Source organism: Oncorhynchus mykiss, chromosome 4 (genome assembly GCF_057628025.1).
Source record: "Oncorhynchus mykiss isolate SJ-2025 chromosome 4, ASM5762802v1, whole genome shotgun sequence".
Lineage (NCBI taxonomy): Eukaryota > Metazoa > Chordata > Actinopteri > Salmoniformes > Salmonidae > Oncorhynchus > Oncorhynchus mykiss.
This window is the reverse complement of record NC_143025.1, coordinates 1685379-1757467: the sequence shown is the minus strand read 5'-3', so window position 1 is coordinate 1757467 and position 72089 is coordinate 1685379. Positions and strand designations below refer to the sequence as shown.

Below are 72089 nucleotides of genomic sequence, written 5' to 3'. Positions count from 1 at the left end.
TCTAATGCACATTGAATATAACAGTGGTCTAGTCTAATGCACATTGAATGTAACAGTGGTGTAGTCTAGTCTAATGCACATTGAATGTAACAGTGGTCTAGTCTAATGCACATTGAATGTAACAGCGGTGTAGTCTAATGCACATTGAATGTAACAGCGGTGTAGTCTAGTCTAATGCACATTGAATATAACAGTGGTGTAGTCTAGTGTAATGCACATTGAATGTAACAGCGGTGTAGTCTAGTCTAATGCACATTGAATGTAACAGCGGTGTAGTCTAGTCTAATGCACATTGAATGTAACAGTGGTCTAGTCTAGTCTAATGTACATTGAATGTAACAGCGGTGTAGTCTAATGCACATTGAATGTAACAGCGGTGTAGTCTAGTCTAATGCACATTGAATGTAACAGCGGTTTAGTCTAGTCTAATGCACATTGAATGTAACAGTGGTCTAGTCTAGTCTAATGCACATTGAATGTAACAGCGGTGTAGTCTAATGCACATTGAATGTAACAGCGGTGTAGTCTAGTCTAATGCACATTGAATGTAACAGCGGTGTAGTCTAGTCTAATGCACATTGAATGTAACAGTGGTCTAGTCTAATGCACATCGAATGTAACAGCGGTGTAGTCTAGTCTAATGCACATTGAATGTAACAGCGGTGTAGTCTAGTCTAATGCACATTGAATGTAACAGCGGTGTAGTCTAGTCTAATGCACATTGAATGTAACAGTGGTGTAGTCTAGTCTCATGCACATTGAATGTAACAGTGGTGTAGTCTAATGCACATCGAATGTAACAGCAGTGTAGTCTAGTCTAATGCACATTGAATGTAACAGCGGTGTAGTCTAGTCTAATGCACATTGAATGTAACAGTGGTGTAGTCTAATGCACATTGAATGTAACAGCGGTGTAGTCTAATGCACATTGAATGTAACAGTGGTGTAGTCTAGTCTAATGCACATTGAATGTAACAGTGGTGTAGTCTAGTCTAATGCACATTGAATGTAACAGCGGTGTAGTCTAGTCTAATGCACATTGAATGTAACAGCGGTGTAGTCTAATGCACATTGAATGTAACAGTGGTGTAGTCTAATGCACATTGAATGTAACAGCGGTGTAGTCTAATGCACATTGAATGTAACAGTGGTCTAGTCTAGTCTAATGCACATTGAATGTAACAGCGGTCTAGTCTAATGCACATTGAATGTAACAGCGGTGTAGTCTAGTCTAATGCACATTGAATGTAACAGCGGTGTAGTCTAGTCTAATGCACATTGAATGTAACAGTGGTGTAGTCTAGTCTCATGCACATTGAATGTAACAGCGGTGTAGTCTAATGCACATTGAATGTAACAGTGGTGTAGTCTAATGCACATTGAATGTAACAGCGGTGTAGTCTAGTCTAATGCACATTGAATGTAACAGTGGTGTAGTCTAGTCTAATGCACATCGAATGTAACAGTGGTGTAGTCTAATGCACATCGAATGTAACAGCGGCGTAGTCTAATGCACATTGAATGTAACAGCAGTGTAGTCTAGTCTAATGCACATTGAATGTAACAGTGGTGTAGTCTAATGCACATTGAATGTAACAGCGGTGTAGTCTAATGCACATTGAATGTAACAGTGGTGTAGTCTAGTCTAATGCACATTGAATGTAACAGTGGTGTAGTCTAGTCTAATGCACATTGAATGTAACAGCGGTGTAGTCTAGTCTAATGCACATTGAATGTAACAGCGGTGTAGTCTAATGCACATTGAATGAAACAGCGGTGTAGTCTAATGCACATTGAATGAAACAGTGGTGTAGTCTAATGCACATTGAATGTAACAGTGGTGTAGTCTAATGCACATTGAATGTAACAGTGGTGTAGTCTAATGCACATTGAATGTAACAGTGGTGTAGTCTAATGCACATTGAATGTAACAGTGGTGTAGTCTAATGCACATTGAATGTAACAGTGGTGTAGTCTAATGCACATTGAATGTAACAGCAGTGTAGTCTAGTCTAATGCACATTGAATGTAACAGCGGTGTAGTCTAATGCACATTGAATGTAACAGTGGTGTAGTCTAGTCCAATGCACATTGAATGTAACAGCGGTGTAGTCTAATGCACATTGAATGTAACAGTGGTGTAGTCTAGTCTAATGCACATTGAATGTAACAGCGGTGTAGTCTAGTCTAATGCACATTGAATGTAACAGTGGTCTAGTCTAGTCTAATGCACATTGAATGTAACAGCGGTGTAGTCTAATGCACATTGAATGTAACAGTGGTGTAGTCTAATGCACATTGAATGTAACAGCGGTGTAGTCTAATGCACATTGACTGTAACAGCGGTGTAGTCTAATGCACATTGAATGTAACAGTGGTGTAGTCTAGTCTAATGCACATTGAATGTAACAGCGGTGTAGTCTAGTCTAATGCACATTGAATGTAACAGCAGTGTAGTCTAGTCTAATGCACATTGAATGTAACAGCGGTGTAGTCTAGTCTAATGCACATTGAATATAACAGTGGTCTAGTCTAATGCACATTGAATGTAACAGTGGTGTAGTCTAGTCTAATGCACATTGAATGTAACAGTGGTCTAGTCTAATGCACATTGAATGTAACAGCGGTGTAGTCTAATGCACATTGAATGTAACAGCGGTGTAGTCTAGTCTAATGCACATTGAATATAACAGTGGTGTAGTCTAGTGTAATGCACATTGAATGTAACAGCGGTGTAGTCTAGTCTAATGCACATTGAATGTAACAGCGGTGTAGTCTAGTCTAATGCACATTGAATGTAACAGTGGTCTAGTCTAGTCTAATGCACATTGAATGTAACAGCGGTGTAGTCTAATGCACATTGAATGTAACAGCGGTGTAGTCTAGTCTAATGCACATTGAATGTAACAGCGGTTTAGTCTAGTCTAATGCACATTGAATGTAACAGTGGTCTAGTCTAGTCTAATGCACATTGAATGTAACAGCGGTGTAGTCTAATGCACATTGAATGTAACAGCGGTGTAGTCTAGTCTAATGCACATTGAATGTAACAGCGGTGTAGTCTAGTCTAATGCACATTGAATGTAACAGTGGTCTAGTCTAATGCACATCGAATGTAACAGCGGTGTAGTCTAGTCTAATGCACATTGAATGTAACAGCGGTGTAGTCTAGTCTAATGCACATGGAATGTAACAGTGGTCTAGTCTAATGCACATTGAATGTAACAGTGGTCTAGTCTAATGCACATTGAATGTAACAGTGGTGTAGTCTAGTCTAATGCACATTGAATGTAACAGTGGTGTTGTCTAGTCTAATGCACATTGAATGTAACAGTGGTCTAGTCTAATGCACATTGAATGTAACAGCGGTGTAGTCTAATGCATATTGAATGTAACAGTGGTGTAGTCTAGTCTAATGCACATTGAATGTAACAGCGGTGTAGTCTAAAGTACATTGAATGTAACAGCGGTGTAGTCTAGTCTAATGCAGATTGAATGTAACAGCGGTGTAGTCTAATGCACATTGAATGAAACAGTGGTCTAGTCTAATGCACATTGAATGTAACAGCGGTGTAGTCTAATGCACATTGAATGAAACAGTGGTCTAGTCTAATGCACATTGAATGTAACAGCGGTGTAGTCTAGTCTAATGCACATTGAATGTAACAGCGGTGTAGTCTAGTCTAATGCACATTGAATGTAACAGTGGTCTAGTCTAATGCACATCGAATGTAACAGCGGTGTAGTCTAGTCTAATGCACATTGAATGTAACAGCGGTGTAGTCTAGTCTAATGCACATTGAATGTAACAGCGGTGTAGTCTAGTCTAATGCACATTGAATGTAACAGCGGTGTAGTCTAATGCACATTGAATGTAACAGTGGTGTAGTCTAGTCTAATGCACATTGAATGTAACAGCGGTGTAGTCTAATGCACATTGAATGTAACAGCGGTGTAGTCTAGTCTAATGCACATTGAATGTAACAGTGGTGTAGTCTAATGCACATTGAATGTAACAGCGGTGTAGTCTAATGCACATTGAATGTAACAGCGGTCTAGTCTAGTCTAATGCACATTGAATGTAACAGCGGTGTAGTCTAGTCTAATGCACATTGAATGTAACAGTGGTGTAGTCTAATGCACATTGAATGTAACAGTGGTGTAGTCTAATGCACATTGAATGTAACAGCGGTGTAGTCTAATGCACATTGAATGTAACAGCGGTGTAGTCTAATGCACATTGAATGTAACAGCAGTGTAGTCTAATGCACATTGAATGTAACAGCGGTCTAGTCTAGTCTAATGCACATTGAATGTAACAGCGGTGTAGTCTAGTCTAATGCACATTGACTGTAACAGCGGTGTAGTCTAGTCTAATGCACATTGACTGTAACAGCAGTGTAGTCTAGTCTAATGCACATTGAATGTAACAGCGGTGTAGTCTAGTCTAATGCACATTGAATGTAACAGTGGTGTAGTCTAGTCTAATGCACATTGAATGTAACAGCGGTGTAGTCTAATGCACATTGAATGTAACAGCGGTGTAGTCTAATGCACATTGAATGTAACAGCGGTGTAGTCTAATGCACATTGAATGTAACAGCGGTGTAGTCTAATGCACATTGAATGTAACAGCGGTGTAGTCTAATGCACATTGAATGTAACAGCGGTGTAGTCTAATGCACATTGAATGTAACAGCGGTGTAGTCTAGTCTAATGCACATTGAATGTAACAGCGGTGTAGTCTAATGCACATTGAATGTAACAGCGGTGTAGTCTAATGCACATTGAATGTAACAGCGGTGTAGTCTAATGCACATTGAATGTAACAGCGGTGTAGTCTAGTCTAATGCACATTGAATGTAACAGCGGTGTAGTCTAATGCACATTGAATGTAACAGCGGTGTAGTCTAATGCACATTGAATGTAACAGCGGTGTAGTCTAGTCTAATGCACATTGAATGTAACAGCGGTGTAGTCTAATGCACATTGAATGTAACAGCGGTGTAGTCTAATGCACATTGAATGTAACAGCGGTGTAGTCTAGTCTAATGCACATTGAATGTAACAGCAGTGTAGTCTAGTCTAATGCACATTGAATGTAACAGCGGTGTAGTCTAATGCACATTGAATGTAACAGCGGTGTAGTCTAGTCTAACGCACATTGAATGTAACAGCGGTGTAGTCTAGTCTAATGCACATTGAATGTAACAGTGGTCTAGTCTAATGCACATTGAATGTAACAGTGGTGTAGTCTAGTCTAATGCACATTGAATATAACAGTGGTGTAGTCTAGTCTCATGCACATTGAATGTAACAGCGGTGTAGTCTAACGCACATTGAATTTTCATATTGTTCCACTATGAACTCATAAATAACAGAAGATAAAACAAGCTTACCTCTACAAAACTATTGGTAATTAAATGTTGGTACTTCAGCTTCACTTTAGAGTCTGTTATGAGGCGCCTGGAGGGGGAATAACAAACTGTTATTACGATCCATGATGTCTTGACAAAATCAGCTAGCTTTCCCTGGATAAGGGCCTTCGGAAAGTATTCAGACCCCTTCACCTTTTCCCCACATTTTGTTACGTTACAGCCTTGTTCTAGAATGGATTAAATTAAAAAAATCTACACACAACACCCCATAATGACAAAGCGAAAACAGGTTTTTAGAAATTGTTGCTATTTCATTAAAAAAAATAAACCGAAAAACCTTATTTGCATAAGTATTCAGACCCTTTGCTATGAGACCCGAAATGTATCTCAGGTGCATCCTGTTTCCATTGATCGTCCTTGAGATGTTTCCACAACTTGATTGGAGTCCACCTGTGGTAAATTCAATTGATTGGACATGATTTGGAAAGGCACACACCTGTCTATATAAGGTCCCACAGTTGACAGTGCATGTCAGAGCAAAAACCAAGCCATGAGGTCGAAGGAATTGTCTGTAGAACTCCGAGACAGGACTGTGTCGATGCACAGATCTGGGGAGGGGTACCAACACATTTTTGCAGCATTGAAGGTCCCCAAGAACACAGCGGCCTCCATCATTCTTAAATGGAAGAAGTTTGGAACCACCAAGACTCTTCCTAGAGCTGGCCACCAAGCCAAACTGAGCAATTGTGGGAGAAGGGCCTTGGTCAGGGAGGTGACCAAGAGCCCGATGGTCACTCTGACAGAGCTCCAGAGTTCCTCTGTGGCGATTGAAGAACCTTCCAGAAGAACAACCACATTTGCAGCACCCCACCAATCAGGTCTTTATGGTTGAGTGGCCAGACGGAAGCCACTCCTCAGTAAAAGACACGACAACCCGCTTGGAGTTTGCCAAAAGGAACCTAAAAGGACTCTGACCTTGAGAAACAACATTCTACTTATGTAAATGTGATAGTTTTATTTATAAATTAGCCAAGATTTAGAAAAAACTGTTTTTGCTTCATCATTATGGGGTATTGTGCGTAGATTGTCCCCCCCCCCCCCATCAATTTAACCAATTTTAGAATAAGGCTGTAACGTTACAAAATGTGGAAAAAATTCAAGGGGTCTGAATACTTTCAGAAGGCACTGTAGCTACTACCAATATGGTGCGTTTGCTATAATTCTGCAGAAATGGGTTGAGTCTGCCTCACTAACGGAGGAGAAACCACATCTAGGTTGTTAAGTAAATGGCTACATGAATGTTGTATGGTGTTGAGGCCTGCTGTAACCTGACTGTCAACATTTAGTCAACAGCGTACTGCAGTGAGACTATACGGCCGTAGTGAGATCAGGGTGAGTCTATACGGCCGTAGTGAGATCAGGGTGAGACTATACGGCCGTAGTGAGATCAGGGTGAGACTATACGGCCGTAGTGAGATCAGGGTGAGTCTATACGGCCGTAGTGAGATCAGGGTGAGTCTATACGGCCGTAGTGAGATCAGGGTGAGTCTATACGGCCGTAGTGAGATCAGGGTGAGTCTATACGGCCGTAGTGAGATCAGGGTGAGTCTATACGGCCGTAGTGAGATCAGGGTGAGTCTATACGGCCGTAGTGAGATCAGGGTGAGTCTATACGGCCGTAGTGAGATCAGGGTGAGTCTATACGGCCGTAGTGAGATCAGGGTGAGTCTATACGGCCGTAGTGAGATCAGGGTGAGTCTATACGGCCGTAGTGAGATCAGGGTGAGTCTATACGGCCGTAGTGAGATCAGGGTGAGTCTATACGGCCGTAGTGAGATCAGGGTGAGACTATACGGCCGTAGTGAGATCAGGGTGAGACTATACGGCCGTAGTGAGATCAGGGTGAGTCTATACGGCCGTAGTGAGATCAGGGTGAGTCTATACGGCCGTAGTGAGATCAGGGTGAGACTATACGGCCGTAGTGAGATCAGGGTGAGACTATACGGCCGTAGTGAGATCAGGGTGAGACTATACGGCCTAGTGAGATCAGGGTGAGACTATACGGCCGTAGTGAGATCAGGGTGAGACTATACGGCCGTAGTGAGATCAGGGTGAGACTATACGGCCGTAGTGAGATCAGGGTGAGACTATACGGCCGTAGTGAGATCAGGGTGAGACTATACGGCCGTAGTGAGATCAGGGTGAGACTATACGGCCGTAGTGAGATCAGGGTGAGACTCCAGCCGTAGTGAGATCAGTGTGAGACTATACGGCCGTAGTGAGATCAGTGTGAGACTATACGGCCGTAGTGAGATCAGGGTGAGACTCCAGCCGTAGTGAGATCAGTGTGAGACTATACGGCCGTAGTGAGATCAGTGTGAGACTATACGGCCGTAGTGAGATCAGGGTGAGACTATACGGCCGTAGTGAGATCAGGGTGAGACTATACGGCCGTAGTGAGATCAGTGCGAGACTCGGGCTATAAATTAGCTGTAGAGCTGCCTACTGGGTCAAGACAGGAAGCTACAGATTAACAATCATGTCCTCAATACAGTCTACAGGCATTAGGGTCCCTTATTGGATGTCACCTGTTAAACCCACTTCAAATCAGAGTAGATGAAGGGGAGGAAACAGGTTCAAGAAGGATTTTAAAGCCTTGAGACAATTGAGACATGGATTGTGAAGGTCTGCTATTCAGAGGGTGAACGGGCAAGACAAAATATTTAAGTGCCTTTGAACGGGGTATGGTAGTAGGTGCCAGGCGCACCGGTTTGTGTCAAGAACTGCTGGGTTTTTCACGCTCAACAGTTCCTTGTGTATCAAGAATGGTCCACCACCGAAAGGACATCCAGCCAACTTGACAACTGTGGGTCAACATGTCCCCAGCATCCCTGTGAGACGTTTTGTAGAGTCTATGCCCCAATGAATTGGGAGGGGGAGGGGAGGGGGGGGGGTTGTTCCTAATGTTCGGTGCACTCAGACCATAACAATACTCACATGACTGTGTTGTCATCCACTAAGATGTCACAACTATGGGCAGGGCAGGAGATGGTCTGAAAACAAAAAGACGATGAGTTCAATAGACGGTGACTGAACAGTCGGTGTAACCAGTGCCTTTACATACGATCATTTGGGACGCAGACACTACCTGTCCCATCCCCTCCTCGATGATTTTGGTTGTCAGGTAATCTCCCCAGCACTGCAGACAGAACTTGTGTCCACACTCTAAGCCAGTGAAATACTGTGGGGGGGAAACAAGAAAACAATATTTTAGGATTTCAGACACAGGGTCTCAGGTCTCCGACCGGAGGGTAGCTCCTTCCAGAGCACAATGTTTATCACAGCTTCATCTGCATCCAATAGGACTCGGGGTCATAGTGCGCAGTATAGGGTTCCACCCCCCCCACTCCAGTGAGTCCCGTAGCCATGGATACCACTGGACAGACGCGACAGAGTGTTACGTTAGTTTCACAATGTGTATCGTCTGGCTGCCTAAAGAGCCGTTTCCTGGATAGACCGCTGTCATTTATCCTATCAGGGTGAGATCTGCATTGCCTAGCAACAAAACACAGTGGAATTTCATTAAATAGCCAGTCTCTTGCTTAAGTATTATTTTTTTTTAAATCTTTATTTAACTCGGCAAGTCAGTTAAGAACAAATTCTTATTTATAATGACGGCCTAGGAACAGTGGGTTATTAACTGCCTTGTTCAGGGGGCAGAACAACACATTTCTACCTGGTCAGCTCGGGGATCCGATCTTGCAACCTTTCGGTTGCTGGCCCAACGCTCTAAACACTAGCCCAGATAGTGAACCCTGAAGGAACTGAACCTAACTGTGTTAGATGGATGCATAATGTTTTTGATAAAATAGGTATGGAACCGTTGCACAGCGAGCCCAATACAGGTTTACCTTTACCAGTTATAGTCAGTACATTCATCTTCAGATAGCTAGGTGGACCAGTCATAGTCAGTACATTCATCTTCAGATAGCTAGGTGGACAAGTCATAGTCAGTACATTCATCTTCAGATAGCTAGGTGGACCAGTCATAGTCAGTACATTCATCTCCAGATAGCTAGGTGGACCAGTCATAGTCAGTACATTCATCTCCAGATAGCTAGGTGGACCAGTCATAGTCAGTACATTCATCAACAGATAGCTAGGTGGACCAGTCATAGTCAGTACATTAATCTCCAGATAGCTAGGTGGACCAGTCATAGTCAGTACATTCATCTCCAGATAGCTAGGTGGACCAGTCATAGTCAGTACATTCATCTCCAGATAGCTAGGTGGCCCAGTCATAGTCAGTACATTCATCTCCAGATAGCTAGGTGGACCAGTCATAGTCAGTACATTCATCTCCAGATAGCTAGGTGGACCAGTCATAGTCAGTACATTCATCTTCAGATAGCTAGGTGGACCAGTCATAGTCAGGACATTCATCTTCAGATAGCTAGGTTGACCAGTCATAGTCAGGACATTAATCTCCAGATAGCTAGGTGGACCAGTCATAGTCAGTACATTCATCTCCAGATAGCTAGGTGGACCAGTCATAGTCAGTACAATCATGTCCAGATAGCTAGGTGGGACAACCTCATATCACAGTCATAGTCAGTACATTCATCTCCAGATAGCTAGGTGGGACAACCTCATATCACAGTCATAGTCAGTACATTTTTCCTCAATAAAATATCTATCAGCAAAGTCAGAGCTTGAAATGGGGTGAAAACAAATATTGAGAAGGTAAATAACCTTATGACAGTTAGTTTAGATAGCAGATAATGACACAGCAGGTAATATAATTATAATATATGAAGGGACTGACTGAGTTTGGGTAGTTTAGATAGCAGATCTGACACGGCAGGTCCTGAACAGCGGATCTTGTGCTCATCAGTCTGGTCCTCGACTTCTTACAGGGGTTGATGACGTGGCACTCTGAGAACAGCTTATCCACATTACCGTCAAAATACCTGCAGAGAGAAGAAGAGGAGGAGCAGGAGAGGGAGAGAGAATTGGCGAGGGCACTAGAACAGTCTGCAGCACTCGGCCTCACCCTCTGTTACCCAGCCAAGGAGGGCCTACAGCAGCACCTAGATATTCTGCACAGATTCTGTCAGACCTGGGCCCTGACAGACCTGGGCCCTGACAGACCTGGGCCCTGACAGACCTGGGCCCTGACAGACCTGGGCCCTGAGAGTAAATCTCAGTAAGACAAAACAAATGGTTTTCCAAAAACCAGGATCACAAATACAAATCCATTTAGACGTCATTGCCCTAGAGCACACAAAAAAAACTATACATACCTCGGCCTAAACATCGGCACCACAGGTAAGTTCCACAAAGCTGTGAACGATCTGAGAGACAAGGCAAGAAGGGCCTTCTATGCCATCAAAAGAAATAGAAAATTCAACCTACCAATTAGGACCTGGCTAAAAATACTTGAATCAGTTATAAAACCCATTGCCCTTTATGGTTGTGAGGTCTGGTGTCCGCTCACCAACCAAGACTTCACAAAATGGGACAAACACCAAATTGAGACTCTGCATGCAGAATTCTGCAAATATATCCTCTGTGTAAAACGTAAAACACAAAATAATTCATACAGAGCAGAACTAGGCCGATACCCGCTAATTATACCCGCTAATAATCTAGAAAAGAGCCGTTAAATTCTATAACCACCTAAAAGGACGGATTCCCAAACCTTCCATAACAAAGCCATCACCTACAGAGAGATGAACCTGGAGAAGAGTCCCCTAAGCAAGCTGGTCCTGGGGCTCTGTTCACAAACACACCCCACAGAACCCCAGGACAGCAGCACAATTACACCCAATCAAATCATGAGGAAACAAAAATAATATTACTTGACACATTGGAAAGAATTAACAAAAAAACAGAGCAAACTAGATTGTTATTTGGCCCTACACAGAGAGTACACAGTGGCAGAATACCTGACCACTGTGACTGACCCAGATTTAAGGAAATCTTTGACTATGTACAGACTCAGTGAGCATATTGCTATTGAGAAAGGCCACCGTAGGCAGACCTGGCTCTCAAGAGAAGACAGGCTATGTGCTCACTGCCCACAAAATGAGGTGGAAACTGGGCTGCACTTCCTTACCTCCTGCCAAATGTATGACCATATTAGAGACACATATTTCCCTCAGATTACACAGATCCACAAAGAATTTGAAAACAAACCCCATTTTGATAAACTCCCATATCTACTGGGTGAAATACCACAGTGTGCCATCACAGCAGCAAGGTTTATGACCTGTTGCCACAAGAAAAGGGCAACCAGTGAAGAACAAACACCATTGTAACCTTTCCCACATTGTTATGTTACAGCTTCATCTTAAAATGGATGAAAAGTGTTTTATACATTTGCAAACATTCATTAAAAAAAACTGTTTTTTTTGCTTTGTCATTATGGGGTATTGTGATGTCATTATGGGGTATTGTGATGTCATTATGGGGTATTGTGATGTCATTATGGGGTATTGTGATGTCATTATGGGGTATTGTGTGTAGATTGATGAGGTGAAAAAAAACAATGTAATCCATTTTAGAATAAGGCTGTAACGTAACAATGTGGAAAAAGTCAAGGGGTCTGAATACTTTCCCGAATGCACTGTAAATACAACCCATATTTATGTTCATTAATTTTCCTTTAACTATCTGTACATTGTTACAACACTGTAAATATATAATGGCTAACTTTAGAACCTTAGTGAGTAATGTTTACTGTTCATTTATTTTTGTTTATATATCACTTTTGTATATTATCTACTTCACTTGCTTTGGCAATGTTAACACTCTAACCACTAGGCTACCCTGCCGCCCTGTTTCCCATGCCAATAAAGCCCTTTCAACTGAACACACACAATTTCTATTGTAACTTTGTGTTTGGCAATATGGATCAACACGTCTTGCCAATGAAGATAACTGAAATTGAATTTAAGGAGAGACAGAAACAAGCTTTGACAAACACATCATCGGCGTCGTTTGAAACCAGCAGAATGAAACGAGGTCATAAAACTGGAGAAAATAAAAAAACCCTAGCCGGGTCGGTATACCTTTCCATGAGCTTCTCTCTGTCCCAGTTGAAGTGACTCAGAAGGATCCTGGTGATTGTTGCAGGATTCTAACAGGAAACAGAAGAGAAATGGCTGTGTTATACACGCAACAAGTTAGCACCGTATACAGTCCAACATTAGACATGGAAAACGGTCGCTAAGCTGTAGCCCAGGACAGGTTTATAATGTTGTTGTCACCAGTAACAAAAACACTAGTGATTATCATAACATAGACGATATGTGTGAGTGCCAGTCAAACCTCATCACTGATCAGAACTACGACATTGTGTTTTACGCAGTTATGTGATATAGCAAGAGATTATCCTGTATTTTAAGAGTTTTAAGAGCACCCCCTGTATATAGCCTCCACATTGACTCTGTACCGATACCCCCTGTATATAGCCTCTACATCGACTCTGTACCGTAACACCCTGTATATAGCCTCCACATTGACTCGGTACCGGCACCCCCTGTATATAGCCTCCACATTGACTCTGTACCATAACACCCTGTATATAGCCTCCACATTGACTCAGTACTGGTACCCCCTGTATATAGCCTCCACATTGACTCTGTACTGGTACACCCTGTATATAGCCTCCACATTGACTCTGTACTGGTACCCCCTGTATATAGCCTCCACATTGACTCTGTACTGGTACACCCTGTATATAGCCTCCACATTGACTCTGTACTGGTACCCCCTGTATATAGCCTCCACATTGACTCTGTACTGGTACCCCCTGTATATAGCCTCTACATTGACTCTGTACTGGTACCCCCTGTATATGGCCTCCACATTGACTCTGGCGCATGTGACAAATGAAATTTGAGTTGACCATTGGGCGTAAAAATAAAAAAAAGGTCAAGTTTGACAAAAAAGCTTTAAATAAAAAAAAAGGTTCAAATTCAGGTCATGTGACAATTGTGCAAAACCAAGTAATTAATTACTACAATCCTCTGTTTGGTTCAAAAGCACAGCTTCAATAATGTAGCCATAGGGCTACTGCTCCTGGTGACTCTGTATATTATGATGGGAGCCGGCTACGGGACCCGACGGCGGGCGGCTACGGGAGCCCGACGGCGGGCGGCTACGGGAGCCCGACGGCGGGCGGCTACGGGAGCCCGACGGCGGGCGGCTACGGGACCCGACGGCGGGCGGCTACGGGAGCCCGACGGCGGGCGGCTACGGGACCCGACGGCGGGCGGCTACGGGACCCGACGGCGGGCGGCTACGGGAGCCCGACGGCAGGCGGCTACGGGACCCGACGGCGGGCGGCTACGGGACCCGACGGCGGGCGGCTACGGGACCCGACGGCGGGCGGCTATATTGTAATTTTCTGACCTGGTCTGGTGATGAGCTGCCTGCTATATTTAGGGGAATGTCTGTGTCCCAATTTCCAAAATGGCACCCTATTCCCTATATAGTGCACTACTTTTGACCAGAGCCACTATAAAAGGGAATTAAGTCCCATTTGGGACACAACCACTGTCACGCTGGTGTCTCAACACCGTGCCAACCAAAAACCACATTCATAAAAAAATACAAATCGGATTTTTGAATGTAATCAGTAGCCAGCAACTGATATGGTGGTTTTGCATTTCAGAAGAAGTCAAGAGAATACAAGAGGTTTGATTGTAGTGTATTACCCTGATAAGGAAGTTAGCTTCTATCATGTCATGGTGTTTAAAACAGAACAATGGGGGCAGGTGGTCAACTGGTTGGCTAACTCTGGATCATTGCTTGCTGTACAGGCTATGTGTATGGAAACACCTCATAGGAAGAGATCATGTACAGGAAGATATGTAGGCAGGCAGCAGTTGGAGCATGGGGAATACCAACTCTGCTTGTGCTTGTGAAATCAAATTTGATTTATCATAGTCTACAACCTGCTGTTTACCAAGCATAACAGTGAAATGCTTACTTACAAATCTTACTTCCCAACAACACAGAGAGAAAAATAGATAATTTTTCAAAACAAAAAAAAAACTGTTTTCGCTTCATCTTTATGGGGTATTGTGTTTATACAGTGCATTCAGGAAGCATTCAGACCCCTTCACTTTTTCCACATTTTGCTACATTACAGCCTTGTTCTAAAAAAAGTATTACATTATTTATTTTCCACACCAATAATTTAATATTTTTTTAGAATAAGACTGTAACGTAACAAAATGTGGAAAAAGTGAAGGGGTCTGAATACTTCCTGAATGCACTGTATAAACACAATACGCCATAAAGACTAAGCGAAAACAGGTTTTTAGAATTTTTTTGCAAATGTATTAGAAAATAAAAACAGAATTACCTTATTTACACAAGTATTCAGACCCTTTGCTTTGAAACTCACCATTTCACAAATTAACAAGGCACACCTGTTAATTGAAATGCATCCCAGGTGACTACCTCGTGACAGCCGGTTGAGAGAATGCTAAGAGTGTGCAAAGCTGTCATCAAGGCAAAGGGTGGCTACTTTGAAGAATCGCAAATATATTTTGATTTGTTTAACACTTTGGTTACTCCAAAATGTCCTCACTATTATTCTACAATGTAGAAAATAGTAAAAATAAAGAAAAACCCTTGAATGAGTAGGTGTCCAAACGTTTGACTGGTACTGTATATCTATCTATCTCGTTCCCCTGCACATGGACTCAGTACTGGTACCCTGTGTATAAAGCCAAGTTATCGTTACTCATTGCGTGTTTATTAAGTGTTTTATCTGTCTATTTCCTTTCTCTCTGCATTGTTGGGAAGGCCCGTCACTAAGCATTTCACTGTTAGTCAACACCCGTTGTTCACCAGGCATGTGACAAAATAACATTTGATTTGAGACTAGACCCTAAGATTATGTATTTATTTTATTTCACCTTTATTTAACCAGGTAGGCTAGTTGAGAACAAGTTCTCATTTACAACTGCGACCTGGCCAAAAGGATTCATGCCCAGGCTTAGCTTAGAATTTAACACCAATGTTGACAATTTAAAGATATTACATTGTCAAAATGAAGAGGTAAATTCTTAGCTACACCAGGCGGTGCCGATACATATAAAGCACTAGTTAGGGTGTCTCTTTAGACCAGAGGCACTGGACCATGGTTTAAAATGTGTTGTTGTTATTGCTGAGGTTATTAAAGACATTGACGAGGGGCCGTGGGGCACGGTCAGCTGAGCACATCCCAATGGGCAGTTTTACAAAATGATAGTAATGCTGGTGGGGGGAAATAGGCTACCTGGCAGATACTTTGATCACAGAAGGGCTGTGGGAGGCACATAACTAGCTAGCTGACGTATACAGCTATGTTTCATGGTTAATTGATAAACTAGCTAACTTTAGTTAGCTAGTAAGGATATTTGAAAGAGACATCTAGCTAATCACCTTGCCAAGTTGACGTTAATTAGCTTCCGGTTGCGAGTTAGCTTAGCTACCCGACCTAGCTACCCGCCGTTAGCTACCCAACCTTAGCTACCAGCCGTTAGCTACCCAACCTTAGCTACCCGCCGTTAGCTACCCAACCTTAGCTACCAGCCGTTAGCTACCCGCCGTTAGCTACCCGGCCTTAGCTACCCGCCGTTAGCTACCCGGCCTTAGCTACCCGCCGTTAGCTACCCAACCTTAGCTACCAGCCGTTAGCTACCCAACCTTAGCTACCCGCCCTTAGCTACAAGCCAGATGGCGAAACAACTTTAATCGATAACATGCAAGATACTAACAAAACACATTTTGTCTTCAGTTAACTAGTCAGCTAATCTAAAACGAGCCGTTTAATGTGTACGGTTAGTCTAGCTAACAGCAGGGTAGGTGGCCTGTCAACTTCCCACCGTCCCCGGTCTTTCCTGCACCGACACGCCTCGTAATACCTCACCTGGATGACCTCGTTGACCTCCCTGATACACTCCACCATATGCTGGAGTATCTGCTCGGCAGTGAGCACTTCGAAGCGGTAGTCCTCTTCCTCTTGCCCGGTCCCATGACCACTTCCCCCGGTCTCCAAACCTTCGTCCCGTTCCCCTCCGGCCTCGGCGGGATCGACCAGTTCTACCTCGTCCTCGCCTAACTCCAGGGTGTCTTCCCCCGGTTCCTCTGCGCCGCTGTCTTCGCTACATTCGTCCTCGTCGAAGTCATAGTTATAACCTTCGTCTGAGTCCATTACTCGGTTAATAATCGAGAATATGTGACAAACCGATGTAGATGCTTGGAATGGGTCAGTTTGCTTGTTATGGAATGGATCCAAACAACAACAACAGCAACAAAAAAACAACAAAACACACACGGTCGGGTCGGTCTTGTATTTTTTTCAGTTGTAGTGAAAATAACAACAAATGTCGCCGCTAGATGAAACCGCGCACAAAGAGACGCGGCGTCGTGACGCACGACAGTTGGATGACTAGGGGCGAATAAAAACAGGGTCGTGGCTAGAAGGGATCCAACTTTTTGTCAAATTAACGTAAAAAAGTGCAAATTCTTTGCATTTTTTTATTTATTTTTTTAGCTAACCCTAACTCTTTTCCTAACCTTAACTGAATTATCAAAACCTGCTACGAAACGTAAAATATACTAATGGTGATCCATAATTAATACAAATCCATGAATTAATATAAATACAAATCTGACGTTAATTTGACAAAAGCTGGATCCCTTCTAGCTATGACCTAAAAATATGCTTACAATGTTTTGTATTTTATTATCCGTGTTTTAAATAAAGTAAATGCAAATAATATTTTGGGGTATATTGAGTGCAGCGCAATGTTTATTTATTTATTTGTAAGTCACTACGGAAGTTCTAGAGCGCAGTTACATTTTGCTTAAAAGCATTTTAAAACTCCATGGGTTGAAGTAGTAAGACATAGATGTAATTGTTGTAAAAAAAAAACTGAGTGTGCTTCATTTACTATCATCCTAAATTAAAATATTGAATTATTTTGTCACATTTATTTTATATTATGCCAATTTCCTCAATGTGGACAGTTTGTGGTACTGCATTTTCACCGCAGAATTAACACATCCTTTTTGCTTCAGATTGGTGACGTTCATCACGAATACAGTAAATTGATTGCGTTAAACAGGCGCCTGTCCGTCTCCCAGAGTAGCCTGGTTAGAGCGATGGACTAGTAACCGGAAGGTTGCAAGTTAAAATCCCTGAGCTGACAAGGTACAAATCTGTCGTTCTGCCCATGAACAGGCAGTTAACCCACTAGGCCGTCATTGAAAATAAGAATTTGTTCTTAACTGACTTGCCTAGTTAAATAAAGGTAAAATTAAATAAACGTCTCTGCATTAAAAGTCGATAGCAAATGGATTTGACAGTCATGCTATCACTAAAATGAAAGCCAACAACCTCTTTGTCACTTTGTAGAACTACCTGTGATGATTCATTTAAGTGAAATTTTAAAAAAAAAAGCACCCATCCATCTGACATTCTAGAATTTAGATAACTGTCTTCAACAAATTGTCTTCTAACCAAATAGTGTTTGCTTAAACAGTGCATACACACCAAACTTTTGGCCCCTGTGCTATTGATTTCAAGATGTTATAGCTGGAAGTGATTAACACATATTTTTTTGTTGTTGTTACATTTAGCGACAGATGCAATTTTCTGGGGGGTGGTTTGGGGAGAGCAGTGTGTTTGTTTCCTGGTTTAAATTCACTCTTTTTCAGGTTTTAACTATACAATTTCTTCCATGTCCTCATCTGCTTGCATGCTCCTCCCCTATCAAGGTGTTTTGGTACTTCCCTTATGCACTATGTACTTTCTGCATGCTCCTCCCCTATCAAGGTGTTTTGGTATTCCCCTTATGCACTGTTTTTCAGTGTGCCAACTTTTACTATACCACAGGTCAGTACCAGTGTAACGGACTCTCCACCTTTCATAGTGACAAGAGTGGATCGGTTGTCCAGATCTGCAGTAGGCTAACTAGCAATCATACCACACAGAAAAATGTTAAAAGCTGCATACATTTTCTATATGAATCGACAAGAACAAATAGGAGTAGCTGATATGCAGTGGAGTGGCATCGTGAAAGAACAGTGAAGACAGGAGACACAGCTGAACCTGTACACTGCTGCTACTCGCTGTTTATTATCTACGCATAGTCACTTCGCCCCTACCTACATGTACAGATGACCTCTGACCTGTACCCCCACAAACCGACTCGGTACCGGCACCCCCTGTAGTATAAAGCCTCGTTATCTTATCTTTACTTTTTATAATTTTTTACTTTAGTTTATTTGGTCAATATTTTGTTAACCAACAGTGCAGTTCAAGAAGAGTTAAGGGCTTGTTAAGTAAAACATTTCACGGTAACGTCTACACTTGTTGTGTTCGGCGCATGTGACAAATAAAGTTTGATTTGATTTAATTTGAAACATCTCCCCTATTGATCTTGTTTAGGGACAACACAAGTATTCCACTGAATGCGCTGTCTGTTGCAGATCATCATTCTCCCAAGTCGTCCTGTAATAACGTGGCCACATTGTGCTCCCAGCAGGCCCAGTTATTCAGGAAAGCTTAACACGTGTTCGGCCTCCTCTCCAATCAGAGCGACTATTCCTCGAGCACCTAGAACCTATAACGCTAAAATTAAATATTGCCTAAATATGTATTATTTTACTTTTTAAATGTATTCCCTTTTATGTGTGGCATAAACACAACCAGTCGCAATGTTTTAATCTGATTAGGCTAGTTTAAAAGTCTCCTGTAGGTATGCACATGTTCATCCAAAATACACTATATACATGCATACATAAGTATGTGGACACCCCTTCAAATTAGTGGATTCGGCTATTTCAGCCACATCCGTTGCTGCCGGGTGTATAAAAATCAAGCACACCGCCATGCCATCTCCATAGACAAACATTGGTAGTAGAATGGCCTTACTGAAGAGCTCAGTGACTTTCAACGTGACACCGTCATAGGATGCAACCTTTCCAACAAGTCAGTTCGTCAAATTTCTGTCTTGCTAGAGCTGCGCCGGTCAACTGTCAGTGCTGTTATTGTGAAGTGGAAACTTCTAGGTGCAACAATGACTCAGCCAAGAAGTGGTAGGCCACACCATCTCACAAAACAGGACCGTGTAAAATTAATCTGTCCTCGGTTGCAACACTCACTACCGAGTTCCAAACTTCCTTTGGAAGCAACGTCAGCACAAGAACTGTTCGTCTGGAGTTTCATGAAATGGGTTTCCACGGCCGAGCAGCCGCACACAAGCCTAAGGTCACCATGCGTAATGCCAAGCATCAGCTGGAGTGGTGTAAAGCTCCTCGCCATTGGAAACGCGTTCTCTGGAGTGATTAATCATGTTTCACCATCTGGTTTCTGGGTTTGGCAGATGCCATGAGAGCGCTATCTGCCCCAATGCATAGTGTAAACTGTAAAGTTTGGTGGAGGAGGAATAATGGTCTAGGCCCCTTAGTTCCAATGAAGGGTGAAATCTTAACGCTGCAGCAAACAATGACATTCTAGTCGATTCTGTGCTTTCAACTTTGTGGGAACAGGTTCGAAAAGGCCCTTTCCTGTTTCAGCATTACAATGCCCTCTCCCTTTCCTGTTTCGGCATTACAATGCCCCCTCCCTTTCCTGTTTCAGCATTACAATGCCCTCTCCCTTTCCTGTTTCAGCATTACAATTCCCTCTCCCTTTCCTGTTTCAGCATTACAATGCCCTTTCCCACAAAGCCTGGTCCCGTCCCTCAAGTCAGTGAGGCAACACAGGAAGGAGCAATGGATGGATTTTTTTTATTTTTAAATTGAACCTTTATTTAACTAGTTAATTTATTTCCAACGCTGCAATGACGGGACACACGCAGCATGGATGAATGATCATTAGTCGACGGGATATAAATAGCACTCCCACAGCAATTCTCCATCAATCTGCCGTATAATATGCCAACAAACAAAACAACTATCGAAATGTCTAACAAGATCATTGTGATCATATTGTGGATTTAACCATTTCTAATAATTCCTAATTTACTATAATAAAATAAATTGTTTCCATGTGTAATCTCACATTCACAACATCATAATAAACCATCATCCATTTTAGTATTCAAGATGTATAAAGTGAACCTGAAAAATGACTCAATGTCCCCATCTTGTGGCGAAGAAGTATAATACACCTGGAATATTCAACATATATACAACATGACTCTAATATTAATGCACATGATTTTGGAATATAGTGTATAATTCCAGCATCCTGTAAATGGCTTGACATCAACCAGGTTTCCATCCAACCTTTTTATGTAAGACATTTTTTATGCAAAAAAAGTACTTTTCTGATTTTAAAAAATGCCATCACATCGTAGGAAAGCATGCAGTTTATTAGGCTACAAATTCAATAAATGATGATTCACTTCACTGGGTGGTGAAAGTGCACAGAGATGAGGTTGATGCTCCTTTCAATAAATATCAAGGGTCTTATTCTGGTGACATGATTGTCGATGCTTAGCCGCCATTCGACAAGTAAAATGAATTTTGCACTTTTGTCCATAATAATCTCATCATGCACCTGGCTATACCAGTACATGGCCGGATTTATGGACGGGGCCTATGAGTCCTTGTCCGCCCTATCGTACCTCCTTGCCCATCCAGATAATGTATTTATTTCTAATGTATTTGACCGAGAAAGACTCCATCTCAGATAAAGCATCCGAGAGAGCGAAACAGCTCTGTCTCCGTGTAGACCATATATCTGATACCGTCTGGACATAAGGGGCATGTCATACTGTTTCTGACCAGACAGCATCAGATACATGTTCTACATATAGTGAGACTGAGGGACGCTGGTTCGCTCGCTAGTTTCCGCAGAGAGGAAGAGGTGAAGCGTGTACCGACACGGTGAAACACCGCTTCACATTCATTTTCAATGGAAGGAAAGCGGTGACAAATGGCGAGGGACCGTTGGGCAGCGCGAACATGGCGTGGGAGGCGGTGAAAACGTTCAGCCACAGATAGAACGATGAGACAGATATTTCACCGGATGTATAAATGTGAAGCATCCGCTTGGCGTTTCCACTCACCATCATCATTATTATGGCAGTGAGAGGAAGCCCAGTGTCCGGCAGTGGGACAAGATGGAAGGAGATCGATTTTGGCTGAAATTCTGCACATATTCTCATCGATTAAACATTTGTATCACAATACAGTTTTCTGTTCCCAAAACTAGAATCTGATATGAACAGAGTGGACTACATTAGACTTTAATCTTTGCTCAAGTTGTTTAAAAGGAGTGTAAAGGTTAATTGAATTATTGCACACAGAGTAGGCGTTCCCTAACGGAAATATGCAGATATCTTCTTGAACGGGCCAATAGGATAGAAACAATAGAAAAATAAGTACAGGACAAACGAAAGGAGGGTGCGGGGCCGTGAGTATCAGTGAAGGCTTTATTGATTTTGTCCTAAAATGAAGTTACTAAAAGTAAACTTAAGTTATGGAAGTGCAGTGCCATGTTTGGTGGAGCACAGAGAACAAGGAGTGTAACGTTAGACCGGAACACAGACCAGCCGTCCGCTAGATGGCAGTGTATTCCTAACTCTCTCCTCAAGCTGCACTTTGCCCTCCAGCCGAGCAACAGGTAAACACGGAAGTAAACGCACTTGCTTGCCAGCAAAATACATACAAAAAAAATCGATAATTTGACCGTTAAAACATATATTTAATGCCATGATTTTGTCCATAAATACACACATATTTAACTTATTTAGTGAGGTCGTTATTGAGCGTTAAAGGTTACAGGACAATGTATAATAAAGCGTCTGGATATCAGTCTCTACCGCAACGAGATTTGATCACAGCCAAACCGGGGTTGTTCGTGGCGACAGAAAGCTTCGTCCAATCTCCATTCCACCATCATAAAGGACATTCGTTTGACTACATCCCCAATGTTAGAGACAACGACTACAGTGGTACGTATTGGCTAAATGCATGCACGACTCGTTAGTTAGATAACGTTACATACAACGTCGGTACTAACTACCTAACACATCGTTGCTCAGTTTTTTCTAGCAATTTCTTCTTGCAACAACAGCTGTCATATGTTAGCTTGGTATGCAAGTACTGTATTGTAGTAGTGATCCACGCTATACTCGAGACCAAGGTTCGTTTCCCATTCCCCCCTGTTTGCTACATTGGTGTCAGAAGTAGGATGGCGGGAGGCCAACGCAACGCGTATGCGGACATGTGAAGTGGCTTGAAAGAAAGTTGTAGCATGCGGGCACGAGCCTTCCCGTTAGCGGTGGGCAGTGTAGCGATATTGGTGACAATGCGTTCACGCAGAACACCCGCTCCATCCGTTCTCTACACTATTTATAATTATGATTAGGTAGACTGTGATGGACTGGTTCGTATTTTCTCAAATGTATTTGATTAGCTCCAAGATCAAACCTAACATCTCTTTTCTATTCTCCAGACTCCACTCAGGGATGGCTGTCCTGGATCTGCAATGTTATTGTCTGCTTCATGGTCTATATCTGCACCTTCATAACCTTCCCCATATCAGGCTGGTTCGTACTGAAGGTAACACACTAACCTTCCCCATATCAGGCTGGTTCGTACTGAAGGGAACACACTATCTCTGTTGATTTATTAACAGGAATATCTGTCCTACAGGTTGTCCCTAACTACCAGCGCATCGTAGTGTTTCGTCTGGGTAGAGTACGTCCTCCTAAAGGGCCAGGAGTGGTGTTGCTTCTGCCTCTTATTGACCAATGGCAGAGAGTTGACCTACGAACCCGGGCCTTCAACATCCCTCCATGCCAGGTACACGCACACACACACGCAATCTAGCTCAAACATTAATGATGTGCAGGGTACAAATCAAACTGCTGTTTTTAGTTCTGACTGTCTGCTAAAGGACTCAAATGTAAATTATAGTGCCCTAAATAACCACTACTCCACACCAACACATCTACAGGTCACCACTACAGGTCACCACTACTCCACACCAACACATCTACAGGTCACCACTACAGGTCACCACTACTCCACACCAACACATCTACAGGTCACCACTACAGGTCACCACTACTCCACACCAACACATCTACAGGTCACCACTACAGGTCACCACTACTCCACACCAACACATCTACAGGTCACCACTACAGGTCACCACTACTCCACACCAACACATCTACAGGTCACCACTACTCCACACCAACACATCTACAGGTCACCACTACTCCACACCAACACATCTACAGGTCACCACTACAGGTCACCACTACTCCACACCAACACATCTACAGGTCACCACTACAGGTCACCACTACTCCACACCAACACATCTACAGGTCACCACTACAGGTCACCACTACTCCACACCAACACATCTACAGGTCACCACTACTCCACACCAACACATCTACAGGTCACCACTACTCCACACCAACACATCTACAGGTCACCACTACTCCACACCAACACATCTACAGGTCACCACTACAGGTCACCACTACTCCACACCAACACATCTACAGGTCACCACTACTCCACACCAACACATCTACAGGTCACCACTACTCCACACCAACACATCTACAGGTCACCACTACTCCACACCAACACATCTACAGGTCACCACTACAGGTCACCACTACTCCACACCAACACATCTACAGGTCACCACTACAGGTCACCACTACTCCACACCAACACATCTACAGGTCACCACTACAGGTCACCACTACTCCACACCAACACATCTACAGGTCACCACTACAGGTCACCACTACTCCACACCAACACATCTACAGGTCACCACTACAGGTCACCACTACTCCACACCAACACATCTACAGGTCACCACTACAGGTCACCACTACTCCACACCAACACATCTACAGGTCACCACTACAGGTCACCACTACTCCACACCAACACATCTACAGGTCACCACTACAGGTCACCACTACTCCACACCAACACATCTACAGGTCACCACTACTCCACACCAACACATCTACAGGTCACCACTACAGGTCACCACTACTCCACACCAACACATCTACAGGTCACCACTACTCCACACCAACACATCTACAGGTCACCACTACTCCACACCAACACATCTACAGGTCACCACTACTCCACACCAACACATCTACAGGTCACCACTACAGGTCACCACTACTCCACACCAACACATCTACAGGTCACCACTACAGGTCACCACTACTCCACACCAACACATCTACAGGTCACCACTACAGGTCACCACTACTCCACACCAACACATCTACAGGTCACCACTACAGGTCACCACTACTCCACACCAACACATCTACAGGTCACCACTACTCCACACCAACACATCTACAGGTCACCACTACTCCACACCAACACATCTACAGGTCACCACTACTCCACACCAACACATCTACAGGTCACCACTACAGGTCACCACTACTCCACACCAACACATCTACAGGTCACCACTACAGGTCACCACTACTCCACACCAACACATCTACAGGTCACCACTACAGGTCACCACTACTCCACAACAACACATCTACAGGTCACCACTACAGGTCACCACTACTCCACACCAACACATCTACAGGTCACCACTACTCCACACCAACACATCTACAGGTCACCACTACAGAGCACTGACACATCTACAGGTCACCACTACTCCACACCAACACATCTACAGGTCACCACTACTCCACACCAACACATCTACAGGTCACCACTACTCCACACCAACACATCTACAGGTCACCACTACTCCACACCAACACATCTACAGGTCACCACTACTCCACACCAACACATCTACAGGTCACCACTACTCCACACCAACACATCTACAGGTCACCACTACTCCACACCAACACATCTACAGGTCACCACTACTCCACACCAACACATCTACAGGTCACCACTACAGGTCACCACTACTCCACACCAACACATCTACAGGTCACCACTACTCCACACCAACACATCTACAGGTCACCACTACTCCACACCAACACATCTACAGGTCACCACTACTCCACACCAACACATCTACAGGTCACCACTACTCCACACCAACACATCTACAGGTCACCACTACTCCACACCAACACATCTACAGGTCACCACTACTCCACACCAACACATCTACAGGTCACCACTACTCCACACCAACACATCTACAGGTCACCACTACTCCACACCAACACATCTACAGGTCACCACTACTCCACACCAACACATCTACAGGTCACCACTACAGGTCACCACTACTCCACACCAACACATCTACAGGTCACCACTACAGGTCACCACTACTCCACACCAACACATCTACAGGTCACCACTACTCCACACCAACACATCTACAGGTCACCACTACTCCACACCAACACATCTACAGGTCACCACTACTCCACACCAACACATCTACAGGTCACCACTACTCCACACCAACACATCTACAGGTCACCACTACTCCACACCAACACATCTACAGGTCACCACTACTCCACACCAACACATCTACAGGTCACCACTACTCCACACCAACACATCTACAGGTCACCACTACTCCACACCAACACATCTACAGGTCACCACTACTCCACACCAACACATCTACAGGTCACCACTACTCCACACCAACACATCTACAGGTCACCACTACTCCACACCAACACATCTACAGGTCACCACTACTCCACACCAACACATCTACAGGTCACCACTACTCCACACCAACACATCTACAGGTCACCACTACTCCACACCAACACATCTACAGGTCACCACTACTCCACACCAACACATCTACAGGTCACCACTACTCCACACCAACACATCTACAGGTCACCACTACTCCACACCAACACATCTACAGGTCACCACTACTCCACACCAACACATCTACAGGTCACCACTACTCCACACCAACACATCTACAGGTCACCACTACAGGTCACCACTACTCCACACCAACACATCTACAGGTCACCACTACTCCACACCAACACATCTACAGGTCACCACTACTCCACACCAACACATCTACAGGTCACCACTACTCCACACCAACACATCTACAGGTCACCACTACTCCACACCAACACATCTACAGGTCACCACTACTCCACACCAACACATCTACAGGTCACCACTACAGGTCACCACTACTCCACACCAACACATCTACAGGTCACCACTACAGGTCACCACTACTCCACACCAACACATCTACAGGTCACCACTACAGGTCACCACTACTCCACACCAACACATCTACAGGTCACCACTACTCCACACCAACACATCTACAGGTCACCACTACTCCACACCAACACATCTACAGGTCACCACTACAGGTCACCACTACTCCACACCAACACATCTACAGGTCACCACTACAGGTCACCACTACTCCACACCAACACATCTACAGGTCACCACTACAGGTCACCACTACTCCACACCAACACATCTACAGGTCACCACTACAGGTCACCACTACTCCACACCAACACATCTACAGGTCACCACTACAGGTCACCACTACTCCACACCAACACATCTACAGGTCACCACTACTCCACACCAACACATCTACAGGTCACCACTACAGGTCACCACTACTCCACACCAACACATCTACAGGTCACCACTACAGGTCACCACTACTCCACACCAACACATCTACAGGTCACCACTACAGGTCACCACTACTCCACACCAACACATCTACAGGTCACCACTACTCCACACCAACACATCTACAGGTCACCACTACAGGTCACCACTACTCCACACCAACACATCTACAGGTCACCACTACAGGTCACCACTACTCCACACCAACACATCTACAGGTCACCACTACAGGTCACCACTACTCCACACCAACACATCTACAGGTCACCACTACTCCACACCAACACATCTACAGGTCACCACTACTCCACACCAACACATCTACAGGTCACCACTACAGGTCACCACTACTCCACACCAACACATCTACAGGTCACCACTACAGGTCACCACTACTCCACACCAACACATCTACAGGTCACCACTACTCCACACCAACACATCTACAGGTCACCACTACAGGTCACCACTACTCCACACCAACACATCTACAGGTCACCACTACAGGTCACCACTACTCCACACCAACACATCTACAGGTCACCACTACTCCACACCAACACATCTACAGGTCACCACTACAGGTCACCACTACTCCACACCAACACATCTACAGGTCACCACTACTCCACACCAACACATCTACAGGTCACCACTACTCCACACCAACACATCTACAGGTCACCACTACTCCACACCAACACATCTACAGGTCACCACTACAGGTCACCACTACTCCACACCAACACATCTACAGGTCACCACTACTCCACACCAACACATCTACAGGTCACCACTACAGGTCACCACTACTCCACACCAACACATCTACAGGTCACCACTACAGGTCACCACTACTCCACACCAACACATCTACAGGTCACCACTACTCCACACCAACACATCTACAGGTCACCACTACAGGTCACCACTACTCCACACCAACACATCTACAGGTCACCACTACAGGTCACCACTACTCCACACCAACACATCTACAGGTCACCACTACAGGTCACCACTACTCCACACCAACACATCTACAGGTCACCACTACTCCACACCAACACATCTACAGGTCACCACTACTCCACACCAACACATCTACAGGTCACCACTACTCCACACCAACACATCTACAGGTCACCACTACTCCACACCAACACATCTACAGGTCACCACTACAGGTCACCACTACTCCACACCAACACATCTACAGGTCACCACTACTCCACACCAACACATCTACAGGTCACCACTACAGGTCACCACTACTCCACACCAACACATCTACAGGTCACCACTACAGGTCACCACTACTCCACACCAACACATCTACAGGTCACCACTACTCCACACCAACACATCTACAGGTCACCACTACAGGTCACCACTACTCCACACCAACACATCTACAGGTCACCACTACTCCACACCAACACATCTACAGGTCACCACTACTCCACACCAACACATCTACAGGTCACCACTACTCCACACCAACACATCTACAGGTCACCACTACTCCACACCAACACATCTACAGGTCACCACTACTCCACACCAACACATCTACAGGTCACCACTACTCCACACCAACACATCTACAGGTCACCACTACTCCACACCAACACATCTACAGGTCACCACTACAGGTCACCACTACTCCACACCAACACATCTACAGGTCACCACTACTCCACACCAACACATCTACAGGTCACCACTACTCCACACCAACACATCTACAGGTCACCACTACAGGTCACCACTACTCCACACCAACACATCTACAGGTCACCACTACTCCACACCAACACATCTACAGGTCACCACTACTCCACACCAACACATCTACAGGTCACCACTACTCCACACCAACACATCTACAGGTCACCACTACTCCACACCAACACATCTACAGGTCACCACTACTCCACACCAACACATCTACAGGTCACCACTACTCCACACCAACACATCTACAGGTCACCACTACTCCACACCAACACATCTACAGGTCACCACTACAGGTCACCACTACTCCACACCAACACATCTACAGGTCACCACTACAGGTCACCACTACTCCACACCAACACATCTACAGGTCACCACTACAGGTCACCACTACTCCACACCAACACATCTACAGGTCACCACTACTCCACACCAACACATCTACAGGTCACCACTACTCCACACCAACACATCTACAGGTCACCACTACAGGTCACCACTACTCCACACCAACACATCTACAGGTCACCACTACTCCACACCAACACATCTACAGGTCACCACTACAGGTCACCACTACTCCACACCAACACATCTACAGGTCACCACTACAGGTCACCACTACTCCACACCAACACATCTACAGGTCACCACTACAGGTCACCACTACTCCACACCAACACATCTACAGGTCACCACTACAGGTCACCACTACTCCACACCAACACATCTACAGGTCACCACTACTCCACACCAACACATCTACAGGTCACCACTACAGGTCACCACTACTCCACACCAACACATCTACAGGTCACCACTACAGGTCACCACTACTCCACACCAACACATCTACAGGTCACCACTACAGGTCACCACTACTCCACACCAACACATCTACAGGTCACCACTACTCCACACCAACACATCTACAGGTCACCACTACAGGTCACCACTACTCCACACCAACACATCTACAGGTCACCACTACAGGTCACCACTACTCCACACCAACACATCTACAGGTCACCACTACTCCACACCAACACATCTACAGGTCACCACTACTCCACACCAACACATCTACAGGTCACCACTACAGGTCACCACTACTCCACACCAACACATCTACAGGTCACCACTACAGGTCACCACTACTCCACACCAACACATCTACAGGTCACCACTACTCCACACCAACACATCTACAGGTCACCACTACAGGTCACCACTACTCCACACCAACACATCTACAGGTCACCACTACAGGTCACCACTACTCCACACCAACACATCTACAGGTCACCACTACTCCACACCAACACATCTACAGGTCACCACTACAGGTCACCACTACTCCACACCAACACATCTACAGGTCACCACTACTCCACACCAACACATCTACAGGTCACCACTACTCCACACCAACACATCTACAGGTCACCACTACTCCACACCAACACATCTACAGGTCACCACTACAGGTCACCACTACTCCACACCAACACATCTACAGGTCACCACTACTCCACACCAACACATCTACAGGTCACCACTACAGGTCACCACTACTCCACACCAACACATCTACAGGTCACCACTACTCCACACCAACACATCTACAGGTCACCACTACAGGTCACCACTACTCCACACCAACACATCTACAGGTCACCACTACTCCACACCAACACATCTACAGGTCACCACTACAGGTCACCACTACTCCACACCAACACATCTACAGGTCACCACTACAGGTCACCACTACTCCACACCAACACATCTACAGGTCACCACTACAGGTCACCACTACTCAACACCAACACATCTACAGGTCACCACTACTCCACACCAACACATCTACAGGTCACCACTACAGGTCACCACTACTCCACACCAACACATCTACAGGTCACCACTACAGGTCACCACTACTCCACACCAACACATCTACAGGTCACCACTACTCCACACCAACACATCTACAGGTCACCACTACAGGTCACCACTACTCCACACCAACACATCTACAGGTCACCACTACTCCACACCAACACATCTACAGGTCACCACTACTCCACACCAACACATCTACAGGTCACCACTACTCCACACCAACACATCTACAGGTCACCACTACAGGTCACCACTACTCCACACCAACACATCTACAGGTCACCACTACAGGTCACCACTACTCCACACCAACACATCTACAGGTCACCACTACAGGTCACCACTACTCCACACCAACACATCTACAGGTCACCACTACTCCACACCAACACATCTACAGGTCACCACTACTCCACACCAACACATCTACAGGTCACCACTACAGGTCACCACTACTCCACACCAACACATCTACAGGTCACCACTACAGGTCACCACTACTCCACACCAACACATCTACAGGTCACCACTACTCCACACCAACACATCTACAGGTCACCACTACTCCACACCAACACATCTACAGGTCACCACTACTCCACACCAACACATCTACAGGTCACCACTACTCCACACCAACACATCTACAGGTCACCACTACAGGTCACCACTACTCCACACCAACACATCTACAGGTCACCACTACAGGTCACCACTACTCCACACCAACACATCTACAGGTCACCACTACTCCACACCAACACATCTACAGGTCACCACTACAGGTCACCACTACTCCACACCAACACATCTACAGGTCACCACTACAGGTCACCACTACTCCACACCAACACATCTACAGGTCACCACTACTCCACACCAACACATCTACAGGTCACCACTACAGGTCACCACTACTCCACACCAACACATCTACAGGTCACCACTACAGGTCACCACTACTCCACACCAACACATCTACAGGTCACCACTACTCCACACCAACACATCTACAGGTCACCACTACTCCACACCAACACATCTACAGGTCACCACTACTCCACACCAACACATCTACAGGTCACCACTACAGGTCACCACTACTCCACACCAACACATCTACAGGTCACCACTACAGGTCACCACTACTCCACACCAACACATCTACAGGTCACCACTACAGGTCACCACTACTCCACACCAACACATCTACAGGTCACCACTACAGGTCACCACTACAGAGCACCACTACTCCACACCAACACATCTACAGGTCACCACTACAGGTCACCACTACTCCACACCAACACATCTACAGGTCACCACTACAGGTCACCACTACTCCACACCAACACATCTACAGGTCACCACTACTCCACACCAACACATCTACAGGTCACCACTACTCCACACCAACACATCTACAGGTCACCACTACTCCACACCAACACATCTACAGGTCACCACTACTCCACACCAACACATCTACAGGTCACCACTACAGAGCACTGACACAGGTCCCTGCCAGGGACGGCGGTGTGGTGTCTGTAGGAGCAGATATCTAGTTATATAACTCTCTCTATAACAGTTATAACCATCTCTATAACAGTTATAACCCTCTCTATAACAGTTATAACCCTCTATATTACAGTTATAATCTCTATAACAGTTATAACCCTCTCTATTACAGTTATAATCTCTATAACAGTTATAACCCTCTCTATAACAGTTATAACCCTCTCTATTACAGTTATAATCTCTATAACAGTTATAACCCTCTCTATAACAGTTATAACCCTCTCTATTACAGTTATAATCTCTATAACAGTTATAACCCTCTCTATAACAGTTATAACCCTCTCTATAACAGTTATAACCCTCTCTATAACAGTTATAACCCTCTCTATAACAGTTATAACCCTCTCTATAACAGTTATAACCCTCTCTCTGCTGCGGTATAAACAGGTTACTACCAGGGACGGAGGTATGGTGTCTGTAGGGGCAGATATCCAGTTATATAACCCTCTCTATAACAGTTATAACCCTCTCTATAACGGTTATAACCCTCTCTATAACAGTTATAACCCTCTCTATAACAGTTATAACCCTCTCTCTGCTGCGGTATAAACAGGTTACTACCAGGGACGGAGGTGTGGTGTCTGTAGGGGCAGATATCCAGTTCCGTATCTGGAGCCCGGTGATGTCAGTGGTGTCGGTTCAGGATCTTAACGCCTCCACACGCCTCACTGCCCACAACGCCATGACAACCAGCCTGGGCAGGAAGAGCGTCAGGGAGATTCAGACTGAGATAATCAAACTGGGAGAATACCTTGGGGTGAGGCAGCAGTACACATCATTCACTGAACAAAAATAGCAACTCAACATGCAACAATTTTCAGAGATTTTTACTGAGTTACAGTTCACATGAGGAAATCAGTCAATTTATATAAATGTATTAGGCCCTAATCTATGGATTTCACATGACTGAGAATACAGATATGCATCTGTTGGTCACAGATACCTTTAATAAAAAGGTAGGGGTGTGGATCAGAAAACCAGTCAGTATTTGGTGTGATCAGAAAACCAGTCAGTATCTGGTGTGGATCAGAGAACCAGTCAGTATCTAGTGTGACCATTTGCCTCATGCAGCGCGACACATCTCCTTCACATAGAGTTGATCAGGCTGTTGATCGTGGCCTGTGTTGTCCCACTCCTCTTCAATGGCTGCTGAGTTACTGGATATTGGTGGGAATTGGAACACGCTGTTGTACACGTCGATCCAGAGCATCCCAAACATGCTCAATGGGTGACATGTCTGGTGAGTATGCAGGCCATGGAAGAACTGGGACATTTTCAGCTTCCAGGAATTGTGTACAGATCCTTGCAACATGGGGCCGTGCATTATCATGCTGAAGCATGAGGTGATGGGAGGATGAATGGCACGACAATGGGTCTCAGGATCTCGTCACGGTATGGGGCACTCTGTTCATAACGTTGACATCAGCAAATCGCTCGCCCACATGATGCCATACACGTGGTCTGTGGTTGTGTGGCAGGTTGAATGTACTGCCAAATGCACGCTCCCTCAAATTGAGACATCTGTGGCATTGTTTTGTGTGACAAAACGGCACATTTTAGAGTGGCCTTTTATTGTCCCCAGCACAAGGTGCACCTATGAAATGATTATGATTTTTAATCAGCTTCTTGATACGCCACACCTTTCAGGTGGATGGATTATCTGGGCAAAGGAGAAATGCTCACGAACAGGGATGTAAACAAATTTGGGGCCAAAATGTTAGAGAAAGAAGCTTTTTGTGCTTACAGAATATTTCAGGGATATTTTATTTCAGCTCATGAAATATGAGACCAACTCTTAACATGTTGCATTTATATTTTTGTTCCGTGTATTTAAATATAACACTTAATATGCATTAGTGCTGGGCGATATGGCAAAAATATAATTTCACATTATTTTTCACATTTATGACAGTTTTATGTTACCCTGGGGTGACAACACATAACATTCTAAGTGATTTCAATGGGTCTTTCTCCATTCTGATTGGTTTATAGCAGGGATGGGCAACTTTGAAGGGGTGTGAGACCACAAAAAACTGCAGTGGCTCGTGGGTCTGCGTATCTACATCCATCCATACTACAGGTTTAAATAGCTGGATAGTTAGACTAACTTACCATTTACCCATCTTGTTCAATTAAACTTCAACCCCAAAAAGATTTCAGCATTTTCATTCATTTCTGTATTTCCTGCACTCATCTGAGATCATTTCCACACTGCCACACAGGGCTGCAAGATATGGGCAAATAAATCTAGGTTTTATTTTTTAACCTAATATTGCAAATGCGATTTAGATCAAAACTCTTGGATGAACTGTTGGAAATATAATGATTAATTCTAATTCTATAGTTAGAATATTATAGAGGGCACTTTGAATACAGTGTTTGACATGACAACAAATGAAAATGCCAGGGAGGAGTTATTGTAACAGGGGTAGGAACCAAAGTGTTGGTCAGCGTTTTCTAAGGGACCCTATAATCTTTGGCTACATTAAATGTTTTCTCTTAGCTACTTCACGTAGCCAGAGAAATGGTATGAGGTTAGTATCATAGCGTCTCTCTCCATTGAAAACAGACGGTTGACCTCAACAACCCTCATCAAATATAAAAAACTAAAATAATAATAATTATAATATTGAGATGTATCCACCAATCCAAAGAAAGGATAGGCGGGAGCTAGACAGCACTCCGTGCCGCTTTGTGGACAATGATTCCCATTGTCAGGGTTGAGAGACATGTATCTTGTCAGTATATCCATAATCTTTGACGTAGCAATATCACATTTAACAAACCAAACATTGAAATACCGTTATAGAAGGTCAAGTGAAAAGCCAAACTGATAAATAGTAAAATACAGTCTTATCGCCCAGCCCTAATATGCATCAGGTCACAGTTATCATCTAATCTGTTAGGGTCACTGTATCTTGGTAAGTTAGTACTCATAACATCTCTTGTACCGTTGAAGTGGATGTTCCCTCTCTCCATCTTCCCTCACTTCCTCTCTCCTCGCCTCCTTCTGAAAACCCATTGCAGTTCCTCCGTTTAGGTCCTCTCCTACAAAGTGTTTTATAGAAGGAGAGAGGATGTGAAATCACCGTGGTTTCTTAACCTTTTTTCCCCAGATGGACATCAATGAGATGACCAAGCCCTGGGGTCTGGAGGTAGACAGGGTGGAGCTGACTGTAGGTGCTGTCCTGAAGCCCCCAGAGGACCATTCATCTGGGCCTGGCTCGGTCATCCTACCCCCCTCTATTCCTGGTCTCGAGGGCCTGGCCGGACCCATACAACAACTGGCTATGCACTTCCTGGGCAATATGGCTGGCGGTAACAATGGAGCTCCCCTGGTTAGGACAGGTACAGTCACAATGGACTTCCCCTGGTTAGGACAGGTACAGTCACAATGGACCTCCCCTGGTTAGGACAGGTACAGTCACATAGTAACAATGGACCTCCCCTGATTAGGACAGGTACAGTCACATAGTAACAATGGACCTCCCCTGGTTAGGACAGGTACAGTAACATAGTAACAATGGAGCCCCCCTGGTTAGGACAGGTACAGTCACATAGTAACAATGGACCTCCCCTGGTTAGGACAGGTACAGTAACATAGTAACAATGGAGCCCCCCTGGTTAGGACAGGTACAGTCACATAGTAACAATGGACCTCCCCTGGTTAGGACAGGTACAGTCACATAGTAACAATGGACCTCCCCTGGTTAGGACAGGTACAGTAACATAGTAACAATGGAGCCCCCCTGGTTAGGACAGGTACAGTCACATACGAACAATGGACCTCCCCTGGTTAGGACAGGTACAGTTACATAGTAACAATGGAGCCCCCCTGGTTAGGACAGGTACAGTCACAATGGACCTCCCCTGATTAGGACAGGTACAGTCACATAGTAACAATGGACCTCCCCTGGTTAGGACAGGTACAGTAACATAGTAACAATGGAGCCCCCCTGGTTAGGACAGGTACAGTCACATAGTAACAATGGACCTCCCCTGGTTAGGACAGGTACAGTAACATAGTAACAATGGAGCCCCCCTGGTTAGGACAGGTACAGTCACATAGTAACAATGGACCTCCCCTGGTTAGGACAGGTACAGTCACTTAGTAACAATGGACCTCCCCTGGTTAGGACAGGTACAGTAACATAGTAACAATGGAGCCCCCCTGGTTAGGACAGGTACAGTCACATACGAACAATGGACCTCCCCTGGTTAGGACAGGTACAGTTACATAGTAACAATGGAGCCCCCCTGGTTAGGACAGGTACAGTCACAATGGACCTCCCTTGGTTAGGACAGGTACAGTCACATAGTAACAATGGAGCTCCCCTGGTTAGGACAGGTAGAGTAACAATATAGCTACCCTGGTTAGGACAGGTACAGTCACATAGTAACAATGGAGCTCCCCTGGTTAGGACAGGTGCAGTAACAATAGAGCTACCCTGGTTAGGACAGGTACAGTTACAATAGAGCTCCCCTGGTTAGGACAGGTACAGTAACACAGTCACAATGGAGCTCCCCTAGTTAGGACAGGTACAGTAACACAGTCACAATGGAGCTCCCATGGTTAGGACAGGTACAGTCACAATGGACCTATCTTCAGATAGCTAGGTGGACCAGTCATAGTCAGTACATTCATCTGCAGATAGCTAGGTGGACCAGTCATAGTCAGTACATTCATCTCCAGATAGCTAGGTGGACCAGTCATAGTCAGTACATTCATCTTCAGATAGCTAGGTGGACCAGTCATAGTCAGTACATTCATCTGCAGATAGCTAGGTGGACCAGTCATAGTCAGTACATTCATCTCCAGATAGCTAGGTGGACCAGTCATAGTCAGTACATTCATCTCCAGATAGCTAGGTGGACCAGTCATAGTCAGTACATTCACCTTCAGATAGCTAGGTGGACCAGTCATAGTCAGTACATTCACCTCCAGATAGCTAGGTGGACCAGTCATAGTCAGTACATTCATCTCCAGATAGCTAGGTGGACCAGTCATAGTCAGTAACTAGACAAGTCAGTTAAGAACATATTATTATTTACAATGACGGCCTACCCTGACACCTCTAACACTGAGATGCAGTGCCTTTGACCGCTGCGCCACTCAGGAGGTGTGTCCAAACTTATATATATATATATATATATACACAGTGGGGAGAACAAGTATTTGATACACTGCCGATTTTGCAGGTTTTCCTACTTACAAAGCATGTAGAGGTCTGTAATTTTGATCATGGGTACACTTCAACTGTGAGAGACGGAATCAAAAACAACAATGATTTTTAAGTAATTAATTAGCATTTTATTGCATGACATAAGTATTTGATACATCAGAAAAGCAGAACTTAATAGTTGGTACAGAAACCTTTTTTTGCAATTACAGAGATCATACCTGAGATCATTTCCTGTAGTTGTTGACCAGGTTTGCACACACTGCAGCAGGGATTTTGGCCCACTCCTCCATACAGACCTTCTCCAGATCCTTCAGGTTTCGGGGCTGTCGCTGGGCAATATGGACTTTCAGCTCCCTTCAAAGATTTGCTATTGGGTTCAGATCTGGAGACTAGCTAGGCCACTCCAGGACCTTGAGATGCTTCTTACGGAGCCACTCCTTAGTTGCCCTGGCTGTGTGTTTCGGGTCATTGTAATGCTGGAAGACCCAGCCACGACCCATCTTCAATGCTCTTACTGAGGGAAGGAGGTTGTTGGCCAAGATCTCGTGATACATGGCCCCAACCATCCTTCCCTCAATACGGTGCAGTTGTCCTGTCCCCTTTGCAGAAAAGCATCCCCAAAGAATGATGTTTCCACCTCCATGCTTCACGGTTGGGATGGTGTTCTTGGGGTTGTACTCATCCGTCTTCTTCCTCCAAACACAGTGAGTGGAGTTTAGACCAAAAAGCTCTATTTTTGTCTCATCAGACCACATGACCTTCTCCCATTCCTCCTCTGGATCATCCAGATGGTCATTGGCAAACTTCAGACGGGCCTGGACATGCGCTAGCTTGAGCAGAGGGACCTTGCGTGTGCTGCAGGATTTTAATCCATGACGGCGTAGTGTGTTACTAATGGTTTTCTTTGAGACTGTGGTCCCAGTTCTCTTCAGGTCATTGACCAGCTCCTGTCGTGTAGTTTTGGGCTGATCCCTCACCTTCCTCATGATCATTGATGCCCCACGAGGTGAGATCTTGCATGGAGCCCCAGACCGAGGGTGATTGACCGTCATCTTGAACTTCTTCCATTTTCTAATAATTGCGCCAACAGTTGTTGCCTTCTCACCAAGCTGCTTGCCTATTGTCCTGTAGCCCATCCTAGCCTTGTGCAGGTCTACAATTTGATATCTGATGCCCTTATACAGCCCTCTGGTCTTGGCCATTGTGGAGAGGTTGGAGTCTGTTTGATTGAGTGTGTGGACAGGTGTCTTTTATACAGGTAACGAGTTCAAACAGGTGCAGTTAATACAGGTAATGAGTGGAGAACAGGAGGGCTTCTTAAAGAAAAACTAACAGGTCTGTGAGAGCCGGAATTCTTACTGATTGGTAGGTGATCAAATACTTATGTCATGCAATAAAATGCAAATTAATTACTTAAAAATCATACAATGTGATTTTCTGTAGTTTTGTTTTAGGTTACTGTCTCTCACAGTTGAAGTGTAACTATGATAAAAATTACAGACCTCTACATGCTTTGTAAGTAGGAAACCCTGCCGATTTTGCAGGTTATCAAATACTTGTTCTCCCCACTGTATATATATATATATATATATATATACAGTACCAGTCAAAAGTTTGTGCACACCTACTCATTCAAGTTTGACATTTTATTTTTACTATACAGCATCAGCTTATCTGTATCTCTGTGTCCTCAGAGGACAGCATCAGCTTATCTGTATCTCTGTGTCCTCAGAGGACAGCATCAGCTTATCTGTATCTCTGTGTCCTCAGAGGACAGCATCAGCTTATCTGTATCTCTGTGTCCTCAGAGGACAGCATCAGCTTATCTGTATCTCTGTGTCCTCAGAGGACAGCATCAGCTTCTCAGACGAGGTGAGCAGTGCTCCCCTGGCTATAAGTCGTACCGGAGCTGTAACCAGGCCCATGTCAGTGCTGGAACTGTACGAGGGCCTTCTCCTCTCAGAGTCTCTGGTCAGTCAGGTGGGAGCCTGCTTCCTGTTCCTCCTCCAATCGCCTGACGGACAACAGACAAGCTATTACGTAGACCTCAGCCAAGGTGAGACAACGACAAACTGTCATTCTATAGAGTCTTATAGGGCCGGGTTTCCTGGACAAAAAGCATTCTCCGATGATGATTTCTTCTAGGTCTGGGAAACTGGCGTAACATTGTTTTGCAAACATATTCTTTGGCCCTCCTTTGTCATATAAAGCAAATGACTTGACCTCTGTAGTTATGGTAACAGTCTCTATCCCTCCGGCCTGTGTGTTTTATAAGATAAACCTTTTTAGGGCCAGTTTCCCCAGACACATTCGTCCCTCATGAAAGATAACTTTCAATAGGATTTAACATGCTTTCTAGTTTAGGGCTTAGTCTGTATTTAGTAAGTCGTTATCCCATCATCTCTGTCAGATATGTTGCTTTTGTGTCCAAACTGCATTTCAGAGTAACAGACTAACAGAGTAACAGAGTAACAAACTAACAGTGAGTTCCCCTCCTCCTCTGTGTGTAGGTAGTGGCTCAGCCGGACCAGGGTCCCCTCCAGAGGGCCAGGTACCAGACGTCACCCTCAGTATGACGGACCAGGACCTGCTGGCTATGTTCGAGGGAACCCTACGACCCTTCGCAGCCTACTCCACTGGGCGACTCAAGGTCCAGGGAGACCTGAAGACTGCCATGAAGCTGGAGGAAGTCATCAAGCTACACCGGCCTTAACCACTGGCTTCAGACCTGTCCTTATACAAATACCAGGTCCTAGAAATACATGGTTCTGACCTTAACCACTGGCTTCAGACCTGTCCTTATATACATACCAGGTCCTAGAAATACATGGTTCTGACCTTAACCACTGGCTTCAGACCTGTCCTTATACAAATACCAGGTCCTAGAAATACATGGTTCAGGCCTTAACCACTGTCTTCAGACCTGTCCTTATACAAATACCAGGTCCTAGAAATACATGGTTCTGACCTTAACCACTGGCTTCAGGCCTGCCTTTATACAAATACCAAGTCCTAGAAACACATGGTTCAGGCCTTAACCACTGGCTTCAGACCTGCCTTTATATAAATACCAGGTCCTAGAAATACATGGTTCTGACCTTAACCACTGGCTTCAGACCTGCCTTTATATAAATACCAGGTCCTAGAAATACATGGTTCTGACCTTAACCACTGGCTTCAGACCTGTCCTTATACAAATACCAGGTCCTAGAAATACATGGTTCAGGCCTTAACCACTGTCTTCAGACCTGTCCTTATACAAATACCAGGTCCTAGAAATACATGGTTCTGACCTTAACCACTGGCTTCAGACCTGCCTTTATATAAATACCAGGTCCTAGAAATACATGGTTCTGACCTTAACCACTGGCTTCAGACCTGCCTTTATATAAATACCAGGTCCTAGAAATACATGGTCACTAATAACAGTTCATATAGACCCATCTCTTTGATGTTGTGGTTTAAAAAGTAACATTGATGACAAGCATGTCAATCTCTCATGGCTCAAAGTGGAAGAGAGATTTGACTTCCTCATTACGTGTTTTTGTATGAAGTGTTGACAAGCTGAAGGTAGCGAGCTGTCTGTTTGAACTGCTGGCACACAGCTCGGATAAAAATGCATACCCCACAAGACATGCCACCAGAGGTCTCTTCACAGTCCCCAAGTACAGAACAGACTATGGTGAGGTGCACAGTACTACATAGGGCCATGACTACATGGAACTCTATTCCACAGTACTACATAGAGCCATGACTACATGGAACTCTATTCCACAGTACTACATAGAGCCATGACTACATGGAACTCTATTCCACATCAGGTAACTGATGCAACAGTAGAATCAGATTTAAAAAACAGATCAAAATACACCTTATGGAACAGCTGGTACTGTGAAGAGACACACACAGGTACAGACACATGCACACACACACACGATAACATACGCACTATACACACACATACATTTAGTACTGTAGATATGTGGTAGTGGTGGAGTAGGGGCCTGAGGGCACACAGTGTGTTGTGTATTCTGTAATAAATATATTGGGGGCCTGAAGGCACACAGAGTGTTGTGAAATCTGTGAGTGTGTTTTTAAAATTATGTAAGCTGCCTTGATTTTGCTGGACCCCAGGAAGAGTAGCTGCTGCCTTGGCAGGAACTAATGGGGATCCTTAATAAACCCCAGGAAGAGTAGCTGCTGCCTTGGCAGGAACTAATGGGGATCCATAATAAACACTAATGGGGATCCATAATAAACCCCAGGAAGAGTAGCTGCTGCCTTGGCAGGAACTAATGGGGATCCATAATAAACCACAGGAAGAGTAGCTGCTGCCTTGGCAGGAACTAATGGGGAACCATAATAAACCCCAGGAAGAGGAGCTGCTGCCTTGGCAGGAACTAATGGGGATCCATAATAAACACCGGGAAGAGTAGCTGCTGCCTTGGCAGGAACTAATGGGGATCCATAATAAACACTAATGGGGATCCATAACAAACCCCAGGAAGAGTAGCTGCTGCCTTGGCAGGAACTAATGGGGAACCATAATAAACCCCAGGAAGAGGAGCAGCTGCCTTGGCAGGAACTAATGGGGATCCATAATAAACACCAGGAAGAATAGCTGTTGCCTTGGCAGGAACTAATGGGGATCCATAATAAACACCAGGAAGAATAGCTGTTGCCTTGGCAGGAACTAATGGGGATCCATAATAAACCCAGGAAGAGTAGCTGCTTCCTTGGCAGGAACTAATGGGGATCCTTAATAAACCCCAGGAAGAGGAGCTGCTGCCTTGGCAGGAACTAATGGGATTCCATAATAAACCCCAGGAAGAGTAGCTGCTGGCTTGGCAGGAACTAATGGGAATCCAAAATAAAACCCAGGAAGAGTAGCTGCTGCCTTGGCAGGAACTAAAGGGGATCCATAATAAACACCAGGAAGAGTAGCTTCTGCCTCGGCAGGAACTAATGGGGATCCATAATAAACCCCAGGAAGAGTAGCTGCTGCCTCGGCAGAAAATAATGGGGATCCATAATAAACCCCAGGATGAGTAGCTGCTGCCTTGGCAGGAACTAATGGGGATCCATAATAAACCCCAGGAAGAGTAGCTGCTGCCTTGGCAGGAACTAATGGGGAACCATAATAAACCCCAGGAAGAGGAGCAGCTGCCTTGGCAGGAACTAATGAGGATCCATAATAAACACCAGGAAGAATAGCTGTTGCCTTGGCAGGAACTAATGGGGATCCATAATAAACACCAGGAAGAATAGCTGTTGCCTTGGCAGGAACTAATGGGGATCCATAATAAACCCAGGAAGAGTAGCTGCTTCCTTGGCAGGAACTAATGGGGATCCTTAATAAACCCCAGGAAGAGGAGCTGCTGCCTTGGCAGGAACTAATGGGGATCCATAATAAACCCCAGGAAGAGTAGCTGCTGCCTTGGCAGGAACTAAAGGGAATCCAAAATAAAACCCAGGAAGAGTAGCTGCTGCCTCGGCAGGAACTAATGGGGATCCATAATAAACCCAGGAAGAGTAGCTGCTTCCTTGGCAGGAACTAATGGGGATCCTTAATAAACCCCAGGAAGAGGAGCTGCTGCCTTGGCAGGAACTAATGGGCATCCATAATAAACACCAGGAAGAGTAGCTGCTGCCTCGGCAGGAACTAATGGGGATCCATAATAAACCCCAGGAAGAGTAGCTGCTGCCTCGGCAGAAAATAATGGGGATCCATAATAAACCCCAGGAAGAGTAGCTGCTGCCTTGGCAGGAACTAATGGGGATCCATAATAAACCCCAGGAAGAGTAGCTGCTGCCTTGGCAGGAACTAATGGGGAACCATAATAAACCACAGGAAGAGGAGCTGCTGCCTTGGCAGGAACTAATGGGAATCCAAAATAAACCCCAGGAAGCGTAGCAGCTGCCTTGGCAGGAACTAATGGGAATCCATAATAAACACCAGGAAGAATAGCTGTTGCCTTGGCAGGAACTAATGGGGATCCATAATAAACCCAGGAAGAGTAGCTGCTTCCTTGGCAGGAAATAATGGGGATCCTTAATAAACCCCAGGAAGAGGAGCTGCTGCCTTGGCAGGAGCTAATGGGGATCCATAATAAACACCAGGAAGAGTAGCTGCTGCCTTGGCAGGGACTAATGGGGATCCATAATAAACACTAATGGGGATCCATAACAAACCCCAGGAAGAGTAGCTGCTGCCTTGGCAGGAACTAATGGGAATCCAAAATAAAACCCAGGAAGAGTAGCTGATGCCTTGGCAGGAACTAATGGGGATCCATAATAAACACCAGGAAGAGTAGCTGCTGCCTCGGCAGGAACTAATGGGGATCCATAATAAACCCCAGGAAGAATAGCTGCTGCCTTGGCAGGAACTAATGGGGATCCATAACAAACCCCAGGAAGAGTAGCTGCTGCCTCGGCAGGAACTAATGGGGATCCTTAATAAACCCCGGGAAGAGGAGCTGCTGCCTTGGCAGGAACTAATGGGCATCCATAATAAACACCAGGAAGAGTAGCTGTTGCCTCGGCAGGAACTAATGGGGATCCATAATAAACCCCAGGAAGAGTAGCTGCTGCCTCGGCAGGAACTAATGGGGATCCATAATAAACCCCAGGAAGAGTAGCTGCTGCCTCGGCAGAAAATAATGGGGATCCATAATAAACCCCAGGAAGAGTAGCTGCTGCCTCGGCAGGAACTAATGGGGATCCATAACAAACCCAGGAAGAGTAGCTGCTTCCTTGGCAGGAACTAATGGGGATCCATAATAAACCCCAGGAAGAGTAGCTGCTGCCTTGGCAGGAACTAAAGGGAATCCAAAATAAAACCCAGGAAGAGTAGCTGCTGCCTCGGCAGGAACTAATGGGGATCCATAATAAACCCAGGAAGAGTAGCTGCTTCCTTGTCAGGAACTAATGGGGATCCTTAATAAACCCCAGGAAGAGGAGCTGCTGCCTTGGCAGGAACTAATGGGCATCCATAATAAACCCCAGGAAGAGTAGCTGCTGCCTCGGCAGAAAATAATGGGGATCCATAATAAACCCCAGGAAGAGTAGCTGCTGCCTTGGCAGGAACTAATGGGGATCCATAATAAACCCCAGGAAGAGTAGCTGCTGCCTTGGCAGGAACTAATGGGGAACCATAATAAACCACAGGAAGAGGAGCTGCTGCCTTGGCAGGAACTAATGGGAATCCAAAATAAACCCCAGGAAGCGTAGCAGCTGCCTTGGCAGGAACTAATGGGAATCCATAATAAACACCAGGAAGAATAGCTGTTGCCTTGGCAGGAACTAATGGGGATCCATAATAAACCCAGGAAGAGTAGCTGCTTCCTTGGCAGGAAATAATGGGGATCCTTAATAAACCCCAGGAAGAGGAGCTGCTGCCTTGGCAGGAGCTAATGGGGATCCATAATAAACACCAGGAAGAGTAGCTGCTGCCTTGGCAGGGACTAATGGGGATCCATAATAAACACTAATGGGGATCCATAACAAACCCCAGGAAGAGTAGCTGCTGCCTTGGCAGGAACTAATGGGAATCCAAAATAAAACCCAGGAAGAGTAGCTGATGCCTTGGCAGGAACTAATGGGGATCCATAATAAACACCAGGAAGAGTAGCTGCTGCCTCGGCAGGAACTAATGGGGATCCATAATAAACCCCAGGAAGAATAGCTGCTGCCTTGGCAGGAACTAATGGGGATCCATAACAAACCCCAGGAAGAGTAGCTGCTGCCTCGGCAGGAACTAATGGGGATCCTTAATAAACCCCAGGAAGAGGAGCTGCTGCCTTGGCAGGAACTAATGGGCATCCATAATAAACACCAGGAAGAGTAGCTGTTGCCTCGGCAGGAACTAATGGGGATCCATAATAAACCCCAGGAAGAGTAGCTGCTGCCTCGGCAGGAACTAATGGGGATCCATAATAAACCCCAGGAAGAGTAGCTGCTGCCTCGGCAGAAAATAATGGGGATCCATAATAAACCCCAGGAAGAGTAGCTGCTGCCTCGGCAGGAACTAATGGGGATCCATAACAAACCCCAGGAAGAGTAGCTGCTGCCTCGGCAGGAACTAATGGGGATCCATAATAAACCCCAGGAAGAGTAGCTGCTGCCTCGGCAGGAACTAATGGGGATCCATAATAAACCCCAGGAAGAGTAGCTGCTGCCTTGGCAGGAACTAATGGGGATCCATAATAAACACCAGGAAGAGTAGCTGTTGCCTTGGCAGGAACTAATGGGGATCCGTAATAAACCCCAGGAAGAGTAGCTGTTGCATTGGCAGGAACTAATGGAGATCCAAAATAAAAACAAATGAACACCTTCAGTTCACACAGACTCATTTCTGTGATGTTGTGGTTATTACATACAGTTCACTACTCCTCCTCATCCAGATGGGTTGGCATTGTCCTCCACCTCCTCAACATCCAGATGGGTTGGCATTCTCCACCTCCTCAACATCCAGATGGGTTGGCATTCTCCTCCACCTACTCAACATCCAGATGGGTTTGCATTCTCCTCCACCGACTCCTCCTCATCCAGATGGGTTGGCATTCTCCTCCACCTCCTCAACATCCAGATGGGTTGGCATTCTCCTCCACCTCCTCCTCATCCAGATGGGTTGGCATTCTCCTCCACCGACTCCTCCTCATCCAGATGGGTTGGCTTTCTCCTCCACCGACTCCTCCTCATCCAGATGGGTTGGCATTCTCCTCCACCTCCTCAACATCCAGATGGGTTGGCATTCTCCTCCACCTACTCCTCAACATCCAGATGGGTTGGCATTCTCCTCCACCGACTCCTCCTCATCCAGATGGGTTGGCATTCTCCTCCACCTCCTCAACATCCAGATGGGTTGGCATTCTCCTCCACCTACTCCTCAACATCCAGATGGGTTGGCATTCTCCTCCACCGACTCCTCCTCATCCAGATGGGTTGGCATTCTCCTCCACCTCCTCAACATCCAGATGGGTTGGCATTCTCCTCCACCTACTCCTCAACATCCAGATGGGTTGGCATTCTCAACAGAACGCAGCACAACAACAGAACGCAGCACAATACTGGCTGTATCCAAGGCTCAGCTCATCGTTCCCATAACAACAGAACGCAGCACAATACTGGCTGTATCAAAGGCTCAGCCATTTGTTCACATAACAACAGAACGCAGCACAATGCTGGCTGTATCCAAGGCTCAGCTCATCGTTCCCATAACAACAGAACGCAGCACAATACTGGCTGTATCCAAGGCTCAGCCATTTGTTCACATAACAACAGAACGCAGCACAATGCTGGCTGTATCCAAGGCTCAGCTCATCGTTCCCATAACAACAGAACGCAGCACAATACTGGCTGTATCCAAGGCTCAGCCAATCATTCACATAACAACAGAACTCAAGCACAATACTGCCTATATCCAAGGCTCAGCCAATCGTTCACATAACAACAGAACTCAAGCACAATACTGGCTGTATACAAGGCTCAGCCAATCGTTCACATAACAACAGAACTCAAGCACAATACTGGCTGTATCCAAGGCTCAGCCAATCGTTCACATAACAACAGAACTCAAGCACAATACTGCCTATATCCAAGGCTCAGCCAATCGTTCACATAACAACAGAACTCAAGCACAATACTGCCTATATCCAAGGCTCAGCCAATCGTTCACATAACAACAGAACTCAAGCACAATACTGGCTGTATCCAAGGCTCAGCCAATCGTTCACATAACAACAGAACTCAAGCACAATACTGGCTTTATCCAAGGCTCAGCCAATCGTTCACATAACAACAGAACTCAGCACAATACTGGCTTTATCCAAGGCTCAGCCAATCGTTCACATAACAACAGAACTCAGCACAATACTGGCTTTATCCAAGGCTCAGCCAATCGTTCACATAACAACAGAACTCAGCACAATACTGGCTGTATCCAAGGCTCAGCCAATCGTTCACATAACAACAGAACTCAAGCACAATACTGGCTTTATCCAAGGCTCAGCCAATCGTTCACATAACAACAGAACTCAAGCACAATACTGGCTTTATCCAAGGCTCAGCCATTCGTTTACGTAACAACAGAACTCAGCACAATACTGGCTTTATCCAAGGCTCAGCCAATCGTTCACATAACAACAGAATGCAGCAATATGCTGGCTGTATCCAAAGGTCAGCCAATCGTTCACATAACAACAGAACGCAGCATGCGACTGAAGAGAGAAGAGACAACCAACTTCCTAGTTACAGCATCAGCGGGAGAGTGGAACTGGCAGTTTGTCAGTTATAGCAGCGCTTCCCCTGAACAGTAACTGAGAGGTAAAGGTAGCACTGAGACCTGGGTGAGAAGGTGATGAAGCGTACTTCATGAGCTGTAACCGAAAAACAACTGGCTTTTGGAAAGTTTGAGGTGAGGGAGAAAGTGTGATGGAACAAGTATTGGCATTGCTAAGTATCTTTCTAGCTGGATCTAATTCTCCGTTAGCTAGCCAGAGAAATGTTAAGCAACATTAGCCAACTTAACTGATTAAATAATTGAGTTTATGGTGTGAAAATTAGCTGGCTAATAAAGTCTGACAGCTAGCTAGCTAACGTTAGTAACCTAACCAATTCGCTATAGTATTAACTGGTATAAGACACCTTGCCGTTCCTCAAGTTATAACGCCTTAGTTGACCCTGGTAATCTGTGTGAAATGTTAACTAGCTAACGAACTAACTACTATCTGTGAACTAATATCTTCCCTCTACAGTAACGTTATGTGGTTCATTTTTAGAATGAGAGAAGTAGCTGAAAATGAATCGTTGCTTGTTAAACAAGTGGATTCAGGGATCAGGTGTAGCTGGGCCTGGTTTAAACTGGATGCCACTATAGAGGTGAAAGGAACACCACACACTTTCCCCTCTTTCTCACTTATTCAATACAGTGGATAAAAAGGGGTATGCCAGGTGTTACTCTGCCTGAAACAGACCAATTATGCCAACAAAGGGTATCGTGCTCTGCTGGCACATTGTAGAACAGATGTCCACAGGCAGAAAGTGTACAATGTAATAATGTTCAGTGTAGCCCAAAGACATTGATTTAGTTGTGTTGAACCTGACAGTAACACTTGTGTGTGAGTGAGGGGCGATTTTGAACACATGTAGCCTTGTGTGCTTGATCGATGTCTACTATAGTGGCCACTATAATAGAGCAACAATAGAATGCCTGTTTGTTTCATTCTATTTCTACTTTAAGATGTTTTTTTCCCAAGTGCAATATTTAGATGTGTGTGGTCACAAGCGTTCTATTATAAAGGCTGTCATGGTAACAAGCGTTCTATTATAAAGGCTGTCATGGTAACAAGCGTTCTATTATAAAGGCTGTCATGGTAACTAGCTTTCTGTTATAAAGTGTCACGACTTCCACCGAAGTCGTTTCCTCTCCTTGTTCGGGCGGAGTCGGCGTCACCGGTCTTCTAGCCATCGTCAATCCACTTTTCATTTTCCATTTGTTTTGTCTTGTTTTCCTACACACCTGGTTTCCATTTCCCTCATTAATTGTTGTGTATTTAACCCTCTGTTCCCCCCATGTCTTTGTGTGGAATTGTTTCTTGTGCACATGTTTACTGGTGCGAGTCGGGTTTTTCTACTCATATTCTGTTGTATTTTTAAGTCGTTGGTTTTTGGATTAAACTGCTCCGGCTATTACCAAGTTCTGCTCTCCTGCGTCTGACTTCCCTGCCACCAGACCCCTTACAGAATTCCACACCCACTACAGTCAGCAGGAGCAGGTGCCCCTGGTATGGGGATAGAGGAGCACGTCCAGGAGCAAGCAACGATGATCCACCATCTCGGCACCACCATGGACCGCGTTGTCCAAACCATGGACCGCTGGGAGAGACAGGGAGTTCCTCCAGCGCCTCCCCCAGCACAACCAGGGCCTCCACTACTCGCCTCCCCTTCACCCGGTCCCAGTGGGATTCGTCTCGCCATTCCCCGGGAGTACGACAGGACGGCTGCACGCTGCCAGTGTTTCCTATTGCAGCTAGAGCTCTACCTGGCAACCGTCCACCCGGCCGGCTCCTTCAGGCCGTGAGAGGGTGTCAACCCTCGTCTCGTGCCTCTCAGGGAAAGCCCCGGAGTGGGCCAACGCCGTGTGGAGAGAAGGAGACGCGGCACTGGACCATTTCGAGGATTTCACCCGCCGTTTCCGGGTAGTCTTCGACCACCCGCCCGAGGGTATAGTGGCGGGTGGTCGTATTTACCATCTGAGGCAGGGGACAAGGAGCGTCCAGGAGTTCGCCATGGATGGAGCGACAGATCAACCACTGCAGGACCTGCAAAGGACCATCACACCATCACATCTCCTCCTCCATGCTTCATGGTGGGAAATACACATGCGGAGATCATCCGTTCACCCACACCACTTCTCAAAAAGACATGGCTGTTGGAACCAAAAATCTCAAATTTGGACTCATCAGACCAAAGGACAAATTTCCACGGTCTAATGTCAAGTGCTCATGTTTCTTGGCCCAAGCAAATCTCTTCTTCTTATTGGTGTCCTTTAGTAGTGTTTTTTTTTGCAGCAATTTGACCATGAAGACCTGATTCACGCAGTCTCCTCTGAACAGTTGATGTTGAGATGTGTCTGTTACTTGAACTCTGTGAAGCATTTATTTGGGCTGCAATTTCTGAGGCTGGTAACTAATGAACGTGTCCTCTGAAGCAAAGGTAACTCTAATGAACTTATCCTCTGCAGCAGAGGTAACTCTGGGTCTTCCTTTCCTGTGGTGGTCCTCATGAGAGCCAGTTTCATCATAGCGCTTGATGGTTTTGCGACTGAACTTGAAGAAACTTGAAATTTTCCGGATTGACTGACCATGTCTTAAAGTAATGATGGACTGTCATTTCTCTTTGCTTATTTGAGCTGTTCTTGTCATAATATGGACTTTTACCAAATAGGGCTATCTTCTGTATACCACCCCTACCTTGTCACAACACAACTGATTGGCTCAAATGCATTAAGAAGGAAAGAAATTCCACAAATTAACTTTTAACAAGGCACAGCTGTTAATTGAAATGCATTCCAGGTGAAGCTGTTTGACAGAATGCCAAGAGTGTGCTATTTGAAGAATCTGAATCTGAAATCTAAAATATACATTTCTTGGGTTACTACATGATTCCATATGTGTTATTTTATTTGATTTCACCTTTATTTAACCAGGTGGGCTAGTTGTGAACAAGTTCTCATTTACAACCGCGACCTGGCCAAGATAAAGCAAAGAAGTGCGACAAAAACAACAACAGAGTTACACATGAAATAAACAAAACGTACAGTCAATAACACAATAGAAAATCTGTATACAGTGTGTGAAAATTAGGTAAGGAGGTAAGGTAATAAATAGGCTAATAGTGGTAAAGAAATTACAATTTAGCAAATGAAAACACTGGAGTGAAGATGAGGATGTGCAAGTAGAAATACTGACAAAAGAGAAGAAAGAAACAAAACAAATATGGGGATGAGGTAGGCTGGTTGGGCTATTTACAGATGGGCTGCTCGGTAAGCTGATGCTTAAAGTTAGTGAGGGAGATGTACGTCTCCAACTTCAGTGATTTTTGCAGTTTGTTCCAGTCACTGGCAGCAGAGAACTGGAAGGAAAGGCGGCCAAAGGTTGTGTTGGCTTTGGGGATGACCCGTGAAATATACCTGCTGTAGTGCGTGCTACGGGTGGGTGTTGGTATGGTGACCAGTGAACTGAGATAAGGCGGGGCTGAGATAGATTTGATGTCTTCACTATTATTCTACAATGTAGAAAATCGTAAAAATGAAGAAGAGTAGCTGTGTCAAAACTTTTGACTGGTAACGTATGTTACATCATTTTGGTTTGTGGCGGCACACAAAAGCCTCCTCACAGCAGCCGGTGACATCAGAGTATCACAGAGGAGATGGTGACATCATGAAGCCTCCTCACAGCAGCCGGTGACATCAGAGTATCACAGAGGAGATGGTGACATCATGAAGCCTCCTCACAGCAGCCGGTGACATCAGAGTATCACAGAGGAGATGGTGACATCATGAAGCCTCCTCACAGCAGCCGGTGACATCAGAGTATCACAGAGGAGATGGTGACATCATGACGCCTCCTCACAGCAGCCGGTGACATCATGAAGCCTCCTCACAGCAGCCGGTGACATCAGAGTATCACAGAGGAGATGGTGACATCATGAAGCCTCCTCACAGCAGCCGGTGACATCAGAGTATCACAGAGGAGATGGTGACATCATGAAGCCTCCTCACAGCAGCCGGTGACATCAGAGTATCACAGAGGAGATGGTGACATCATGAAGCCTCCTCACAGCAGCCGGTGACATGATGAAGCCTCCTCACAGCAGCCGGTGACATGATGAAGCCTCCTCACAGCAGCCGGTGACATCAGAGTATCACAGAGGACATGGTGACATCATGAAGCCTCCTCACAGCAGCCGGTGACATCAGAGTATCACAGAGGAGATGGTGACATCATGAAGCCTCCTCACAGCAGCCGGTGACATCAGAGTATCACAGAGGAGATGGTGACATCATGAAGCCTCCTCACATCAGCCGGTGACATCATGAAGCCTCCTCACAGCAGCCGGTGACATCATGACGCCTCCTCACAGCAGCCGGTGACATCAGAGTATCACAGAGGAGATGGTGACATCATGACGCCTCCTCACAGCAGCCGGTGACATCAGAGTATCACAGAGGAGATGGTGACATCATGAAGCCTCCTCACAGCAGCCGGTGACATCAGAGTATCACAGAGGAGAAAGATTAAACTCAAATACTGTTTTAATAGACTAGTAAATATCTGTCACAACTGTCCACGTAAACATCAGACAAAACAAAACATACAACTGATTTAACAAAAATGAAATATACTTGTATTTTTTGGAAAATGTTTATTATCTAATAACTAAAAAACAAAATACATTTTCAGGAAAATGAATGACTTTGTCCTGGGGTGTTAGCTGGGTATCAGGTCTGTATATTGAGTAGGTCAGGTAGCCGAGAGGTCAGGGTTAGAGGTCAAACTCTTCTGATGGACACATACACACAGGTAGCCGAGAGGTCGGGGTTAGAGGTCAGACTCTTCTGAAGGAGACAGACACACAGGTAGCCGAGGGGTCGGGGGTTAGAGGTCAGACTCTTCTGAAGGCGACAGACACACAGGTAGCCAGGTAGTCAGGGGTTAGAGGTCATGTATGGGAGGTAGGGTCACTTCTTCACCGTCTTCAGCTCTCTTTGTCGGGTACGCTCCAGCACAGAATCTGACACACTCTTCTGAAGGAGACAGACACAAAGGTAGCAGGGAGGTCAGAGGTTAGAGGTCAGACTCTTCTGAAGGAGACAGACACACAGGTAGCAGGGAGGTCGGGGGTTAGAGGTCAGACTCTTCTGAAGGAGACAGACACACAGGTAGCAGGGAAGTCAGAGGTCAGACTCTTCTGAAGGAGACAGACACACAGGTAGCAGGGAGGTCAGAGGTTAGAGGTCACACTCTTCTGAAGGAGACAGATAATATGGAACATCCAAGTCAGCTACTGCATGTAGGTACTGACCAGGGGTAGATCATGGACCAGGGGTAGATCATGGACCAGGGGTAGATCATGGGCGATGGTGGATGACGTGCGATCCAAACCGTAGATGTGTTCACTGAGTCTGGTCAGCATGTCTTGTTTCTGTCTGCCCCATCGCTTAGAGTTATCTTCCAGCTGACACACACACACCCACACACACACAGACAGACAAGTCTTCAGTGTGTTTGTGTGTGTGTCTGTCTGTTTGTGTGTGCCTGTGCGTGTCTGTATCTGTGCGTGTCTGTGCATGTCAGAGACAGGTAGTACCTGTTTCTCAAGTGTTCGTACTCTGGTCTCTGCCTTCTCCAGCTTACTGAGCAGACTCAGCCTCTCTCTGTCTGGGAACACCTGCCGAGGGAGAGAATTACAGAGAGGAGAGTCTCCACGTTATGGCAGTCTAGTGTTTGTGTGTCTCTCTGTGTCTGTGTGTCTCTCTCTGTGTGTGTGTGCGTCTCTGTGTGTGTGTGTGTGTCTGTCTCTCTGTCTGTCTGTCTGTCTGTCTGTCTGTCTGTCTGTCTGTCTGTGTGTGTGTGTGTGTGTCTCTCTGTGTCTGTGTGTCTCTCTCTGTGTGTGTGTGTCTCTGTGTGTGTGTCTCTCTGTGTGTGTGTGTGTGTGTCTGTCTCTCTGTCTATCTGTCTGTCTGTCTGTCTGTGTGTGTGTGTGTGTGTCTCTGTGTGTGTGTGTGTCTCTCTCTCTGTGTGTGTGTGTCTCTGTGTGTGTGTCTCTGTGTGTCTCTGTGTGTGTGTCTCTGTGTGTGTGTCTCTGTGTGTGTGTGTTTCTCTGTGTGTGTGTGTGTGTGTGTGTCTCTGTGTGTGTGTGTGTGTCTCTCTGTGTGTGTCTCTGTGTGTGTGTGTGTGTCTCTCTGTGTGTGTGTGTCTCTGTGTGTGTGTGTGTGTGTCTCTCTGTGTGTGTGTGTCTCTGTGTGTGTGTGTGTGTGTCTCTCTGTGTGTGTGTGTGTGTCTCTGTGTGTGTGTGTGTGTCTCTCTGTGTGTGTGTGTGTGTCTCTGTGTGTGTGTCTCTCTGTCGTGTGTGTGTGTGTATGTGTCTCTCTGTCGTGTGTGTGTGTGTGTGTCTCTCTGTCGTGTGTGTGTGTGTGTGTGTCTCTCTGTCGTGTGTGTGTGTGTCTCTCTGTCGTGTGTGTGTGTGTGTCTCTCTGTCATGTGTGTGTGTGTGTGTGTGTGTGTGTGTGTGTGTGTGTGTGTGTGTGTGTCTCTCTGTCGTGTGTGTGTGTGTGTGTGTGTATTAACCTGTGCAGGCTGTATGATGATGGCAGCTTGTGGAGGTTGGGAATGTATCTTGTCCAGTTCTCCTCTGAGTCGACTGTTCTCTGCTGCTGTCGCTATCTCCTTCCTGTTATCCTCCTCGCCTGACAGACAGACAGACAGACAGACAGACAGACAGACAGACACGGCACAGATGTGTCTCAGCTATTAGTACTGCTGAGGCCTCAGAGTACATTCAGAGATTTAGTATCTGTCCAAATCAGATCAGCTTTTGGTTTTCCTAATGGGCTTGATATGTTGATGGACAACAGGTGACACACTCCTGTCTCACCTGTTGGTTTCATCTTCTTCATCATCTTCCTCTCTGAAAACACTCCTGTCTCACCTGTTGGTTTCATCTTCTTCATCATCTTCCTCTCTGAAAACACTCCTGTCTCACCTGTTGGTTTCATCTTCTTCATCAACTTCCTCTCTGAAAACACTCCTGTCTCACCTGTTGGTTTCATCATCATCTTCCTCTCTGAAAACACTCCTGTCTCACCTGTTGGTTTCATCATCATCTTCCTCTCTGAAAACACTCCTGTCTCACCTGTTGGTTTCATCTTCATCTTCCTCTCTGCATTGTCCTTGCTCTTCTCTGCCAGTGTGTTGTCCAGAAGCTTCTCCATCTTCTCAATGATCTGTAACAGGAGGGTGATCAGATATAGAGGTGGTTGATGAGGGTTCATGTGATCAGATATAGAGGTGGTTGATGAGGGTTCATGTGATCAGATATCGAGGTGGTTGATGAGGGTTCATGTGATCAGATATAGAGGTGGTTGATGAGGGTTCATGTGATCAGATATAGAGGTGGTTGATGAGGGTTCATGTGATCAGATATAGAGGTGGTTGATGAGGGTTCATGTGATCAGATATCGAGGTGGTTTATGAGGGTTCATGTGATCAGATATAGAGGTGGTTGATGAGGGTTCATGTGATCAGATATAGAGGTGGTTGATGAGGGTTCATTTGATCAGATATAGAGGTGGTTGATGAGGGTTCATGTGATCAGGGAGAGGGGCCACTATGGGGAAGGGAGAGGGGCCACTATGGGGAAGGGAGAGGGGCCACTATGGGGAAGGGAGAGGGGCCACTATGGGGAAGGGAGAGGGGCCACTATAGGGAAGGGAGAGGGGCCACTATGGGGAAGGGAGAGGGGACACTATAGGGAAGGGAGAGGGGACACTATGGGGAAGGGAGAGGGGACACTATAGGGAAGGGAAAGGGGACACTATGAGGAAGGGAGAGGGGACACTATGGGGAAGGGATATGGGACACTATGGGGAAGGGAGAGGGGACACTATGGGGAAGGTAGAGGGGCCACTATGGGGAAGGGAGAGGGGACACTATGGGGAAGGGAGAGGGGCCACTATAGGGAAGGGAGAGGGGACACTATGGGGAAGGGAGAGGGGACACTATGGGGAAGGGAGAGGGGCCACTATAGGGAAGGGAGAGGGGACACTATGGGGAAGGGATATGGGACACTATGGGGAAGGGAGAGGGGACACTATGGGGAAGGTAGAGGGGCCACTATAGGGAAGGGAGAGGGGACACTATGGGGAAGGGAGAGGGGACACTATGGGGAAGGGAGAGGGGACACTATGGGGAAGGGAGAGGGGGCACTATGGGGAAGGGAGAGGGGACACTATAGGTTTTGACTATACAAAACATTAGGAACCCCTTCTTGATACAGAGTTGCGCCCCCCCCCCCCCCACACACACACAAAGAAACAGGGCTACGTTCCAGAACACATAGAAACAGGGCTACGTTCCAGAACACAAAGAAACAGGGCTACGTTCCAGAACACAAAGAAACAGGGCTACGTTCCAGAACACAAAGAAACAGGGCTACGTTCCAGAACACAAAGAACCAGGGCTACGTTCCAGAACACAAAGAAACAGGGCTACGTTCCAGAACACGAAGAAACAGGGCTACGTTCCAGAACACAAAGAAACAGGGCTACGTTCCAGAACACAAAGAAACAGGGCTAAGTTCCAGAACACAAAGAAACAGAACACAAGGTTGACTAAGAAAATAAATACAGAACCTTACAGACACATTGTGTGTGATGTTTAACTGTATTTTTGCATACAATCCTTTTCTACGTTGATGGGTATTATTCTTTCTGTTTGTCGTTTTCACTTTTTTAATGATAAAAAATGCATAGTTCTATACTATTTATTTGCAAGCTAAACTCTGTCCTCAAATAAAGGTTCATTTCAAAGCTAGCTATCATCCTGCCATGATTCGTTAGCTAGCTGTATTGAAAGGACCGGAAAGATAGCCGGCCTGACACGTTTATCCGGGCTACTTGTTTCTCAACCTGGGATGACAGACAGTGGCGGTCGGTGGAGTTTAAAATGAGGGAGAATTTGTTTATTTTATTTTTTTATGAGCATGCCTTATTTCTATTACAGCATATTGGATGACTGTCATTCATATTCCATTCACCCAGCTCATTGTTATCATCGATAGGTTTAGGCTACTACATGATACTAGAATGTTCCCTGTACCCATCATGAGGTTGCTACAACCTAGTAGGTACACACAGGTCGATAGGATTTTGAGTGATCAAGGTGACAGACAGTGACACATTCAATACCTCCTTGTACACTCTGGCCTGCATCTAGCTGATCTAGGGTGTAATCATTAGTCCAACAGTTGCAAATGAGAGTTTCTATTGGTCGAATTCAGGTGTGTTTATCCCCGTGTCGTTCCGTTTGCTTCTGATTTAAGAAATGTTTTTCAAACAGAATCGGCAGAATGAATACACCCCTGATCACCCGCACACACAGCTCACTTTCATAGCAGCCACATACAAACAGCATGATCAGTTTGCTCGTTGTATATATAATTCCTTTTCGCTAGTATCTATACACTCTCCTCTGACCAGCAAAACCTTCATATCCTAACCGCTTCAAACAACCTACATTGTTGTCATCATATTAATGTGCACATCATTGGTTAGAGGACAATTTGTAGAAAACAGCTACATTTGTAAGTTTTTTTTATCAAGTGGGTCACCAACGCCGTAAGCATCAGTGTTTGTTAATTACTTCCATCGATAGCACGCATCAACATCAATAGAACAGGGGGAAACGTTTGTGGTGTAGCAATGTTTAAACTATTCAAAGACCACACGGAAACTTCGAATAACCTGTACATGGTTGGTTAGAGGAGGACTTGTATAAGGCTTCTATTAAATATTTTTGGAATGTTGGATGTAGATTTTGGGAGGCAGCCATCATGGAAAAGTGGAGTGGGTCGAGAGTTCCATCATGGAAAAGGAAACAAAACACTTTTTCTCTTTGTTAACTTCAAGGAATCACGACCCTTCTTAGAATATCATTAACCATTGATACCATTATCACCGACAGGGCTGTAGTGGAGCGGGTCGAGAGTTTCAAGTTCTTTGGCGTCCACATCACCAACGGACTATCATGGTCCAAACATACCAAGACAGTCGTGAACAGGGCACGAGAGAACCTTCTCCCCCTCAGGAGACTGAAAAGATTTGGCATGGGTCCCCAGATCCTCAAAAGGTTCTACAGCTGCACCATCGAGAGCATCCTGACCGGTTGCATCACCGCCTGGTACGGCAACTGCTCGGCATCTGACCGTAAGGTGCTACAGAGGGTAGTGCGAATGGCCCAGTACATCACTGGGGCCAAACTTCCTGCCATCCAGGACCTATATACTAGGCAGTGCTAGGCAGTATACTATATACTAGGCAGTATACTAGGCAGTGTCAGAGGAAACTACATAAAATTGTCAGAGACTCCAGTCACCCAAGTCAGACTTTTCTCTCTGCTAGCGCATGGCAAGCGGTACCGGAGCACCAAGTCTAGGACCAAGAGGCTCCTCAACAGCTTCTACCCTCAAGCCATAAGACTGCTGAACAATTAATAAAATCGCCACCGGACAATTTACACTGACCCCCCCTTTTTTTTGTAAACTGCTGCTACTCTCTGTTTGTTATCTATGCATAGTCACTTCACCCCTACCTAGATGCACAGATTACCTCAACTAGCCTGTAGCCCTCCACACTGACACGGTACTGGTGCCCCCTGTATATAGCCTCCACACTGACTCTGTACTGGTGCCCCCTGTATATAGCCTCCACACTGACTCGGTACTGGTGCCCCCTGTATATAGCCTCCACACTGACTCTGTACCGTAATACCCTGTATATAGCCTCCACATTGACTCTGTACTGGTGCCCCTCTGTATATAGCCTCCACACTGACTCTGTACCGGTACCCCCTGTATATAGCCTCCACATTGACTCTGTACCGGTACCCCCTGTATATAGCCTCCACATTGACTCTGTACCGGTACCCCCTGTATATAGCCTCTACACTGACTCTGTACCGGTACCCCCTGTATATAGCCTCCACACTGACTCGGTACTGGTGCCCCCAGTATATAGCCTCCACATTGACTCTGTACCGGTGCCCCCTGTATATAGCCTCCACATTGACTCCGTACCGGTACTTCCTGTATATAGCCTCCACATTGACTCTGTACCGGTACCCCCTGTATATAGCCTCCACACTGACTCGGTACTGGTGCCCCCAGTATATAGCCTCCACATTGACTCTGTACCGGTGCCCCCTGTATATAGCCTCCACATTGACTCCGTACCGGTACCCCCTGTATATAGCCTCCACACTGACTCCGTACCGGTACCCCCTGTATATAGCCTCCACACTGACTCGGTACTGGTGCCCCCTGTATATAGCCTCCACATTGACTCCGTACTGGTGCCCCCCTGTATATAGCCTCCACACTGACTCGGTACTGGTGCCCCCCTGTATATAGCCTCATTATTGAGGTTCTTTTTGAGGTTCTTAATGTGTTACTTTTATCATTACTTTTTATTTTAGTCCGCTTGGTAAATATTTTCTTAACTCTTTCTTGAACTGCACTGTTGGTTAATTAAGGGCTTGTAAGTATTTCACAGTACAGTCTACACACTATTCATCATCTCACGGTGAGGTTTGTGTCTACGCTTGTTGTATTCGACGCATGTGACTAAATAAAGTTTGATTTGATTGATTTGTACATCGTAGAAAATAGTGTAAAATATTCAGGCATTCAGAAAGTATTCAGACCCGTGACTTACGTTACATCCTTATTCTAAAATTGGTTAAATCGTCCCCCCCCCCCCCCCCCCCTCATCAATCTACACACAATACCCCACAATGACAAAGCAAAAACAGGTTTTTATAAATTTTTGCAAATTTATAAAAAAAATCGGAAATACCTTATTTACATAAGTATTCAGAGCCTTGGCTATGAGATTCAAAACTGAGCTCAGGTGCATCCTGTTTCCATTTATCATCCTTGAGATGTTTCTACAACTTGATTGGAGTCCACTTGTGGAAAATTCAATTGATTGGACATGATTTGGAAAGGCACACACCTGTCTATATAAGGTCCCACAGTTGACAGTGTATGTCAGACCAAAAACCAAGCCATGAGGTCAAAGGAATTGTCCCTAGAGCCCCGAGACAGGATTGAGTCGAGGCACATATCCTGGGATGGGTACCAAAACATTTCTGCAGCATTGAATGGGCCCAAGAACACAGTGGCCTCCATCATTCTTAAATAATAGTTTTTAATGAGGCTAGGGGACAACTTCCGGTGAAACTGGAGGGCGAGCAATTCAAATAAATAATTATACAGATTATGGATATTAAACATTTAGGTACATATAAGTGTTTTATATACATTTAGGTATAAACTGTATAAGTGTCTTATATCGGCTGATAGCTAAAATTCTTGTTAATCTAACTGCAATAGCTATTACAGCAAAACCATGCCATGCGATTGTTTGAGGACGGCGCCCCACATCAAAATATTTTTCCACCGGCACAGGTTTCATACATTCACAAATAACAATTAAATATTCACTTACTTTTTGAAAATCTTTCTCTGATTTGTCATCCAAAGGGTCCCAGCTACAACATGTAGTGTCGTTTTGTTAGATAAAATCCTTCTTTATATCCCAAAAAGTCTGTTTAGTTGGCTCCATCGATTTGAGCAATCCACTCGTTCAACATACAGAGAAAGGAATCTGAAAATCTACCCCTAAACTTTGTTTCAACAAGTCAAAATACATTTCTATCCACTCCTCAGATACCCTAAAATGTCATCAAACTAGAACATTTCTTACAGAAAGAAGTATGTTCAATAGGAAACCGATTTTAGCAGGTGCGTCCTGTCTTCATGGCGCACGCCAACACGAATTTCCAAGACCGTGCCCCTGTAATATAACTGATATTTCTTATTCGTTTTTGAAGTTACAAGCCTGAAACCTTGAACATAGACTGCCGACACCCTGTGGAAGCCATAGGAATTGCATTGAGGGAGCTAATTTTCAATATGACCTTTTACTTGCGTTTCTAAGATGATGGTCTCTCTCTCAAAAAAATTCAGGTTGGTTTTTCTTTGGATTTTCTCCTTCCATATCTATTGTGTTATATTCTCCTACATTATTTTACGATTTCTACAAACGTCAAAGTGTTTTCTTTCGAATGGTACCAATTATATGAATCCTGGCAACAGGCAGTTTACTTTGGGCACGTCGTTTAGACAGGATGTGGAGAAAAAAGGGGCCTAGCCCATGGAAGAAGTTTGGAACCACCTGGCCAAACCGAGCAATTGGGGGAGAAGAACTTTGGTCAGGGAGGTGACCAAGAACCCGATGGTCACTCTGACGGAGCTCCAGAGTTTCTCTGTGGTGATGGAAGAACATTCCAGAAGGACAACCATCTCTGCAGCACTCCACCAATCAGGCCTTTATGGTAGAGTGGCCAGACGGGAAACCACTCCTCAGTAAAAGGCACCACAGCCCACTTGTAGGGATCTCAAGTATGATCATTGGAAACAGGATGTGCCTGAACTCAATTTCTCATATCAAAAGGTCTGAATACTTATGTAATTAGGTATTTCAGTTTTTAAAAATGTTAAAACATTTGCTAAAATTTCTAAAAACTGTTTTTTAGTTTCGTCATTATAGGGTATTGTGTATAGATTGATGAGACTTTTAAAAAAATGTGGGAAAAGTCAGGGTTCTTCTTTCAGAATGAACCGTATACATATATACATTTTGAATTTATTAAACCTAACCCTAACTTATGATGGCCAAGTTTGATGCGTTGCTCCACCAGACCATTTTGGTGGAAGGGTCTGGGAATGACATTAGGTGTAATGTGACTAATGACATCACTTTAGAGCGTTTTCCAATTCTCCGACCCTACGCGTCACCCTTTAATGACATCACTTTAGAGCGTTTTCCAATTCTCCGACCCTACGCGTCACCCTTTAATGACATCACTTTAGAGCGTTTTCCAATTCTCCGACCCTACATGTCACCCTCTATAAATGGTTTGATCATATATTTATATGATATATTCATATTTACAGTGCCTTGCGAAGGTATTCGGCCCCCTTGAACTTTGCGACCTTTTGCCACATTTCAGGCTTCAAACATAAAGATATAAAACTGTATTTTTTTATGAAGAATCAACAACAAGTGGGACACAATCATGAAGTGGAACGACATTTATTGGATATTTCAAACTTTTTTAACAAATCAAAAACTGAAAAATTGGGCGTGCAAAATTATTCAGCCCCTTTACTTTCAGTGCAGCAAACTCTCTCCAGAAGTTCAGTGAGGATCTCTGAATGATCCAATGTGGACCTAAATGACTAATGATGATAAATACAATCCACCTGTGTGTAATCAAGTCTCCGTATAAATGCACCTGCACTGTGATAGTCTCAGAGGTCCGTTAAAAGCGAAGAGAGCATCATGAAGAACAAGGAACACACCAGGCAGGTCCGAGATACTGTTGTGAAGAAGTTTAAAGCCGGATTTGGATACAAAAAGATTTCCCAAGCTTTAAACATCCCAAGGAGCACTGTGCAAGCGATAATATTGAAATGGAAGGAGTATCAGACCACTGCAAATCTACCAAGACCTGGCCGTCCCTCTAAACTTTCAGCTCATACAAGGAGAAGACTGATCAGAGATGCAGCCAAGAGGCCCATGATCACTCTGGATGAACTGCAGAGATCTACAGCTGAGGTGGGAGACTCTGTCCATAGGACAACAATCAGTCGTATATTGCACAAATCTGGCCTTTATGGAAGAGTGGCAAGAACAAAGCCATTTCTTAAAGATATCCATAAAAAGTGTCGTTTAAAGTTTGCCACAAGCCACCTGGGAGACACACCAAACATGTGGAAGAAGGTGCTCTGGTCAGATGAAACCAAAATTGAACTTTTTGGCAACAATGCAAAACGTTATGTTTGGCGTAAAAGCAACACCCTGAACACATCATCCCCACTGTCAAACATGGTGGTGGCAGCATCATGGTTTGGGCCTGCTTTTCTTCAGCAGGGACAGGGAAGATGGTTAAAATTGATGGGAAGATGGATGGAGCCAAATACAGGACCATTCTGGAAGAAAACCTGATGGAGTCTGCAAAAGACCTGAGACTGGGACGGAGATTTGTCTTCCAACAAGACAATGATCCAAAACATAAAGCAAAATCTACAATGGAATGGTTAAAAAATAAACATATCCAGGTGTTAGAATGGCCAAGTCAAAGTCCAGACCTGAATCCAATCGAGAATCTGTGGAAAGAACTGAAAACTGCTGTTCACAAATGCTCTCCATCCAACCTCACTGAGCTCGAGCTGTTTTGCAAGGAGGAATGGGAAAAAATGTCAGTCTCTCGATGTGCAAAACTGATAGAGACATACAGCTGTAATCGCAGCAAAAGGTGGCGCTACAAAGTATTAACTTAAAGGGGCTGAATAATGTTGCACGCCCAATTTTTCAGTTTTTGATTTGTTAAAAAAGTTTAAAAAAATCCAATAAATGTCGTTCCACTTCATGATTGTGTCCCACTTGTTGTTGATTCTTCACAAAAAAAATACAGTTTTATATCTTTATGTTTGAAGCCTGAAATGTGGCAAAAGGTTGTAAAGTTCAAGGGGGCCGAATACTTTCGCAAGGCACTGTACCTTGTCAGCTCAGATGGTTCAATCTAGCAACTTTTCGGTTACTGGCCCAACGCTCTAACCACTAGGCTACCTGCAGCTTTCTTGATATCTCAGTCGACCGGACGGATTGTTGTCCTATGGACTGAGTCTCCCACCTCAGCTGTAGATCTCTGCAGTTCATCCAGAGTGATCATGGACCTCTTGGCTGCATCTCTGATCAGTCTTCTCCTTGTATGAGCTGAAAGTTTAGAGGGACGGCCAGGTCTTGGTAGATTTGCAGTGGTCTGATACTCCTTCCATTTCAATATTATCGCTTGCACAGTGCTCCTTGGGATGTTTAAAGCTTGTGAAATCTTTTTGTATCCAAATCCGGCTTTAAACTTCTTCACAACAGTATCTCAGACCTGCCTGGTGTGTTCCTTGTTCTTCATGATGCTCTCTGCGCTTTTAACGGACCTCTGAGACTATCACAGTGCAGGTGCATTTATACGGAGACTTGATTACACACAGGTGGATTGTATTTATCATCATTAGTCATTTAGGTCAACATTGGATAATTCAGAGATCCTCACTGAACTTCTGGAGAGAGTTTGCTGCACTGAAAGTAAAGGGGCTGAATAATTTTGCACGCCCAATTTTTCAGTTTTTGATTTGTTAAAAAAGTTTGAAATATCCAATAAATGTCGTTCCACTTCATGATTGTGTCCCACTTGTTGTTGATTCTTCACAAAAAAATACAGTTTTATATCTTTATGTTTGAAGCCTGAAATGTGGCAAAAGGTCGCAAAGTTCAAGGGGGCCGAATACTTTCGCAAGGCACTGTAAAAATCTGTTGTTCTAACCCTGAACAAAGGGCAGAACCCACTGTTCCCCGGTAGGCCGTCATTGTAAATAATAACTTGTTCTTAACTGACTTGCCTATTTAAATAAAAAAGCAGAGCAACGCCTTTTCATGGACAGACCTCTCCCCATTTTAGTAACCATTAAGTCTATACGTTTGGCTTGCTATCTAGGGTGACGCTCATAACGGTGACCTGCAGTCTTGGAGACAGTCCTGTGGTATCGCTGTAGGGTCAGGGGTCAGGGGTTGTTTAACGGTGGCCTCCAGGCCTGCAGCCTTGGAGACAGTCCTGTGGTATCGCTGAAGGGTCAGGGGTCAGGGGTTAGGTACCTTCTCCTGCTGTTTAACGGTGGCCTACAGGCTTGCAGTCTTGGAGACAGTCCTGTGGTATCGCTGTAGGGTCAGGGGTCAGGGGTTAGGTACCTTCTCCTGCTGTTTAACGGTGGCCTCCAGGCTTGCAGTCTTGGAGACAGTCCATTGGTATCGCTGTAGGACGGTCTGTTGCTGCTGGTGAGCTCTCTGGAGACGCAGCAACTCCTTTTCACTGTCATTCTTCTGGAAGGTGGAGAGGATGTCAACAACAGAGCCATGAGGGTTTCTTACATAAGGTGACAGCTGGACAGAGTTTAGAGTTGTGTGTGTCTGTGTGTCTGCTCACCCTGATCAGATCATTCTGTAGCTGTTGTATCTTGTCTCTCTGAGCTGAAGCCTTGCTGCTCTCACTGGCCAGCTTAAACTTCAGAGAGGCTGGAGGTACACACACACAACACAATCTGTCAACACACACACACACACACACACACACACACACACACACACACACACACACACACACACACACACACACACACACACACACTAATGGGGATCCATAATAAACCCCAGGAAGAGTAGCTGCTGCCTTGGCAGGAACTAATGTGGATCCAAAATAAACCCCAGGAAGAGTAGCTGCAGCCTTGGCAGGAACTAATGGGGATCCATAATAAACCCCAGGAAGAGTAGCTGCTGCCTTGGCAGGAACTGATGGGGATCCATAATAAACCCCAGGAAGAGTAGCTGCTGCCTTGGCAGGAACTAATGGGGATCCGTAATAAACCCCAGGAAGAGTAGCTGCTGCCTTGGCAGGAACTAATGGGGATCCGTAATAAACCCCAGGAAGAGTAGCTGCTGCCTTGGCAGGAACTAATGGGGATCCATAATAAACCCCAGGAAGAGTAGCTGCTGCCTTGGCAGGAACTAATGGGGATCCATAATAAACCCCAGGAAGAGTAGCTGCTGCCTCGGCAGGAACTAATGGGGATCCATAATAAACCCCAGGAAGAGTAGCTGCTGCCTCGGCAGGAACTAATGGGGATCCATAATAAACCCCAGGAAGAGTAGCTGCTGCCTCGGCAGGAACTAATGGGGATCCATAATAAACCCCAGGAAGAATAGCTGCTGCCTTGGCAGGAACTAATGGGGATCCTTAATAAACCCCAGGAAGAGTAGCTGCTGCCTCAGCAGGAACTAATGGGGATCCATAATAAACCCCAGGAAGAATAGCTGCTGCCTTGGCAGGAACTAATGGGGATCCGTAATAAACCCCAGGAAGAGTAGATGGTGCCTTGGCAGGAACTAATGGGGATCCATAATAAACCCCAGGAAGAGTAGCTGCTGCCTCGGCAGGAACTAATGGGGATCCATAATAAACTCCAGGAAGAGTAGCTGCTGCCTTGACAGGAACTAATGGGGATCCATAATAAACCCCAGGAAGAGTAGCTGCTGCCTTGACAGGAACTAATGGGGATCCATAATAAACCCCAGGAAGAGTAGCTGCTGCCTTGACAGGAACTAATGGGGATCCATAATAAACCCCAGGAAGAGTAGCTGCTGTCTTGGCAGGAACTAATGGGGATCCGTAATAAACTCATAAACGAAAACAGAGAGATTTTAGATCGTTAGAACACATTTACCCAAAGACACAAAAATCACCTGAATGGATTTCTGTAAATATGTAAATACCACGGGAGTTCTCTTACATTTGGGAACTTCACAGTCCTATTGATCAAACAACCATGACAAGGTGGGATATCTTCACATCAACAACAACAACAACAACACCAACAACTAATGACAGACATAACTAGATGAGCTCAAATCGAATAGGGAACATTAGATGAACGTTTTCAGCTAGTTGGCCGTCAACATTGAATCAAATCAAAGTTTATTGGTCATAATTGAAGGGGAGTAGCAGCCCGCTCGTCATTCTGCAGCTATAGATATTCTGATTGGCTGTTCGTTTCAGATCTGGAAAGGAGTTAAAAAGCTGTCAGTTCCACGTTAACATTCAAACTGAGTTTCTGCTGAGTCAGAGCAGAACAACAGGACATCTCCAAATCTGCTGTTTGATCTGAAGTATCCGTTTCAAAGGCTTCCTAAAGCCGGACAGATTTCAACTAAATGTCAAGACTGAGAAGCACATTACAAAAATACTGAGTAAATCCTTATTATCTAAGCCCACTGACTGAACAATTGACTGACTGCTACGCAAACTACTTCCCTATGTATGGGCACAAATATAGCGCACTATACAGGGAATAGGGTGCCATTTGGGATAGGGGATAGAGCTGGTGTTTGTGCTTTGATGGCCTTAGACGGTCTTTTGAAGCATCCCTCAGTGAAGTGTGTGTGTGTGTGTGTGTGTGTGTGTGTGTGTGTGTGTGTGTGTGTGTGTGTGTGTGTGGACTTCCAGTCAGTCGTCCTTTGGTTACAGACTGTCCTTCAGATGATAAGCACAGCGGCTGGCCATCCCTTATCAAAACCCAGGCCCAGACGTGTGTGTGTGTGTGTGTGTGTGTGTGTGTGTGTGTGTGTGTGTGTGTGTGTGTGTGTGTGTGGTTGTGTGTGTGTGTGTGTGTGTGGGTGTGTGTGTGTGTGCGTGCGTGCGTGCGTGCGTGTGTGTGTGCGTGCGTGCGTGTGTGAGAGTGCACACCCATATCCTCAGTGAGCTTATCAGAGCCCTGACAGGATAATAAGGATTAGCAACAACAGACAGACCCACAGAGGATCAGTTTACCTCACAACTTCAGGAAAAAAATTAAACTTAACAACTTCTCAAGAAATGAACCTGTCTGCTGCCATGACAACCAGAAGTTATTGAGACGGTAAACTTTCTTGGCTCCCACATCAATAATTATACGAGGCCATTTCCTGTACATTGGGACCAGTTGCTGGACTGAACCATGTGGAAAGATTATATCCAAGTGCAGAGGGAAGTTGGGGTCAGCGTGATATTGTGATGCTTGTGCGTTTACATGGTATTATTATGTAAAAAAAGGGTGTACCTATCCGGTCAGCGATCTCTGCCTTGGTCATGACGTCTACATCAGTATCGTCCAATAGGTGGCGCCCTAGGTCCTGGTGCAGCGTGAGATCACTGCGGAGTTGGCTGTTGTCCGTCCCCAAGGTTACCACCTGGGTCCTCAGGGCTATGATGTCCTCCGCCATTTTACGCATCGCTGTCCGGTAGTTCTCCACTTCCTAGGGGGCAGAGAAACAGGCAGGGGGGGGGGGGGGGGACAGAGAAACAGGCAGGGGGGGACAGAGAAACAGGCAGGGGGGAGGGGGGGGACAGAGAAACAGGCAGGGGGGGGACAGAGAAACAGGCAGGGGGGGGGACAGAGAAACAGGCAGGGGGGGGGGACAGAGAAACAGGCAGGGGGGGACAGAGAAACAGGCAGGGGGGGGACAGAGAAACAGGCAGGGGGGGGGACAGAGAAACAGGCAGGGGGGGGACAGAGAAACAGGCAGGGGGGACAGAGAAACAGGCAGGGGGGGGACAGAGAAACAGGCAGGGGGGGGGGGACAGAGAAACAGGCAGGGGGGGACAGAGAAACAGGCAGGGGTGGGCAGAGAAACAGGCAGGGGGGGGACAGAGAAACAGGCAGGAGTGGGCAGAGAAACAGGCAGGGGGAGTCAGAGAAACAGGCAGGGGGGGACAGAGAAACAGGCAGGGGGGGACAAAGAAACAGGCAGGGGGGGGACAGAGAAACAGGCAGGGGGGGGACAGAGAAACAGGCAGGGGTGGGCAGAGAAACAGGCAGGGGGGGGACAGAGAAACAGGCAAGGGGGACAGAGAAACAGGCAGGGGGGACAGAGAAACAGGCAGGGGGGGACAGAGAAACAGGCAGGGGTGGGCAGAGAAACAGGCAGGGGGGGGACAGAGAAACAGGCAAGGGGGACAGAGAAACAGACAGGGGGGACAGAGAAACAGGCAGGAGGGGGACAGAGAAACAGGCAGGGGGGGGACAGAGAAACAGGCAGGGAGGACAGAGAAACAGGCAGGGAGGGGGGACAGAGAAACAGGCAGGGGGGGACAGAGAAACAGGCAGGGGTGGGCAGAGAAACAGGCAGGGGGGGGACAGAGAAACAGGCAAGGGGGACAGAGAAACAGGCAGGGGGGACAGATAAACAGGCAGGAGGGGGACAGAGAAACAGGCAGGGGGGGACAGAGAAACAGGCAGGGAGGACAGAGAAACAGGCAGGGAGGGGGGACAGAGAAACAGGCAGGGGGGGACAGAGGTATAGTAGCAGGGATGACACCAACTCATCATAACGTTCAGATACTGTGATGTCAGCACGGGTCTTCGCCATATTCCGGTCATCTATATATACTGAACAAAAGTATAAACGCAACAGGTAAAGTGTTGGTCCCATGTTTCATGAGCTGAAATAATAGATCCCAGAAATGTTCCATACACACAAAAAGCTTATTTCTTACAACGCTCTAACCATTAGGCTACCCTGCTACCCCAGTTGCATCGTTAGGAGCTAGTTACATTGTTAGGAGCTAGTTAGCTTAGCTAGTTGCATTGTTAGGATCTAGTTAGCTTAGCTAGTTCTATTGTTAGGAGCTAGTTACATTGTTAGGAGCTAGTTAGCTTAGCTAGTTACATTGTTAGGAGCTAGTTAGCTTAGCTAGTTGCATTGTTAGGAGCTAGTTACATTGTTAGGAGCTAGTTAACTTAGCTAGTTGCATTGTTAGGAGCTAGTTACATTGTTAGGAGCTAGTTAGCTTAGCTAGTTGCATTGTTAGGATCTAGTTGGCTTAGCTAGTTCTATTGTTAGGAGCTAGTTACATTGTTAGGAGCTAGTTAGCTTAGCTAGTTACATTGTTAGGAGCTAGTTAGCTTAGCTAGTTGCATTGTTAGGAGCTAGTTACATTGTTAGGAGCTAGTTAACTTAGCTAGTTGCATTGTTAGGAGCTAGTTACATTGTTAGGAGCTAGTTAGTAAATCAGTGCTGGGAGGTGTGTTCTTCACCTCTGATAGGCTTTTAGTGCTTCCGTTGCCCTAGTTCTTTCAGCGACAGCTGTCACTTGATTATCTTACCTACTTATTTACAGATTATCTAATTTTGGTAACTATGTGTGTGTTTTCGATAACCTGTTCGCTCCTCTCCCTGTAGGTTTTACAGACCCCCCCCCCCCCCCTCCCTTGGCTGCAACCCTTCTAATTTCGTGTACCCTACGCGCACAACCCATGTGGAATACATAGTATTCCTGGCAGCATTTGGAACTGCCGATCTGGTACAATAAGGCTCATCTCAGTTCATCTCAGCCTATGCTGTCCTTCAGTCCTTAGACTTTTTGGCCCTGAGAAATGTATTACCTCAGCACACTACTACTCCAGCTGCTCTGTCTTCTCATCTGATTATCTCTCATAGTCCGAGATCATCTGGTTGTCGCAGTGCGGGGCACAGAGCTACTCATTTCTCCGAAGTGGAGATTTTCTCTTTTCTCCCTCTCTCACCTGTCCATCTCCTCATTTGAATTCCTGGCTGTCACTGTCTCCTGTCCACTCAAACGTAACATTGTTGTCATCTATCGCCCACCAGGTGCCCTTGGAGAGTTCCTCAATGAGCTTGACACCTTGATAAGCTAATTTCACTACGGTGGCTCACCACTCATCGTACTGGGTGACTTCAATTAATTTCTTTGCACTTATTTTCTCTTTTGACCTCACCTTTTCCCAATCCCCTCCCACTCAGAAGGCAGGCAATATGACCTCATCTTCGCTAGAGGCTGTTCGCCTACTAATCTCACTGCAACCCCCCCATGTCTCTGATCACTACTTAATTTCCTTTTCAAAATTTATTTTTGATACTGTTGCAAAGCTAACTAAAAATCAGCATTCCCCAAGTGAGGATGGCTTTCACTTCAGCAGTAATAAATTAATGAACTTCTTTGAGGAAAAGATCATGATCATTAGCAAGCAAAGTACGGACTCCTCTTCAAATCTGCATATTCCTCCAAAGCTCCTCTTCTCTCTATACACCAAGTTACTCAGCTCTGTCATATCCTCACATGGTCTCTCCTATCACTGCTATGAGGATGGATCTCTCCTCTTCTCTCTTTCTCTGCAAACATCAAAGAAGTGACTAGCTATTGCATGCTCATGCTCTACGTCATCAGTCGAGAACAGGAAGCAGCGCAGACCCTAATGCTCTACGACATCTGTAGAGAACAGGAAGCAGCGCAGGTCCTAATGCTCTACGACATCTGTAGAGAACAGGAAGCGGCGCAGGTCCTAATGCTCTACAACATCTGTAGAGAACAGGAAGCGGCGCAGGTTCTAATGCTCTACGACATCTGTAGAGAACAGGAAGCGGCGCAGGTCTTAATGCTCTACGACATCTGTAGAGAACAGGAAGCGGTGCAGGTTCTAATGCTCTACGACATCTTTAGAGAACAGGAAGCGGCGCAGGTCCTAATGCTCTACGACATCTGTAGAGAACAGGAGGCGGCGCAGGTCCTAATGCTCTACGACATCTGTAGAGAACAGGAAGCGGCGCAGGTCCTAATGCTCTACGACATCTGTAGAGAACAGGAAGCGGCGCAGGTCCTAATGCTCTACGACATCTGTAGAGAACAGGAAGCGGCGCAGGTTCTAATGCTCTACGACATCTGTAGAGAACAGGAAGCGGCGCAGGTCCTAATGCTCTACGACATCTGTAGAGAACAGGAAGCGGCGCAGGTTCTAATGCTCTACGACATATGTAGAGAACAGGAAGCGGTGCAGGTCCTTATACAGGCACCAAAAAAATAACACAACTTCTCTTTTCCCGCTAGCACTAACTTTCCTGGTAAATACTTTGTTGAGGGAAAATGTACTTGATACGATTGTGACATGTTGTCTCACCTAGCTATCTTAAGATGAATGCACTAATTGTAAATCTCTCTGGATTAGAGCTTCTGCTTAATGACTAACGTGTACAAATGTGACAGCATGTGTTTCCTACATCAGGTAACCTAACCTATTTAGTGTAATCTAATTCACCACCACTAGATGTCTCTAGAGTCCCAGCATCTGCTTTCAGAGTGCAGCAGATCTAATGCATGGCTATGGGCCTGGCAGGACAACAAATCTGTCAGAGTTTCTGGTCTCACTGCACCAAACAAGATGAGCCAACCATCCCAGCTACAGCAGAAACACGTGTTTTACAATTAGTCACAAGGCTCAATGTCTGCATAATTAATACTCCTAATTTCTCCAGGTTTCCATTTAATCTCTTTAGGTGTGAGATATGGTTGTTAGAAGGTTGTTCAGAGGACATGACAGAGGACTGGCTGGCTGGTTGGCAGGATGGCTGGCTGGCTGGCTGGCTGGTTGGCAGGATGGCTGGCTGGCTGGCTGGCAAGATGGCTGGCTGGCTGGCTGGCTGGCAGGATGGCTAGCTGGCTGGATGGCTGGTTGGCAGGATGGCTGGCTGGCTGGCCTGGTTGGCAGGCTGGCTGGTTGGCTGGTTGGCAGGCTGGCTGGTTGGCTGGCTGGCTGGTTGGCAGGATGGCTGGCTGGCTGGCTGGCAAGATGGCTGGCTGGCTGGCAGGATGGCTAGCTGGCTGGATGGCTGGTTGGCAGGATG

The 72089-nt window shown here is 45.5% G+C and overlaps 3 protein-coding genes across 4 annotated transcripts in view; 1 reads left to right on the top strand and 2 right to left on the bottom strand.

Annotated features, from left to right (window-relative positions):
• LOC110510428 (E3 ubiquitin-protein ligase arih1) overlaps window positions 1-16902 on the bottom strand; it is a 38598-nt gene extending 21696 nt beyond the window's left edge. The window contains exons 1-6 of one of the 2 annotated variants that reach the window (XM_036968542.2): window positions 16309-16902; window positions 12452-12519; window positions 10204-10348; window positions 8527-8619; window positions 8376-8431; window positions 5400-5466 (exon numbers count right to left, since the gene is read on the bottom strand). In XM_036968542.2, coding sequence (XP_036824437.1) covers window positions 5400-5466; window positions 8376-8431; window positions 8527-8619; window positions 10204-10348; window positions 12452-12519; window positions 16309-16593 — 714 coding nt within the window. In that variant the 5' untranslated portion in view covers window positions 16594-16902. The remainder of the gene's footprint in view (window positions 1-5399; window positions 5467-8375; window positions 8432-8526; window positions 8620-10203; window positions 10349-12451; window positions 12520-16308) is intronic. The other variant, XM_036968541.2, reaches the window with a different exon arrangement.
• Window positions 16903-21140: 4238 nt separating this feature from the next.
• On the top strand, window positions 21141-41528 carry stoml1 (stomatin (EPB72)-like 1). The gene is made up of 7 exons (XM_036969035.2): window positions 21141-22351; window positions 22855-22961; window positions 23055-23204; window positions 32833-33036; window positions 35396-35627; window positions 39309-39518; window positions 39973-41528. The coding sequence occupies exons 1-7, from the start codon at window positions 22186-22188 to the stop codon at window positions 40173-40175; spliced, it is 1272 nt and encodes a 423-aa protein (XP_036824930.2). The 5' UTR covers window positions 21141-22185; the 3' UTR covers window positions 40176-41528.
• An 11083-nt stretch (window positions 41529-52611) lies between these two features.
• On the bottom strand, window positions 52612-67706 carry ccdc33 (coiled-coil domain containing 33). The gene is made up of 7 exons (XM_090233382.1): window positions 67511-67706; window positions 64846-64934; window positions 64611-64742; window positions 54878-54968; window positions 54313-54431; window positions 53084-53413; window positions 52612-52769 (listed from the first exon to the last, which is right to left on the bottom strand). Exons 1-7 carry the CDS (start codon window positions 67680-67682, stop codon window positions 52704-52706), a joined length of 999 nt encoding a protein of 332 aa, XP_090089508.1. The 5' UTR covers window positions 67683-67706; the 3' UTR covers window positions 52612-52703.
• Window positions 67707-72089: the final 4383 nt, after the last annotated feature.

Coding starts and splice junctions, on each gene's coding strand:
- ccdc33 (XM_090233382.1), bottom strand. CDS start 67,682: ATGCGTAAAATGGCGGAGGACATCATAGCCCTGAGGACCCAGGTGGTA. Junction 53,414..54,312: donor TCATCATACAGCCTGCACAG/GTTAATACACAC, acceptor CTCCCTCGGCAG/GTGTTCCCAGACAGAGAGAG. Junction 52,770..53,083: donor TCGCCCATGATCTACCCCTG/GTCCATGATCTA, acceptor TGTCTCCTTCAG/AAGAGTGTGTCAGATTCTGT.
- stoml1 (XM_036969035.2), top strand. CDS start 22,186: ATGTATAATAAAGCGTCTGGATATCAGTCTCTACCGCAACGAGATTTG. Junction 22,962..23,054: donor CAGGCTGGTTCGTACTGAAG/GTAACACACTAA, acceptor TCTGTCCTACAG/GTTGTCCCTAACTACCAGCG. Junction 33,037..35,395: donor AACTGGGAGAATACCTTGGG/GTGAGGCAGCAG, acceptor TTTTTTCCCCAG/ATGGACATCAATGAGATGAC.